Below are 72,089 nucleotides of genomic sequence, written 5' to 3' on the forward strand. Positions count from 1 at the left end.
AGGAATTCTGCCCAGAGATAACAATGTCTTACCTTTTGAATATTTTGATGTAGGTTTCGTCGGAGGAGTTTGGTGTTGGTGAGTAAAATGGTTTGTTTTAATGTGTGTATGATATCCCTTTTTATGTCTAATGTGCTATATATCTTTATACACTAACGTAGATTGATTTACAAAATTCGTTTTTCTTTTGATAACGGTTTCGTTCAATTTTATTTGTTAATTTTGATATGTGACTGATGACAATTGAAGACATAGACATTTCAATTATATTCTACAAAAACATACATTGAACTTTCTTATCATATACCTGAAATTTTCTTTTCACATGCAAAATAATGTTCTTCTCCACATTTTTTTCTCTCCCATTTAAGTGTGTCTTTCTTAACAAGATAACACAACTCATTTGCACTATAACTTTCCTCTTTTCTATTGCCGAAAGTAGATGACAATATCGTACAGTCCTCCCAGATATAGTGAGATTGCATTGGTTCTGACAGTCCTGACCAGTAATCAAAATCTCTGAAAAAATGTAGGGAATAAATAAAGGCAACATTAGTATACCGCTGTTCAATAGTCATAATTCGATTAAGCAAAAACAAATCCGGGTAACAAACTTAAGACTTAATTTTTTTTGGATACACAATAACACACCAAACAGACAATGCTATAAAGGAAGTAGAACTATGACAGACTTAAAAAAAATGTTTTCGTATGACCCTCTTTTTCCTTTGGCTGTGCATGCTTTTTATGCAAGACCCCCCGTTATACGTTGTCAGTAACTGCATGAATTTTCATGAACGGTATAATTTTAATAAATTAAATTCTTGTCCAAGATCGCAAAAAATATAATACAATGAAGCCATATAAACAACAGATATGGGAAAAAACCAAGACATTGTTAGCTATTCAAATGAATCAGGTATGTTTTTTTTTATAAAAATAAGATTAATAAGGTATAATTGCCAATAAGGCAGTTCTTTACGGGAGACAAAATGACATAGAAGTTAACAACTATAGGTCACAGAACGGCATTCAACAATGAGCAAACTCATGCCGCATAGTCAGCTTTTAAAAGGCCCCGAATTGACAAATGTAAAAAAATTCAAATTGATCATTTGCAGGTTCTACGATTCCCTCAGAATTTGCTTTTTACCTTGATTTGTATCTTCTTAATTATACGTCGGTAAACTTCTGTTGCCCACATTTACATTTATTTTATCCATTCATTCCTTGTGCATGCCCTCGAATGATTTGTCCTTTCACAATTCCAATTGCTTAACTGTTTCACCAAATTGCACTTTGAATTCATCTTTGCAAACTAGTCAACTGGTTAAGCTTATATTTAAAAATCAACATCTGCCATTGAAATGGTATAGATATATTTGTACATATCTTAATTTGTAAAGTATATGAAGGTAAGGTAGTCATTTTTTAACTGCGATTAAAATTTCAAATATAGATATCGACTTATAGTAGGAATGTGAATGGACATATGTGTGAAAGAAGTTTATGTGTATTTTAAGATAAGCTCCTTAGTTTCAGAGGTAATAACTGTGCGTTGAGGATTGTAACATCATGGAATAACGTTATCTGCTTCTTCTGAAAAATGACAAGAGAATCAAACTGGTCGTCAACAAAAATTAACAAACTAGTTGAGGGATTTCTCTGAACCTCCTATTTCTAACAAGTAAATTTTCCAGTACCGTGACTACGGAAAGAAAGCCAGCACTCTGTAAATTATGTACTGAGACAACTTTAAGTGGAGTTCTCATACATGACTTATTTATATAAAAATTGTACAAATAATTCTTAGACTAATCAATGATTTTTATATTATATCTTCCAAACACTAAAACGTGATATATTGGTAACGATATTTATGATGAGTAGGAAAGTAAAAGCTAGGTAGTTTTGTAATGTAATGCCACGGTTTTTATTGCATGTAATATTTTTTTGATTTTGAGAATCTCTTTAAAAAGTAGATAGAATTTATTTCTATTTTGCGTTCAGGTCTGGAACAGACAGCAAACGTTTTGAATATACAAAATAGTACATATATATATTATATACGAGCTGTCTCTTTCTTCTTCTATGCAATATAGTAAGAGTCAAATAACCTCACCGTGCATATGACCAAAAAGAAAGGGAAAATATAATCAATGAATCTTTATTATATATTCCCGAGCGTATAATCTGAAACTACTATACTGTGTTATAGTAGTCTCAGGTGTAATGTACAAAAATAGGGTTGTTGTGTACTCTTAAACTTATCTAGGTGGTATTTTTCCTTTCACCTACCTGTTAAAACAGATGTGACCCGTGCACTACAGCTTCAGTTGTTATACTACGCACAAAAATTAATCGGGCTAATTTGGTCTCTGTCATTGGCAATAATATCCAAATAATCTTTTTATTCAATATGAGTCGTAAATCTTGAATAGTTAGTAATCAATTTGTGAAGCTTGATCGAGACTTAGATCCACTCAGATACCAATTGTTCTCTTTTCTTCTATTTCACAAATGAACCGCCAAAGTCAGGTATTCGGAATATGGCAGTTATTATATATGCTCAGTTTGTATATAATTCGAAGCATGGACTTTCCTCCTTAGAATTTCCTTTGTATTAAATATCTATACTATATACTTATAACTTTTATATAAAAGAAAGAAAAAAACATAGAGATAACTTGGAGTGTATAAATGTACATGTGAAAAGAAACCGACAACAATATTTGACGAAGATGATAATGATGGAATGGAATTTTAACGTCCAGTAACATCTATACATGCAACAGAAACTTGAAGTTGACAATAGGTAAGAATAAAACCCTACTTATTATAAGGTAGTCACGCTTAGTCGGAATTTTACGTGCTATTTCACAAGGTTCACATTATTATACAATATATGTAACAATTGTGATAACGAATTTCTTAATCTGTTCTAGAACAATCGAATTGAAACATACAACCTTGTTTTTACTATGCTTATGTTCATAACTTCGAGGAAGCAAAGCAAGTTAGAGATTGATATGAATTTAAATCAGATTGGTTCTGGAGGTTTCTTTCTTATTTTCAATATACATATTTTTTAAAGTGTGACTATCTATAGTTCCGTAACTTTCTAAACCAATGATTGACAATTGTGTACATTTTTGTGAAATACTAGAATTATTTATATGTTTCAAAATGTCTATAATAATGGACAACGAAAACATACTTAAATTTTCCATATTTTACTATTGGAAAATATCTAAATAGATTTTTACTTCATCGTAGTTGGAATTATTTAGATTTTCATAAATATCATTCATTACACCAGAAATGTTATTCGTAAACAAATATTACACCTGATAGTCCAAATTACCTGCCGTGTACACTGATCTATACCAGGCATGGGGTAATGCAAATTTGTAAATGTAATGCATGGTAATGCATTACATTTTTCCAAGTAATTGCATGTAATGTGTAAAGCAGCAATTTTTGCATTACATGTAATTGTAATTTAATGCACTACTTCAGCAAAAAATTGTGTAATTTCATGCATTACATTGCATTACATGGCATTACTTTTTTCACATACTATATATCTTAAACAGATTGTTGGAGATTTAGCTAGAGCAGAATTTTGGATTTCTTGATTAACTAAGAACATAATCATTTGAATATTGATTTTCTATTTATTTTTCACACTTTGCATAAATCACTGGAAGGAATTTGGAGATTAAGCCTTGCCCAAGGTAGAACTTGAAAAAAATTGGTATAAATACTAGAATTACCAAATTACAATTCTTAATGAATAGCACAACACTGTATATCAGATTGAGTTCTTTTTTTGTTTTGTATTTTATTTCATTTCATTCATTTTCCTGCATAAACAGATTGATATTTGAAAAACATTACTGTAAAAGCGTGCCATTGTTGTCAAAAGATCAATGTATACATTGTCATAATTAAATAACCATAAAACACTAATTAATTATTTACAATCAATATTTTCACCATTTTGACACTTGGTCATAGATTAAGCTCTATGTTTATTATATAATTAGGAGAGAAATTCTTAGTAAATATTTTGATTGAAATTAAAAAAAAAAACCAAATGTATATTTATAAAAGTAAAGTTAACATCAAGTTCAAATAAGTATTAAACTTCATCTCTGTAATTTTTTTTTAGAGAAAACACAGAGATGTATACCGTGAAACATAAAATGTACATGAAGGATGAAATCTTCGAAAACCTTATAATGTTAAAATGTAATAGGTGTATTGAATAGAATTTTTATATGTATACTTAAATTCAATACATGTAACAGTTACTGCATAAGCTAGAATCTTTTGTTACTTCATGTTGTTTTTTAAAATGTGTGGTTTTTCTTTATACTTGGTAATAAAATTTACAAATGTAATGTGTAACGTCACAGTACCCAAATTGCACCTATTTAGTAAAAATAGCAGTGGAAAGTGCAAAGTGCAAAGTTTTCTTACAGACGAAACATTTTGTATTTTTATGAATTGGCTTTATGCACGTCTTTTAACATAGTCAAATATATTTATATGTACATAAAACGTTCACAGTATATCAACAGATGAAGTATTCACCTGAAAAAGTAAAATCTACGGAAACGTCGCTATGCGACGTCCACAAAAGGTCATCTTTTAAAAATGAACAAATAAAATATGTTAGTACAAGCATCCATTTCTTAAAAAATGAAAAGTATGCATGGAATAATGTCAAATTGTTTTAAATATTTGAAAAAATAAAACAAAACATCTGTTAATCGATTTTTAATGATGTGAATTTAAGCACGGATGCAATTTGAGTACTCCTCATTACAGAATTATGGGTCGTTATGAGATCGACTCAAACCAATTTTTCTATGATTTAATATGGATTCAAAATTAAATTGGTGGAATTATATAGTAAATAAGGATATATCTACAAAATAAACACAGAATGAAAACTTTTGTCTGGATCATAAATAAACGTAGGTGAAAAAACTGTCAAAATAGGAGCAATTTGGGTACCCATATGTTAATTCAATGCATTACTTTGTAAAAGTATTAGTAATTTAATGCATTACTTTGATAAATGCATGTAATTGTAATTGTAATTTAATGCATGGTTTTGTCAAAGTAATTGTAATATAATGCACTACATTGAAATGTAATTCGCTCCATGCCTGATCTATACGGTCAGCAGTGAAGCGATGCATGAACCTGCATTACGTAACTGTGTAATAAGAGTTTTTAAGCCCGACAGGAAATCGCTTGAATACCTATTCATGTCATGTCAAAATACCTCTGGCAATAATTCCGTTAGCCATGCTGATGATCAAATTATTGAAGGATGTATTACATAAAAGCGTTATGAACAAAGCAGATTTTAAAAACATTTTTACACTGAACACAGCTAGTTAATTATGGCTTTAAACTATGAGAGAATCTATAAAATTAATTTTCCTTACATATTTTTTTTTAAATATATACTGTCATACACTTGTCGCACCAACATACTGGTGTTGTCTCTTGATAGGAGGAATTAAGTAGTATATCTATGACTTATGTTAAATTCACGTTACACTCCCCTCCACCATGGGTCCCCAGTTCGTTTACATTTCACCGGTAAGATGGTAGCAAGATTAAAAATCTGTGAGGTTCATGATTGGATGGTATTGATTAATTTTATGAAAGGTGCAAAAACAACTATAATTTAGTGTGATACATTTCAAAGTTTTTGTGACATTTTATTTTCTATTGGAATAGGCTGACTGACAATTATACTGTGTCATTTAGTGCGGAATTTGAGAGCGTCCATAACAACTGCTTGTCAAGGATATTTCCAATGCATAAGCATACTGATTTTTTTTTCATTGAAATTTTTTTTTATATACTTTCAGCAGATGATGAGTTTAATTTCAGAATCTATGCAGAATTTTATACTTTTTTAATTTTATCAGGTTTCAAACAGACAATGTACCCTATTGAACATGCATTGTGAATAATTGTGCAATTGTACCCTATAGGACCAATTATGACCTTGACCTCAATTTCAAGGTCATGGATCAAGGACCTCAAATCAAAAGGTGCTACGCCTTTACGACTAACGGTTTATGAGATTTAACAACACACCACTTACGTCAAATATCTAAGGGGAGATAACTCCTATCAAAAGTCAACAAAAACTTCGACTTAAATGTTACAACGTTGCGCCATGTCCCAAGGAACAGTTAAAAAAACTCGTAATCTGTAACGAGTTTTGAGATAAAGCCATAACAAGGTTTTCTGTGTTAGGGGAGATAACCGCTATAAAGGAAATGTTATGGTATATTGTCTTACCACTAGATGGGTTTCGGTCAACCGATACTTGGTACCTTATATTATTTCAACATGTCGCATACTTTTTTGGGAAATGACGTTAAAGTTTGGCGGGAAAAGAATAATGATAAATATCTATCTTATTGATAGCCTTCTTAGTTCAAAAATATATGGTTGCTAAGGACTTATATGCTCATAACAAGTGGTTGCTAAGGACAAAGATTATTGCTTAGGACCAAATTATTACTTCCAGTATTAAAAATGTCACATCTACAATCATAGCCTTTATAAAAAAAAAAATAAGTGGTTGCTAAGGACTTATATGTCGTTGCTGGGGACAAACATGTCATTTCTAGTATTTAAAATGTCATATTTATATTATTCATAGCCTTATAGGTTGCAATTCTGTAAATATAGACAATGCAATTTCCCATAGGAACTCCCTTTACGGCTAAAACTTACTTTTACAAGGAAGTTTCGTGAAAAATTATATCCCTGAACGGAAAGTTGATATGCACTACTATTTTATTCAAAGGTCATAATATAGGGCTATGCGGCATATTTTCAACATTTATATGCCATGAACTTCTAAGAGTTTATACTTATATTAAAATTCTATACTACCCATACCTCCACTTTTGGGCCTCCTAAGAATTAAATTTTAGGCGCTACCAATTTTGTCTATACTGGTAACATTCTCAAGTTATGTCTCTTTGAGATGAAACACAGAACATATCTGGGAACCAGTACGTAAACAAATTAACATATCTATGAATATTATATATCTCCTCAAAAGAGGTGTGGCTTGTGAAACAGCTGTATTTAAAAAGTGCAACCTATACAAACATTTATTCAAATAGATAACTCTTGAAAAACACTTTTTCTCACAACAATACTTATTTATCAGAATTATAGCCTTAAAGAAATCACTGCATAGACTCTAACTTTTCTTTTACAGTACATTTTATACCCCACCCCTGTTTCAATTTTTAAAAGAATTTGAAAACAAGACTCTAATTGTTGTCAGCTTATCATATGTGCATGTTTTTTTTACATGAAATGCCTAGAACCTATTTGAAATTATTCTTATAACAAATTAAAAACATTTCAGAATACTATAAATGTAAAGTTTAGTAGTAAATCATTCCAACATTCAAGATTATATAAAGTATCGAATCCTGCCTTTGTCTCAGGTCCACATCTTACTGTATGCCTATTTGTCATTTAAAGTTAACAGTTTCTACCTCAAATGGTCAGTGTAGAAATGTTATCACAACAATATCATCCCTTACCATATATCTAACATAATTTAGCTAATATATGAACAAGAAGTGTTAAAACAAAGCCTAAACATAAACTTTTAGCTACCTTTTTACAAGCAGTACCAAATACAATGAAAGTTCCAACTATGTACTGGCTTCCAAAGCTGCACAAAACTCCGTACAATTATTGATTTATTTCGTTTTCAAGCCATTGTTCCACTACTAAACTATCTATTCTCTGTTCTAGTACACTTTGTACAATCCAAAACCTGATAATAAATTGTTCAAATAAGGCCTTTGAAAATAGTGGAATTAATTACTTTTGGAGTGTCAAAAATTCGTTGGAAGTACTTGATAAATTGCATGCTTATATTGGTGATTTTGAATCTGTTCAAAGTTTTGATTTTTCTACCCTATATACCACGTTGCCTCATAATCTAAAATCAGCAAAGACCCATCGAAACAATATCTGATTCAAAAATTTAATAACACTTTTAGATATTTAGATGATATATTGGCTCTCAATAATGACGACTTCAGTGTGTACACAAAAGAGATTTATCCTGCCAAACTGCCAAACTGACTTTAAATAAAGCTAATGCTAACACTGAACACTGCCCTTTCCTTGATCTTGATATCTTTATCTTTAACGGGAAGCTTAATACCAAAATTTATGATAAGAGAGATGACTTTTCATTTTCTATTGTTAATTGTCCATTTTTAGATGGTGACGTTCCCTTGTCGCCATCTTATGGTGTTCATATATCTCAGCTTGTTCGATTCGCTCGTGTATGTAACAACGTAATGGATTTCAACGAAAGAAATCTCTGTATTACTGAAAAATTATTACACCAGGGTTTTCGATATCACAAACTAGTCAAAACATTTACTAAATTTTATCATCGGTACAAGGACATCATTCGTAAATATAAATCAACATGCAGACATTTTATACGTTCAGGTATTTCACATCCAATATTTTATGGTAATATTCTTTACAAAGCACAAAAATGTCGGCATTCACCTCAAAAGCTAACCAAACCTTTTAACAGACTTATTCGGAAAGGATATAGTTACGATACAGTTGTCAAGTCATTAAGGATTGCATATTTTGGTATTAATATTGATTCACTCATAGGGTCTTTGCATCGGAAATAAACACATTTATTCTAAAACCAGTTGTTGGCATGATACGGGTTATGTTCTTCTCATATATTTTATGTTTCGTTTCGTCCCCGAGGTTATCACCAGCCCAGTAGTCAGCACTTCGGTGTTGACATGAATATCAATTATATGGTCATTTTTTTTAAATTTCCTGTTTATAAAACTTTGAATTTTTCGAAAAACTAAGGTTTTTCTTATTCCAGGAATAGATTACCTTAGCCGTATTTGGTACAACGTTTTGGAATTTTGGGTCCTCAATGATCTTCAACTTTGTACTTGTTTGGCTTTATAACTATTTTGATCTGAGCGTCACTGATGAGTCTTATGTAGACGAAACGCGCGTCTGGCGTATTAAATTATAATCCTGGTACCTTTGATAACTATTATGATGGTATGATACTAAACCCCTAACGGGAGGGATTGTACTTGATTTTCATATGATGAAGATTACAATAAAAAAGTCTTCGGCTTAAAAAAATGAGTTTTAAAAGGGTATTAACTGTTCGATATAATATCTAAAATATCTAAGCGATATCTTGCGAAACATTTTATACCGCAAGAAAAGGGTTTGGCGGAAGAAGAAAATAAAAAATTATTAAAAACCAATTTTTCAGAGAACAATTGAAGGTCAATCCACATCAATTTTCTAAATAATTGACAAGAAGCTACTTCCGGTTTACTGAAAGTTATCATTGGCGTCAAATCAGAGATTTCATCATACTGATTCAATAAATAAAATTGAGAATGGAAATGGGGAATGTGTCAAAGAGAAAACAACCCGACCATAGAACAGACAACAGCAGAAGGTCACCAACATGTCTTCAATGCAGCGAGGAATTCCCGCACCCAGAGGCGTCCTTCAGCTGGCCCCTAAACAAATATATATACTAGTTCAGTGATAATGAACGCCATACTAAACTCCAAATTGTACACAAGAAACTAAAATTAAAAATAATACAAGACTAACAAAGGCTAGAGGCTCCTGACTTGGGACAGGCGCAAAAATGCGGCGGGGTTAAACATGTTTATGAGATCTCAACCCTCCCCCTATACCTCTAGCCAATGTAGAAAAGTAAACGCATAACAATACGCACATTAAAATTCAGTTCAAGAGAAGTCCGAGTCTGATGTCAGAAGATGTAACCAAAGAAAATAAACAAAATGACAATAATACATAAATAACAACAGACTACTAGCAGTTAACTGACATGCCAGCTCCAGACTTCAATTAAACTGATTGAAAGATTATGTCTTCATCATATGAATATCAGGCACAATCCTTCCCGTTAGGGGTTTAGTATCATACCATCATAACATATATGAGAAGAACATAACCCGTGTCATGCCAACAACTGGTTTTTAAATAAATGTGTTTAGTGCCGATGCAAAGACCCTATAAGTGAATCAATATTAACGCCAAAATATGCAATCTTTAATGACCTGACAACAGTATCGTAACTATATCCTTTCTTAATAAGTCTATTTATAGGTTTTGTTAGCTTCAGAGGTGAATACTGACATTTTTGTGCTTTATAAAGAATATTTCCATAAAAAAATGGATGTGAAGTCTGCATGTTGAGCTATATTTACGAATGATATCCTTATACCGATGATAAAATTTAGTAAATGTTTTGACTAGTTTGTGATATCGAAAACCCTGGTGTAATAATTTTTCAGTAATACGTAAATTTCTCTCGTTAAAATCTAAAACATTGTTACATACACGAGCGAATCGTACAAGTTGAGATATATAAACACCGTAAGATGGTGACAAGGGAACGTCACCATCTAAAAATGGATAATTAACGATAGGAAATGAAAAATCATCTCTTTTATCATATATTCTAGTATTAAGCTTTCCGTTAATGATATAGATATCAAGATCGAGGAAAGGGCAGTGGTCATTGTTAGTATTAGCTTTATTTAAAGTAAGTTCAACAGAATAAATTTCTTTAGTATACATACTGAAGTCGTCATTATTGAGAGCCAAAATATCATCCAAATATCTAAAAGTATTATTAAATTTGTGTATCAGATGTTGTTTCGATGGGTCTTTGCTGATTTTTGTCATAAATTGTAACTCATAGCAGTACAAAAAAAGGTCCGCAACAAGTGGTGCACAGTTAGTCCCCATTGGAATTCCGATAACCTGACGATATACGGAATCTCCAAAGCGAACAAAAATGTTATCTAGTAAAAATTCAAGGGCATATATAGTATCAAAGCATGTCCAATTGACATAGTTTTTTTGTTTATTGCTACTAAAAAATGACCTAAAAGAGTTTGAACATATATATTCACATTCTGACTTTTTAAATGCCCATTTAATTAGGTGTGTGAATTTTTTCTTAATGAGAATGTGAGGCAATGTGGTATATAGGGTAGAAATATCAAAACTTTGAACAGATTCAAAATCACCAATATATGCATGCAATTTATCAAGTACTTCCAACGAGTTCTTGACACTCCAAAAGTAATTAATTCCACTATTTTCGAAGGCCTTATTTGAACAATTTATTATCAGGTTTTTGATTGTACCAAGTGTACTGGTAAGAAGAATAGACAATTTAGTAGTGGAACAATGGCTTGAAGACGAAATGAATCTATATTTGTAAGGTGTTTTGTGTAGCTTCGGAAGCCAATACATAGTTGGGACTTTCATTGTATTTGGTTCTGCTTGTAAAGCGGTAGCTTAAAGTTAATGTTTGTTACAGATGTCGTTTTCTGAAAATGGAGTCAGTTGGAATGTTGGTGAATTGGTGATTTCTTTTTTCAGAACCTCAATGTAAAATTTACGTCAAACAATAATAATATTATTAGCAGCTTTATCGGCCGGGACAAAAACAAATTCCTTGGCTAGTTCTTTTAGTTTATGTTTGATACGAGAAATAGGTTTATTGTGGTTATTGTTAAGAGTAAAATGTTCTTTAAAATGTTGAATACGTATATCAACTATGTTCATTACTGATTTAAAAAAAGAGTTTAAAGATTTTTTGTCAGCTTTTTCCCGTTTTATCCATTTCAAACTGTAAGTATGGAGTGAGTCGTGGATGATATTACGACACTCATTCCAATTAATAATTGACGGGGAACGATATTTAGGTCCTTTACTGAGGAATGATTTTAACTCTCGGTCTTGAACGATGTTAAGATCTCCTGTTATAACATGGGAAATGGGTCCATAAATGTATTCGGAATTACTGCAATTACATGAAATAGGTGTATTTTCACTGATATTAACATCTTTACACAATTGGCTATAATTAAACACAAATTTCCGGATAGATTTCTTGTAAATATAACAAATAAGAGGGAGCTCAGTATTATCAAAATATCCCGGAATTTGTTCTTTAACAGAATGGTCGTTAAAAATACCGGCAATATTTACAAAATCAAAACCTTTATTGACATACTTTATTTTAATAAACTGTTTTTTATGATCTTCAGGGCGATCAATTTTGGGAAACAGTTTAGAATAACAATACGCCATTATAATTTGAACGATTTCATACTTAGGACTGCTATATGAAATTGTGTTGCAATCCTCTAAAATTTTATTTAACTTATTAACCGGTAATGAACAGAGCTTTGTTAACAGATAATGTCTGCCGTTGTTTTTTGAAATAGAAATTAGGTCAGAAATATTGGTATGATTGGTCCGAAATTTTCTTTGATTGCGATTTTTTCTACAACCATGAGAACGGTTTTTACGAACAGTTTTAGAAACTATATCCAAAATGTTAACAGAATCGGTTCTTGATATATTACCAATTCCCATGACATTATCATTAAGACCGAGAGGGTAGACTGTCTGTAATTTTTTAATCCAATTTAATTCAATTATTTTCCGCGATCGTACAAACTTTGAATGAGATTCACCAGGCTGCTTATTTACTACTTCTAAAGATTGAACTGCTAAATATTTAATAGGATGATTGTGCTTCTTAAGGTGTTGATAAATGATACTTTTGAATTTATTGGGTCTTTTAAAACGATACAGATGTTCTTGAGTGCGCTTAGATAAATATCGTCCAGTTTCACCTACGTACTGAATACCGCATCCCGGTTTGTTTCATGTGAGTAAATAAATTATACTGTTTGTTTTTCAAGTTATATCAGTTTCAAAATTTAAAGAAAATGTGCGACCATTAAACGTGGACCTTACCGTATTGTTGGTGGAAAGACGGGGACATGTAAGTCATTTTTTGGCATGACACTTATCGATAGAAGGGTAACCACGATTTTTATTGTTAAAATATTAGCGATGGTAGTATTTTTAGATAAGCGATTTTGAAGATTGAGACGTGTAGATACCCTTTGAACGAGTTTAGTATTTAATATTTTTCCATTTCTAAGCTTCATATTTGTTTTTTGTTTGTGAATTATATTAGAAAGGAGCAAAGACTGGCGTCCAGAATATGAACCAGCATACAATGAATAAAATTATGTAAAAATGATAAATCTGTTCGGCTAAAGATGTCAAACGCTATCCGTATTAATTACCCGAAAAAGAAAGGGTATATCAGGGTAGCGACTGACGTCTGACTAAATAGTAGAATGGGGCTGAATATTGAAATACTACTTTTTGATAAATATTCCTAAAGTAATGAACTAGAGAAGTTCTCGCTCGGACAAACACTCCATAATCTAGTATATTATAAGAGCATAAACCTGAAGCACGGGGAGGCACTCTACTGTCTCCACACGGCACTAAAGACAAACTCTGTAAAAAATAAAATTGAGAATGGAAATGGGGAATGTGTCAAAGAGACAACAACCCGACCATAGAACAGACAACAGCAGAAGGTCACCAACAGGTCTTCAATGCAGCGAGAAATTCCCGCACCCGGAGGCGTCCTTCAGCTGGCCCCTAAACAAATATATATACTAGTTCAGTGATAATGAACGCCATACTAAACTCCAAATTGTACACAAGAAACTAAAATTAAAAATAATACAAGACTAACAAAGGCTAGAGGCTCCTGACTTGGGACAGGCGCAAAAATGCGGCGGGGTTAAACATGTTTATGAGATCTCAACCCTCCCCCTATACCTCTAGCCAATGTAGAAAAGTAAACGCATAACAATACGCACATTAAAATTCAGTTCAAGAGAAGTCCGAGTCTGATGTCAGAAGATGTAACCAAAGAAAATAAACAAAATGACAATAATACATAAATAACAACAGACTACTAGCAGTTAACTGACATGCCAGCTCCAGACTTCAATTAAACTGATTGAAAGATTATGTCTTCATCATATGAATATCAGGCACAATCCTTCCCGTTAGGGGTTTAGTATCATACCATCATAACATATATGAGAAGAACATAACCCGTGTCATGCCAACAACTGGTTTTTAAATAAATGTGTTTAGTGCCGATGCAAAGACCCTATAAGTGAATCAATATTAACGCCAAAATATGCAATCTTTAATGACCTGACAACAGTATCGTAACTATATCCTTTCTTAATAAGTCTATTTATAGGTTTTGTTAGCTTCAGAGGTGAATACTGACATTTTTGTGCTTTATAAAGAATATTTCCATAAAAAAATGGATGTGAAATACCTGAACGTATAAGAAGTCTGCATGTTGAGCTATATTTACGAATGATATCCTTATACCGATGATAAAATTTAGTAAATGTTTTGACTAGTTTGTGATATCGAAAACCCTGGTGTAATAATTTTTCAGTAATACATAAATTTCTCTCGTTAAAATCTTAAACATTGTTACATACACGAGCGAATCGTACAAGTTGAGATATATAAACACCGTAAGATGGTGACAAGGGAACGTCACCATCTAAAAATGGATAATTTACGATAGGAAATGAAAAATCATCTCTTTTATCATATATTTTAGTATTAAGCTTTCCGTTAATGATATAGATATCAAGATCGAGGAAAGGGCAGTGGTCATTGTTAGTATTAGCTTTATTTAAAGTAAGTTCAACAGGATAAATTTCTTTAGTATACATACTGAAGTCGTCATTATTGAGAGCCAAAATATCATCCAAATATCTAAAAGTATTATTAAATTTGTGTATCAGATGTTGTTTCGATGGGTCTTTGCTGATTTTTTTTGGTCATAAATTGTAACTCATAGCAATACAAAAAAAGGTCCGCCATTAGTGGTGCACAGTTAGTCTCCATTGGAATTCCGATAACCTGACGATATACGGAATCTCCAAAGCGAACAAAAATGTTATCTAGTAAAAATTCAAGGGCATATATAGTATCAAAGCATGTCCAATTGACATAGTTTTTTTGTTTATTGCTACTAAAAAATGACCTAAAAGAGTTTGAACATATATATTCACATTCTGACTTTTTAAATGCCCATTTAATTAGGTGTGTGAATTTTTTCTTAATGAGAATGTGAGGCAATGTGGTATATAGGGTAGAAAAATCAAAATTTTGAACAGATTCAAAATCACCAATATATGCATGCAATTTATCAAGTACTTCCAACGAGTTCTTGACACTCCAAAAGTAATTAATTCCACTATTTTCGAAGGCCTTATTTGAGAATTTATTATCAGGTTTTTGATTGTACCAAGTGTACTGGTAAGAAGAATAGACAATTTAGTAGTGGAACAATGGCTTGAAGACGAAATGAATCTATATTTGTAAGGTGTTTTGTGTAGCTTCGGAAGCCAATACATAGTTGGGACTTTCATTGTATTTGGTTCTGCTTGTAAAGCGGTAGCGAAAAGTTTATGTTTGTTACAGATGTCGTTTTCTGAAAATGGAGTCAGTTGGAATGTTGGTGAATTGGTGATTTCTTTTTTCAGAACCTCAATGTAAAATTTACGTCAAGCAATAATAATATTATTAGCAGCTTTATCGGCCGGGACAAAAACAAATTCCTTGGCTAGTTCTTTTAGTTTATGTTTGATACGAGAAATAGGTTTATTGTGGTTATTGTTAAGAGTAAAATGTTCTTTAAAACGTTGAATACGTATATCAACTATGTTCATTACTGATTTAAAAAAAGAGTTTAAAGATTTTTTGTCAGCTTTTTCCCGTTTTATCCATTTCAAACAGTAAGTATGGAGTGAGTCGTGGATGATATTACGACACTCATTCCAATTAATAATTGACGGGGAACGATATTTAGGTCCTTTACTGAGGAATGATTTTAACTCTCGGTCTTGAACGATGTTAAGATCTCCTGTTATAACATGGGAAATGGGTCCATAAATGTATTCGGAATTACTGCAATTACATGAAGTAGGTGTATTTTCACTGATATTAACATCTTTACACAATTGGCTATAATTAAACACAAATTTCCGGGTAGATTTCTTGTAAATATAACAAATAATAGGGAGCTCAGTATTATCAAAATATCCCGGAATTTGTTCTTTAACAGAATGGTCGTTAAAAATACCGGCAATATTTACAAAATCAAAACCTTTATTGACATACTTTATTTTAATAAACTGTTTTTTATGATCATCAGGGCGATCAATTTTGGGAAACAGTTTAGAATAACAATACGCCATTATAATTTGAACGATTTCATACTTAGGACTGCTATATAAAATTGTGTTGCAATCCTCTAAAATTTTATTTAACTTATTAACCGGTAATGAACAGAGCTTTGTTAACAGATAATGTCTGCCGTTGTTTTTTGAAATAGAAATTAGGTCAGAAATATTGGTATGATTGGTCCGAAATTTTCTTTGATTGCGATTTTTTCTACGACCATGAGAACGGTTTTTACGAACAGTTTTAGAAACTATATCCAAAATGTTAACAGAATCGGTTCTTGATATATTACCAATTCCCATGATATTATCATTAAGACCGAGAGGGTAGACTGTCTGTAATTTTTTAATCCAATTTAATTCAATTGTTTTCCGCGATCGTACAAACTTTAATTTTTTAATCCAATTTAATTCTATAATATATGGTTTTTTAATCCAATTTAATTCTATAATATATGGTTTCTCTATAAATTTGCATGAATTAAGGAAGATAAGTGCCAACTTCCGGTTAAGAAAATGTCACGTCCGGTCTCAAATGATAGCTGTATTTACACTGATTCCAAAAATATATGGTTTATATATACTTTTTCATGTTAAAAGGGAGATGATTGGCTACTTCCGGTTTAGAAAATGTCACTTCCGGTCTCATATGATAGCTTTATTCACACTGATTACAAAAATATATAGTTTGTTTATACTTATGCCTGTACTAAGGGAGAAAATTTGCTACTTCCGGTTATAGAATGTCGATTCCGGTCTCAAATGATAGGTTTATGTATGCCCATTTAAAAAGTATTTTGAATCCAGGTACTTTTCCATAAAATAAGTGCATAATTACTACTTCCGGTTCACTCAAGGTCACTTCCGGTTCACATTTTTCAAGGTCACATGTCACCCAACATTTTGTTAAAGACCTTATGGCTTTATCATGTTCCAATCTAAAGTAATAATCAATTTACCTTAAGATAAAACATTGCAGGAACAATAACTCCTATCAGATGCCATTTGATTGTTTCAGACATTTTGAATTACTTCTTTCATATATTACTTTAAAGGTGTCAGAAAAAATGCAAAAACAAGCAAAAGTCAAAATTGAGAACATGACCTTGACCTTTGACTTTGACCTTATTTTCTAAGTTAGAACCCAAGGACCTCAAATAAAAAGACTTATACGGCTTACGGTTTATGGGTAACAAAATCATAACGACAATTTTATTTGGTAAAGGTAAATAACTCCTATAAGATTTTACCGATTCGCTTCGATCCAAATCAGCCAAAAATTCCTGAGGATGTAACGAACAAATAAGAAAAAGAATTTTATTGTTTTTTTTTGGTTCTAACAAGAAAAATAGTGTTTGGGGAGATAACTCTTACAATAAAAAAGTCTTCGGCTTAATAAGATGAGTTTTAAAAACGCAATAACTGTTCGATATAATATCCAAAATATCTAAGCGACATCTTGCGAAACAGCTTTATACCGCAAGAAAAGGGTTTGGCGGAAGAAGAAAAAAATGATAATAATTAGAACAAATACAATAGGTCTTTCCACAGAAAAGTGGAAAGACCTAATAATCACAACACAACCAATAGTCTTTCCACAGAAAAGTGGAAAGACCTAACAAATCTAGTATGTAGAATAAAGTGAGAAATTCACCCAAAAAAATCAGTCAGATCAGCAACAGAGGTCTTAATGCAAAAACAAATACCCATACAAAATATCTATGATGAGTTTGTTTCTGTACACCATAACTTAATTTGATATAAGCCTGAAAAGTGTACGATAACGCGAAAATTATAGAAAGAAAAAAAAAAGGAAAACACAAATATCAATAAATATTTCTGATAACAGATAACCTTACATTATAATGATGTAAAATAGAATCTTATATATATATATCCACAAAAAATACCTACGTTAGTGATGCCCATAACCCTTGTTTAAATTCTTGTATTAAATCAGCTTTTTCTTGCGAATTTATTGACAAGAGATGCGCCTCGTCTTTAGCACAGATCGTAGCAGCATCATTCCAAGAAACTTTCTTCTCATACAGAGTGTACTCGATCAAATCACTGTATAAATCTGTAATAAAGATGAATAATCAAATCACTGATCATTGGAGAAATAAAAAGGTGTACTTGATCAAATTATTGCAAACATGACATGAAACAACTGATCAGATGATAACACAAGGTCAGTACAAAATACAAAGTGTATTTGATAAAAGAAAAAATTAATATCCTGGAATAAAATAAATGATAGTAATCCGTTATATTTATTTTTATTATATGTTGTGTTATAACTTTATTTGATTATTATCCAGTCTGACGTTTGGCTAGATGTGACCAAAAGAGAAAAATATTCCCTCTAAATCGTAATATTTTGTACATGTACATGTATGAAGTACCCGTATTAACAGTATTAACTAGTACCTTAATTTCACACTATACTATTGAACCGTGGGAAACTATTATTACATTTGTAAAAAAAAGCATGATATTAACTACATTATGGTAAAGAATCAAAATCATCTATCGTATTTAATTTAGACCTTCGTCTACCTAAAATATCTTAAAGGATCTGAATATTTATAGAATATGAAATAACAAATAAAAAGAACATGCCATTTATCAAATACCGGTCATTAGATATAAGAAGATGTGGTATGAATGCCAATGAGACAACTCTCCATCCAAGTCACAATTAGTAAAAGTAAACCATTATAAGCCAAAATACGGCCTTCAACACGGAGCCTTGGCTCACACAGAACAACAAGCTATAAAGGGCCCTAAAAATGACTAGTGTAAAACCATTCAAACAGGAAAACCAACGGTCTAATCTATATAAAAAACGAGAAACGACAAACACTTATGAACCACATTAACAAACGACAACCACTGAACATCAGGTTCCTTATCATGTTTTAATTAAAATTAAATATACCGGAATAACTGCAGGCTAAAAACTTTTTTTTTCAAAGCCTATACCTTAATCTTACTTTTTTGCCCGGTCGTAGCTATTTCCTACGGTGCAGTTTTTCATAAAATGGAAAGAAAAAGGCATGTAGATGTTTTCATTCAAAATGCAACTGGGCAAACTATCTACTTTTATTTCTTTTTCATCGTCTTCAAACTTTTGATTTGGCATTTTAGGAAAGTTTAAGTGCTAGTTCATATGATAAAACTATCCTTCTATTTAGCCTTATTTTTTTTCGTTTTCACTCAGTTTTAAGAATATGCACCCTGTTTTTTTCCACTAGTGATTACAACATTTGTAAATTTACATTACATCGATATCTTCCAATTTTTTTGTGTTAAAAAGTAATAAAACTTCATTTAGTAAAGTTTCGAGACCACTCCAGCTAATAAATTCACGTTTTTCGACTTATTTTTGATAGACATTATAATGCAGTGAATTTCCGGACTGATTTCTTTTACTGATACGAAGTATATTTATTTTTTGATTGACGAACCGCTTTAGGACTGCATCATACCATTGTTTGTGTTTGTGTAAATTAAATATGTTAGGATTGATATTTTTGTATCATAGGTTTATTGAACAATGTTTTTTTTTAAAAGTTTTTGACTGATATATTTTGGTCTAAAAGGTATTTTATCGTGTTTTTTCTAAAGTTAAAAATAGAATTTTTTTTTTAACAGTAAATGTCAAATTGGAGCACATAAGTGTTATTCCCGGAATATGTAGTAGTCCACTAATGCTGACATCTTCGCAAGCTAACAGAAGCCGTGCTTCAAAAAACAGGGATTTTTCAAAAACTGTGTGTCTAACTGCAAAAGGAACCCTTTATAATGCTGTAAATGCAAGAAAAGAGGATGTATTTCACCAACTCCATGAAGCTAGTATAGTTCTCCTGATGATGTTCATATACATATAGGTATGATTGTCACAAATCTTGTAACAAATCATACACTAGCATGGTGATTTTACACAAAAGTTTACACAGCGTGACATTTTAGATGATCATACAGATAGATACTTTCCATGCTGATGATCAACCATGTTGTTCCTAGTCTGTTCTGACCAGATCAATGTCCTCGCCTTTTGACTTGACCGCTATAATTTTCTACAAGCACAGGTCGTAGAAACACGACACACATCTACGATATACTGAAACAGAAGAAGGACTCCAAAACATAATATAGATATCGGACAAAAAAGACATTTAAAAGTAGTATCACTCCTTTTTCACAAGAATTTAAAACAAAGGCCCTTTACTACAAGACTTGCATGGTGTTACGGACAGAAATCACCTTTAAATTGTAGCCAACAAAAGACACAAATCAATAATAAAATTTAACAAGATTTATTATACACAAGTTTACAAGAAGTATTACACAAATAGAAATGTCAACTTAACTATCAAATTATATGTCCGATCTTTTGTCTTTTCTTTATCCTGAATTCTTCTCTTCACTGTTGCGGGAATCCAAACAGAATATTATGTCCAATAAGTCACAAGTCACAATTTAGTATGATGTAGTTAACGTAAATAAAAGTGTCAATCCAACTGAGAGAACTTCTGAGAATACCAGTTTATTAATGTCTCTTCGGTAATTTCGGTATCTGTATATATAGTTGTCACGGAAACTTCTAGAACACTGTAGATATAAAACTTCTAGAACAATGTAGACGTTTAGATTACGCATCTTTTATTATGATCATTCTTAAATCGTTATGTAAGTAAAATAGAAAGTTCTTATCATTCCGTCAGTATCTATGATTGTTCCAGTGATTTCTAAACTTCACAGCTATAAATTATATACATGTAATTAGGCCACACAAAACAAATTAGGCCAACTAAATAAACATGATAGTTACAATATCATAACACCTCCCCCTTAAAAAAAGTTTGAGTGTAACAAGAACTTTTCATGAACAATATATACAAAAATACATAGTATGTATACAGTGTTTTAATAATATCCTAATAAATCATCTGCTATTACATTATCTTTATCTTTAATATGTTTTACAATAGCATCATATTCCTGTAACAATAAACTCCACCTAGTCAACCTCTGGTTCTTGTTTCTCATTTTATGTATGAAGGTGAGAGGATTATGATCAATATAAACAAGAATAGGATGCAAAGTGGGATTTAAATAAACATCAAATTGTCGAAGTGCAGACAGCAGTGCAAAACACTCTTTTTCAATAGTTGAATAATATTTCTAATTTCTTGGAAAAATATGAATTACGTTTCTCAACATTATCATCTTTTTCTTGATATAAAACACCTCCAACTCCTACATCACTTGCGTCAACAGCATGTTTGAATTGTTTTTCAAAGTCTGGAGTGATCAGAACTGGACTATTAATTAAAAGTGATTTGCTTTTTTCAAAAGCATTTTGACAATTATCACTCCAGATGAATTTAGAATCTTTCCGTAAAAGATGAGTCAATGGTTAAACAACAGTAGCAAAATTTGAACATAATTTCCTGTAAAATCCAATCATGCCTAGATATCTCATAAGTAGTTTTTTTATTTGTAGGAGGAGGAAATTTGGTAATTGCATCCACTTTAGCCATAATAGGTTTCACTTGACCTTGGCCAACTGTATGCTCTAAAAAATCAACAGTGGCCTGATAAAATTCACCTTCACCAAGATTAACAGTCAAATTTGGTTGTGACAATCTATCAAAAGTATCATATAAATGTGTTAAATGCTCTTCCCAGCTATCACTACATACAATAAGATCACCAATATAAGCATGACAACAGTCTAAATCTTTTATAACATTAATGATCATTCTTTGAAATGTAGCTGGAGCATTATAATGAAATAAACCGTCTGGTGTGACAAAAGCTGATATTTCACGAGCTCTCTGTGTCAAAGGTACCTACAAGTAACCCTTCAATAAATCAATTTGCTCACAAATTTTGCTTGTCCAATGTTATCAATACATTCGTCCATCCTTGGAATCAGAGAGGAATCAGATTTTGAAACTGAATTCACTTTTCTGAAATCAGTCACGAAACGAATGGTTTTATCTGGTTTGGGCACAAGGAGAGCTCCATCCACTGTTACTCGGCTCAATAATATCATTGTCAAGCATATATCTTTTGTCTAATCAATTCAAGTTTTAGTGGATTGAGCCGGTTATGATGCTGCTTAATTGGAGAAGCATCACCTACATCAACATCATGATAAACAGCAGTGGTTTTGTTTGGCACATGTGGAAAAACGTTTTTTTTAAAGAAAATACCAAAGTTTTCAATTTTTCTCTGCGATCGAAATTCAGATGTGCAAGTTTTGAGTCTAAATTTAGCAAAATTTCTGAATTTTTCAATCTTACTGTTTGTTCCATAGTTTTAGAATTAAAAGGTGTTCCATTATATATGGTTTGTTATGATTGTTCTTTTATTCAACCATGGCAAAACTGGCAACTGTTTTATTCTCACCTTCATTAGTACGCTCAAAATATGGTTTTAACATATTAATATGACACTCTCTATTTTGTTTGCGCCGACCTGGTGTTTTTACAATATAATTCAAATCATTGATTTTACTCTCTATTGTATAAGGACCACAATATTTAGCCTGTAAAGGATGTCCAGGGACTGGCAAAAATACAAGCACCTTATACAGATACATAGATAAATAAAATCGTATAATAAAAAAGCAAAATGAGGATGTTAAATTAGATGTATGCCTTTTTGTGCTTCTTTGTTACATTTGTTTGTTTTTATGGTGATTAAGATGATAACACAATGTTGACTGATGTACCCCTGTTTTTGACATTTTTTCCTATTGTGTTTGTTTGATTTGTTCACGCATCGTTGTCAATATATTGGAGTTTGATGCAACTGTCATACAAGTGAGAGGTTTAGCTAGATATAAAACCAGGTTCAATCCACCATTTTCTACATAAGAAAATGCCTGTACTAAGTCTGGAATATGACAGTTGTGATCCATTCGTTTGATGTGTTTGTGCTTTTGATTTTGTCATTTGATAAAGGGACTTCCCTTTTTGAAAATTACTCGGAGTTCAGTATTTTTGTGATTTTACTTATCACCAGGTTCAAAAACTCTATCCCTGACATCTTTATCATACCATATTTTCATCTTATTCTGACTAGGTTTTAAGTTTTTCTGAGCAGTTTTACAAGCAGTATACATATTCTTAAAATCTAGATACATAGCCTAGAAGATTCAAGTCAGTGTGTTCAGTAAGCCAATTTTCCTTAACAAATTTCAAAGGTCCCCTTTCAGTTTGACCAAAGACAAACTCAAAGGGACTAAAACCAAGGGATTCTTGAACAGCCTCTCGGATATCAAAAAGTAGAAAGTGAACACCATCAACCCAGTCCCTGTCAAATTGAAGACAAAAAGTTTTAATCATGTTCTTCAATGTTTGATGAAAACGTTCTAAGGCATCTTGAGATTCTGAATGATAAGCACTTGACCTATACTGAGCAATCCCTAACTGGCAAACGACTTACTGAAATAGACTACGGAAGTCCTACTATCGTGAAGAATTTGATAAGAGCTTTGACAATAGTTAGTTTCTTGATATTCCTTAAAGGAATAGCTTCAGGAAAGCGAGTTGATGTACACATGATCGTCAATAAATACGCATTTCCAGTCTTGGTCTTTGGTAAAGGTCCAATAAACTCATCATAGATACCAGGATTGAAATTTTGTATTTGCGCCAGAGGCGCGTTTCGTCTACAAAAGACTCATCAGTGACGCTCGAATAAAAAAAAGTAGAAAAAGGCCTAATAAAGTTCGAAGTTGAAGAGCATTGAGGACCAAAAATTCCTAAAAGTTTTGCTAAATACAGCTAAGGTAATCTATTCCTGAGGTAGTAAAGCCTTGGTATTTCAAAAATTTTAAGTTTTGTAAACAGTTAATTTATAATCATGACCATATCAATGATAATTTATGTCAACACAGAAGTGCTGACTACTGGGCTGGTGATACCCTCGGGGAGTAAAAACTCCACCAGCAGTAGCATCGACCCAATGGTTGTAAACGCAGTCAATAAGTACTCTGCTTAAAGGTTCCTCAAAGGCTGGAATTCGCAGAAGTTATGCTGGTGGTATTTTCTTGTTCGGCTTACCAACAACCTGGCATATATGGCATGATTTGCTGTATTCTGTGACATCATTTCTAAGTCTGGGCCAGTAGAAATGCAACAAGGTCTCAAGGCAAGTCTTCCTTATACCTTAGTGTCCGCCCAAGGTGGTGTCATGTGCAAGACCAATAATTTCTTGCCTGTAGACTTTAGGCACCACCACTTGGTAATACTAGTACCACTCTCCATTCCTCCTCTGGGATAGCATCAGGGGGCCTCCACTTCCTCATTAAAATGCCGTCTTGATGGTAATTGCGTTCGACCACTTTGTCTGTTTCTCCTGTGGTTGAGCCCTCTTGCGGAGCTAAAGAACATCTGGGTCTTTGTTTCTTCTATTTCTTCTGTCTAATGAATGACTGTTCACCTATGACCATGGCATAATTATTTTTTTGTTAGTACTAGGTGGTTTTACTATGGCCTTCTCTGAGCTACCAAGACCTTCAATTCCGGCAAGAAAAGTGTCAGAAAGGTCAATGTAATTAAACTGGTCATCTTGCAAATCCTCATTTTATTGTTTTCTAGCCATCGCCTTAGTAACAACACAAGCTGGATACAGGTCAGCATCATCTTCCGGTGATTTAACATCCACAACCGGTTCACTGGTAACAATTGGTTCAGCAACCATTTCCTAGCAATAATGAAACACCCTCAACAGGGAGATTAGGACGAATAAAAATGAAAACACTACTTGAACTCTTTTAATAACATTAATTGTCTTATTTTATCATAATTGTGATCTATTTTCTATGACGTTAGCCATTTATCAAATAGATCTTCTTTTTCCCTAGCAAATTCAACGTAGGTTTGTGAATCAAACTTTTTATAAGACCTAAATTTCTGTCTATACACTTCTGGCACTAGCTCATAAGCTTTCAAAACTTCCTGCTTTACCGTGTCATGATCAAGACTTTTTTCTGATGAAAGTGCTGAGTAAATCTCAGCGGCCTTGCCCTCAAAAACACTTTGTAGCATTGTAGTCCTATAAGACATTGGACATTTAAAATTTTGAGCAATTTTCTCAAACTGTGGAAAGAATTTATCAACTGTTTTTTTTTCACAAAACCTGGAAACCACACGTATACTTTTTTCATCTGAGCGTCACTGGTTAGTCTTGTGTGGACGAGCTCGAGACGCACGTCTGGCGTATTAAATTCTATACCTAGTACCTTTTGTTAGCTATTATTCGTGTGTTTCTTTGTCCTATTCATTTGTATTGTAGTCATGTCATGTCATGTACTGTTGTCATTTTAATGTTATATTTAACATTGCCATAAAAGCGGGAGGTTTGGCATGCCACAAAACCAGGTTCAACCCACCATTTTTTTTCTTAAAATGTCCTGTACCAAGTCAGGAAAATGGCCATTGTTATATTATAGTTCGTTTCTGTGTGTGTTACATTTTAATGTTGTGTTTTTGTTGTGTCGTTGTTCTCCTCTTATATTTGATGCGTTTCCCTCAGTTTTAGTTTGTAACCCGGATTTATTTTTATCTCTATCGATTTATGAGTTTCGAACAGCGGTATACTACTGTTGCCTTTATTTTGCTGCATCAAAATATTCTGATGTTGACACTACATTAATGTAGCTTTCTACTTTGTTAACTATTTCAATTTTCATTTTCTCCATCTCTCACCTTTCTCTCATTTTAAGTTCTGCCTGTTTTAATTTGAATTCATCTTCTTTTTCTTTCATCTTCTCCATCTATAACCTTTCCTTCATTTCAAGTTCTGCCTGTCTTTCTTTTTTTTCTTTTTCCAATTGTTTTATTTTTATTTCATATCTAATTGTTTTTCCAATTGTTTTTTTAAACTCCTGTTCTAATTAAAACTGTTTTAATTTGATAGCATCAACTTTTTCGACCTTGAGTTCAAGAGCCTCTTCACCAAAAATTTCTGCGTCAACTAAATTGTCTAATACCAAATTTTTTATAATTCGCTTTCTCATAGATACTCAAAAATCTATTTTCAAATATTTAGCAAGCAACACTAGTTCCTCTTTCTTTAAGCTATCAAACCCTTCCAGGTCTGACGTTTTCAAAAATTTCAAATGCCATATTGTTGGCTAATTCTAATTCAATAAAAATACTGAATTTTTTTTCTCTGATATGAACGTTATCCCGGACGAGCCCCCAATTTCTGTTACGGGCCAGAAATCACCTTTAAATTGTAGCCAACAAAAGAGACAAATCGATAATAATATTTAACAAGATTTGTTGTACACAAGTTTACAAGAAGTATTACACAAATAGGAATGTCAACTTAACTATCAAAATATATGTCCGATCTTTTGTCTTTTCTTTATCCGGAATTCTTCTCCTCACTGTTGCGGGAATCCAAACATAATATTATGTCCGATAAGTCACAAGTCACAATTTAGTATGATGTAGTTAACGTAAATAAAAGTGTCAATCCAATTGAGAGAACTTCTGAGAATACCAGTTTATTGATGTCTCTTCTGTAATTTCGGAAACTTCTAGAACAATGTTAACGTTTAAATTACGCATCTTTTATCATGATCATTCTTGAATCGTTATGTTAGTAAAATAGAAAGTTCTAATCATTCCGTCAGTATCTATGATTGTTCCAGTGATTTCTAAACTTCACATTTATAAATTATTTTGTAAAGAACTATGAATATTATGTAAACATATTATACATGTTATACATAAGGCCACACAAAACAAATTAGGCCAACTAAATAAACATGATAGTTACAATATCATAACAATGGTTTTTTTCTTATCATTCTGGTAAAAAAGAAATTAAACTACGAGTTGAATGTTTAACAAGAAGGATTCTTATAACCTACACTACAAACCATTGAAAGTCTGAAATGGCCTATATTTGTACTCGACTGTACTGATTTTTACTCGACCAGTCTGAATTGGTCTGAAATTTACTTGATTATACTCGACTGTAGTCTGAACCATACTTAACAGTCTGAACTTGTACTCGACCACACTCGACCAGTACTTAACCATTTTATTTGCGTCTGAGCCATGCTCGACCTAGTCTGAACCATACTCGACCTAGTCTGAACCATACTCGACCTAGTCTGAACCATACTTGACCAAGTCTTAACCAACCTAGACATATTTTTTGTATCTATCTATTGTATTTCATCAATTTAGGACCTGTTTTAACAGCTATTTCCCCTGGCTAGAAATTTGAACAACAATTTGAAATTTAAAATGTATTCAATATGGCATTGAAACCAAAACTTTATAATAAACATAAGATAAATTCAACACCATATTCATCAACACTTACATATATATATATATCACCTTTAAAATAAAAATAAAACAAGCTGATCCAATAATCTCAAAACTAAATTTTGACTAATATTTTCAATGTTATTCAAAATTTTTTGAATGTTTCAGATATATTTTATGGTTAATGGACAATTTTCACCATTTACTTAAGCCTTGTATAGATTTATGGTGTCAGTTGAGTTTAATTAATAATGCAGTGAACATTTTTTTTTATTAAAATATATTTAGAATATTATATAAAGCAACTTAATAAATTTAAAAGACCTATGTTTTGTAAAACCAAGAATTTAATATAATCATGATAATAGAACTTCCGTAGCAATCCTTGATAACCATTTAAAAAAGGAAATGTGTTCCAAAGTTGCAGAAAAAATTTATTTCAATTAAATTTAAATAACTTTTGTCAAAATTAAAGACATGGCATACAAGAAGAACTTTAATAAAAATTTTAATTACCTCAGTACATGTGTGTTTTACAGGTAAAAAGAAAGCCCTATTTTTCTTAAACTCGTGTATTCAAAAGGCCTTGCGATTTCAGTTTTACAGGATGTTTCAATTTTTACTGAATGTTAATTAGAAATTAATTCTCTCTAACCAGGTGTGATCTTTTTAATGAGTTTGCCCCAAGCAGGAGGTATTACTTTATACTTTACCACTATTCAGAATTTTTTTTGTTATTTATTTCTTTAACTTTTTTTATCCCTTTTTGATATATATTATATATAATATATCCCAAATTATAATAAGAATAGATATATTTCTAATATAAGGTTAAACAATTTCAGTGATTTTTTGGCTGATGTTAACTCATTATATAACTATTGTATGTAACCATAAAACCTATGTAGTTTTTCTTTAGGAATTTAGGAAAATTAAGTTTAAAAAAAAAAAAAAAAACACATGCCAACCAAGAAGCACCTTAATAAGGTTTTATTACTCCCAGTAAAGGTGTGGTTTTTAGGAAAAAGAATCTTTTTTTTTAACAAAACTCTAAAACTTAAAATTGATATAATTAAATTATTATATAAGATAATTTGATTTAACTATCTCTATTTGAAAAATCTGAGAATCATGTAACTTAAAGGATGTAAAAATATGTTTTTATATATATCTTTATTTTATTGTGGCTGTTATCATGTCAGAAAAAAAGAAATTAATTTTAACAGCTAAAATTAAAAAAAAGTAGAGGTTATTTGGTCAAGTATGGTTCAGACTGGTCGAGTATTGTTCAGACCTTTGGTCGAGTATGGTTTAGACTGAAAAAATAGGTCAAGTACAGGTCGAGAATGGGTAAAGACTGTTTCAGACTGGTCGAGTAATAGTTCAGACTATTTTCAATGGCAAAGATAAGGGTCAAGTACAAATCAGTACGGTCGGGTATAGTTAAGACTGGGGTCGAGTAATGTCGAGTAAAATTCAGACCAATTCAGACTGGTCGAGTAAAAATCAGTACAGTCGAGTACAGATATAGGCCATTTCAGACTTTTACTGGTTTGTAGTGCTATTAGGTGACATCTATGAAGACTTGCCTCTTCACAAAAGCCTATTTCATGTCTTTTCTTTTAGAAAAAGACAGCTGCTTTCTACTTCACGAACTGAAAACAACGTTCGTTTCAGCCAAACATACACTGTAGGTTAGAAAAACATTATGAACAATCAATCATCATACGGAAAAAGAAACGGCATGATGAATCAAATATAGTAGTTCAATCTAAATGAATGAAGCCATTCAAGCAGCTAACCATTTAAAATCTGGATAAATATTGTCAGAAATTGAAACTGATATTGCGACAATAAATTGAATGAAGACCAAACATTACATGCAGCCACTTCAACAGTTCCTAGTTAAACACAGTCCTTATATTTATCAATTGGGACTTACCCAACACCATCTGAAATATCTATTCAATATTCCTCACAAAACACTCCTAGCTTAAGTTTTTGTTGTGGATAATTGATTCTTAAGCTTACAATGTTGAGGGTAATGCCTCTGAAGCTTCTGCCGACAAGATGTAAAAAGCTTGTCAATAGCAGCTGTATAGTTTTTTTAAGCAGCTAACTTTTTTTATCCCATTTCATCTTGAGTTGGCATTACAACTACACCATTAGTTTGAATAAAAATATGATTGACAATCAAACTTTCCATGGCTTTTGTGAATCATACTCGGAAGTATGAAGATATAGCACTAACGTAGAATATTTGGAAATAGGCAGAATCCAAAGATGTCATATAAAGAAACAAAAGAGAGGTGAAGGATACCAAAGGGACATTCAAATTCATAAGTCGAAAGTTAACTGACAACGCCAAGGTTTGTTCAGCAAATTGCAGAGCGAACGTTTAATCAGCAATTGTATACTGTTATCCAACAGCAAACGTTTTATACTCCAAATTTAATAGGATATGAGGATTTCATGGGCTTTCATCTTTTATATAGCAGCAGTTGGTAAGTTATAAACTTCAGCTAGGCTATATGACTTATGTTTTGGCTCTGGAATTTATGCTCGAAATACAGTAAATTGCTTTTTTGTTGCGTTTTTTTGTTTGTGTTTAATCGTGACGTTCCACAATTAACACTGCCTTATGAGTCTCTCATGTATCCTTTATTTAAAGCATTTTTCATTTGATTCAGAGACATAAACTGTTTAAAAAGTATTGCACCAAACGTATGGAAGACGTTCATTGACTGCCATAGCTCAATGTTTGTCTCATTCAAAAGCACTGTAGGCATTGAAGATCTCTTTACTGCTTTAAAAGACAACAAACACATTGGTTTGAAGAATCGAGAACACAAACCGATTATCTTCAAGAGACCTTTGTCATCAGATATCCTTCAAGACATTATTTCAAAATGCAAGGGTAAAGAGCTTGAAATAAAAGTAGAGTATGCTACACACAGAATTTAGCTTGTACAAGTATTTCATCATGTGGAGTGTCTGTGGGATGTAGGTATCATCTTACTCAACAAGCAATTTCTGACGAAAACGACGATGAAAACGATGTCTGATCAAAATATTTAAAGTCAGAAATATTGGAAAAATCATTTCTTATAGATATATTACAGTAGAACTAATGGAGGGTGGATACAGATTTTACTATGCGGAATGTTTATACCTATAGATTAACAATGAGAAGCCCGGAGTTCTGAAAATGTTGTGCACTTTGCATGTAAAAGGACCCTTGCAGCAACTTTTTCTGAGGGGTCCATAGTAGGCTGTTGATGTAATTATTCCTACCCATACACTCGCATTAGTCATAACAAAAATATACGCTAACCTATCGGTTCTTCATTTAAACTATTTTATTCAGTTACCTAGTGAAATATTTGCCGCTGGCTACATGTATGTAAATAAACAGAATCAAAATTGTATTCGATTCTTTTATAGGGAACTGCTTAAAAATCAGAAATAAACCGTTAAATGTACATGTTATGTAAAGAATATCAATTGACAGACATTTCCTGCTTCGTCGTTTGCTTTTATTTGTTGCCCACCTAAATTTCCCTAAAAAGTTGAGATTTGGTGATTACAAAGTTTTCAAGTTGACTCGAAAATGAATAACTATTGTTTATTCTTTCGTTAAAGAAGTAATGTCTTGCATATTTCACAATGCAGATATTATTTTCTTACTTTTTCTAACCTCATGTGAAAATTTTTAACACTAATGAAAATCCCTACTATCGAACTTTTGCCTCAAATTAAAAAAAGAAAAAATAAAAAAAAAAAATGCACCATTTTTTGAGATTCTACAACCAGACAATAATTAAAGTTTAAACATTTCTCCACTCGAAAAATTATAATTTAGCCTCCAGGTAGGGTGTTCCATTAAAATTGAAAATGTGTTGACCTAATCACTCCTCTTTTTGGAGTTAATGAGATTCCGTCAGTGTTTGTTTTTGGCTTGATTTTTCTTCTTTATCAATTTATTTAATTTGAACATAGGCATAGTATTGCTTTATTTTGATATTCATAGTATGGTCGTCTCATCTGTGATTTAGATGATTGGATCCTATTCCCGATAAATGCATTTTGACTAAGTTTGAATTCGCATGGCGGGGGATGAATACATAGAGAAGCTTAACCTTTCGCGCTCGTTTTGGGTTTCATGCCTCAATTTTTGTTTGTAAGCTTTGTTTTGTCTCTTAGTAGACGATATTTAACATCGTTAAACTACTGTCGACTTTATTTACTTGTGAAACTCTGTTTTTACTGTTACGATGGCTTATCCTTGAAAAGCCTTCACTGGCTTTATAGAAATATCTAAAATTGTATTACATCATTATATGACCCGTATGAATGAAACTTTCAACAACTAAATATCAATGAATATGAAATATGGAATCAGATGCGAATAATAAAGAACACAATCAATTCTTGACATGCTATTTATAAAAAAATGTTTAGATAATGCTATAAAATCAGTAAAGGCTATTCAAGAATAAACCATCGTAACAACCAGACAATTTGCATTTTGTTTACATCATATGTTAGAATTACGCTTGACAACTGAAAGAAAGATATGTCTGAATAACACTTTCAGACAACACACTTCCTATAAGCATTGTGCAATTTTTAATCATAATACTTTTTCATTAGATTATTTCTCGTGTATGTGATTCAGAAGCAAGAAGCTTGCTGTTTTAATGTAAATAAAACTATTACGTTAGCCTTAATTTTAAACTTTTTTCAATGCTTTCTTTGAACCGCTAGGTTCCTGTGGTGTATTTTGATTGATGAAGAAAGAAAAATCAATGACATCATGGCTGCTTTACAGTTCCATTGATATTGTTTAGTTTTATTACAAGAATCGCATATTGACATCAGTGTTGCTTGACAGTTCCATTGTTAAAAATTATAACAGGTATCGTAGATTGAGGACTGTGGATTGGTTTTGGAAATACAAAATTTTAAAATTGAGGTTATCGAAAGAAACTTTTTGTAAATGTGAGTTAGAGGTTAAAAGTAACAAGGAAAGTAACACTGTCTAACTCAAAAAAAATAAACCACAGAAATTGACAAATATATAGTACAACAATACTTTCGACAACAGTATTATCCGTTCTTCGCCCGTCACGCATAAGCTGTTACTGAGATAGTCTTAAAAATATATAAGTTTTAACTCAAGATTCCACATCAATTGAAATCAGTTTTCAACTAAAATACCGGGAAATCACATTTCTTTTTAAAAGACGATTGGAATTTACGAACGTAAATCTGATTGGTTGCCATTGAGGGTTAATCCGTTCAATTTACTGAATTGGTTGTCAAAGCTGATTTCTGGCATGATACATCATTTAATGACATTTAAAGGAGTTAGTTACGCTAGTTATGCAGTTGCATTTTTTTATTTACAAATTGAACAAAATCGATATGCACGATGAAATGTTTATTCAAATATTCGTGTTGAAGAATTTAATTTTCAGATGAATCTACTACATTACACAATAATGAATAAAGGTAAAATGATGTTTGGTTGTTATCAGTTTGCGTTAAGGGGGGATATCCACGGATTTTTGTCAAGAGTGAATATTCTTCATTTTCAGGTTAAATTTTATTACCTGCACCCAAATGATTTTGATCGAAACTACAGGTCTTGACAATTTCTTATAAAATTAAAAGAAATTAGTTTGCCCTTTTGCAACATATATTCATGGCAATGGACATTATGTACAGTAACTATCTAAAATATATGTATCTAAGACTCAAATCAATGATCAGTATCTTTCCGACGTCCTTCCTCAAACAGAAAACCGATATGACACACGTTAACGTCTGAGATCGAGGAACAAAATGTGTATCCTCTAATAGACGTCCAATATATGTTTAATCCTTTCTTTTCATTTCCGATGTGGACTTTCCGTCTTAGTTTTATTCTGTTGATATTCACATATATATATAGTAACTAATTTGATTTCTGAAAAAAAAAAAGACATAACAGACAGCGTCCGAACCCGAACAAGCCACTACAATTCAGGTCCAGTTTCCTTTAAAAGAGGGACGAAAGATATCAAAGGGACATTCATAAAAAGTTTATAATAAAGGATTAACGAAAATACCGAAATCCAAGGTAAATTAAAAAGGGGGAAGTCCATAAAACCTGACACAATCAAACGTTAGTCAAAAACTATATCAACCAATGGAACGAATTGAAAACAACCGTCATATTTCTGACTTAGTACAGGCTTTTCCGAAAAAAAGGGTTTTTACGATTCAAAAATTAAGACATCAAAATCGAAGAATCCAGTAGTTAAAGTCAAAATGTTGATATCATTGCATGGTTTAGCTATCTATTAAAAGTATGAGACAACATTGGTTAAAATTTAACGTTCAAACTTCTACTTCATTTTGCACAATTTTGTTTTAAAGGTCGCGAAGACTTAATTTGTATCGACTGAGTTAAATGTTTAGTTGGTCTTCGTATTTTTAAAAACGTTCAATAATGTTGTTTGCAACTACTGCTTCATTGCAAAAGGCGTTAAAAGTTGTGATTAGATAAACCAGGAATTGGATGTCGAGAAAATAACTTCGATTAGAGAGGATAAAAATTGAACAGACAAATGCAATTTGATGTTTATCATACTGTTTTGAATAATTGTGAGAATAAAATATTTAGAAGAATAGATTAACGTATCTTAATTGAAAATAAACTTGTTTAATTTATTACTGTTTCAAACAATTTTTCTCAAATCTTCGATTCAATATAAATAAAAACGGAGTTCATTATCAATACAAAAATATCTTTTATTCTGTATACAGTCATACTACATGGCAGATATTGGTTGTCGAAAAAAAAGAGTTCTTCTTCTTGTTCTACAACGATTTGTTGCTAGGTAATTATTGTCGCCTCAGTGGTAAACGTATTTGATGCTGCGAAGAAGCATGGAAAGGATTAATAAGATTGTAACACTGTAGAGTAGTGTCATTATCTTTATTATTGACAAATAATCTTGAAGTATACTTTTACAACAATGCTCCACTGTTATCCATAAATCATATAAGCCGATTTCGATTATCATGACATATCGATGAAAGATAAAAACAACCAAGAACACTTAAAATCTATAAATCGAACAAAGACAGATTACACCATGAGAAACGTAAACTATTTTTAGCTACATTACAGGTAAATCGAGCAATTACTAAACGTCGAAGGGCTTCAAAATGTCGTATATGAATTTTTTGCTAAATCTACTTTTTAACACAAACGACTTGGCGGGAGGAAATCTCTCATATTCCAAAAGATCATACATTTAGACCAATCAAAACCTTTCAAATAAGACATTTGACAAAATTGCCTATCTCAATTGTTTGTAAAGTTTGCTTCCAGAATGTTGTATGTAAACTGGAAAATTGTTGTATAATGGCTTTGGGAATCAAAAACTTTTACATTTCTTTATTTTTGTGAAAATAAGGTTAGTTTTTTGGTTATCAAGAAATATCTAAGTTTTTTTCACAGACAATTACAAAAATGTCCAAGTTTTAGAGATCTTACTGTTTGTTCATACTAAGTTACTATGCATGGATGCAAGATAAGGGTAAGACTATGTTTTAGAAACGCTGTTAAAAAAAAGTCTGGCGTTCAACTTAAAGAAATATTGAACTAAAAACAGCAGATATGACAGAGCTCGAGGAATGCACAAATCAATAAATACCATAGATTTAGTCGCTATCTGATGTAATTCAAATACTATACTGAAAAAGAGGGGATAACAATACCAAAGGGATATTCAAACTCATAAATCAAAACCAAACTGACAATGCCATGGCAAAAAACTGCACATACATTCAGAAAATAAGAAAAAGATATGTATAAAGACACAGATAAAAGAAGAGAAAACTTTTTGAAAATCCATTTCAGCCTTATGTCAAATATTTTCATGAATAATATTTGAATCAATCATCAATATACACAATGCTATACTATGCTTTTGATATAATATGAATAACTACATATTAAAGAATGTTCCATTGTTATTCATTTTTTCCATCATGTACACCGTTATAGTTAGCTCAGATTTACATACATTAGTTTGGTAAAAAGAATGCTAACAAGTTTCCAGTCACATAAGAGGCTTACTGATATCTGTTAATCAGTATGATTTTTTAATTGTAAAGTGCTAATCAAAGCTATTAATTTAAAAGCCAGTAAACATGACTCGGCTAAGACATTTTAAACAATTGCATTTGTTTTATAATTTGAAAAACGGTATTTTTTATACAAGTAAGCAAACCAAAACTGTTCTTTGACACTGTATTTCTGTTGTGAAACGGATATTCAATAACGGTCAACCATCTCGTGATGGCGTTCGTAAAATTTACGAAGGGATGATTTTAACTTCACCATTTTGAACTCTTGGTTTAAAAGCTTCCTTATGAGCAGCAACCCTCTATCAAGGAAATCATGATAGAAAATACAAGCCCGAGAATATCGTATCAATTGGGAGATATTTACTCCGTATGCAGACGCTGCTGGAATGTTGCTACATAAAAAATGGAAAGTTCACAATTGGGAAGCTGAAATCATCTCTTTTGTCGTAAAGTTTTGTTTTCAACCGACCCTCATGGTCAATATCTAGATGTAAGTCAAGATATGAGACAGACTTAACTGTATCTGTTGTATCCTTCATCTCTAGGTCGATGGGATAGATGCGTTCCTCATAGTCGCAAAATTTTGAATTATTTAGTGAGAAAACATCATCTATATAGCGGAAAGTTAAGTTAAAGGATACTGCTAACTTCTTTTCTTTCTTCCTAAGAAGTTCCTGTATGAAGTCAGCCTCATAGGAATAAAAGAACAAGTCGGCAAGAAGACGATCACAGTTGGTTCCCATGGGAATGCTGATAGTTTGTTGAAAAACATGTCCTCCAAACGTAACAAATATGTTGTCATTTAAGAAATCAAGAATCTTGATAATGTCAGTTTCAAAGAATTTTTTGTTTGAATCAGAGTGATTTTTTACAAAGTAGGATTTATCCCTCCCTAAGACAAGATACTTGTATCTACGTTGGTCATTCTTTTTTATGAAACAAAGCAACACCAACTCTTTCAATTTGTCTTTTAGTTTGGAATGGGGAATACTTGTGTAAAGTGTAGAAAAGTCAAATGCTTTAAAACCATTGCAAGATGAAAGAGTCTTAGATTGTATGTACTCTAAAAGATCTTTGGAATTTTTTAGTATCCACATCTGATTCACGCCACCTCTAGAATAGGCAGTTTCACAATGACTTTAAAGCCAGGCTTTGATTACTGATAAAGTTGATGTTAATAATTTAGAAAGAGGTTTCGTGGAGCACTTGGAAGACCCAGCAGTATACCGTTTTTTGTAAGGACACTTATGTAGTTTAGGTATCCAATACAGTATTGGAAGATCCAGTTTTTCATCTTTGGTTGAAATTCCAAAGGAACTTAGAACAGACCTATGATTATCCAGGATTTCCTCCTTAGTAAGTGTCGTAGGGCTATATATTGAGTTTCCAAGTGAATTGTAAATACCTAATTCATTTATCAAGCAGTTTATGTAATGTGATTTACACACAAAAACGATGTTGTTTGGGGCTTTATCTGCGGGAACAACAACATATTTGTTATTGAGATAGGACAAGTGCTTTGCAACATTCCAACTGCTGCGCATTTTTATCTTATGGACATGTTATTACTGTAGTTTTCAATTATATATAAAAAAATAATCTTTTAAAACCGAAAATACATCTAAAATTTAGGTTTTCACTTCAGAGATGGAACTTGCTTCGGTCATTGTAATCAAATAATTAATTTGATAGTATAGTTCATTTATTATGTATCCCAATTCTGTTTTTTTTCCTTTTTTATTTAAAAAATTGGTATTTTGGTTTATAGAATTACAATTATTAGTATATTGCATCTAATAACATGTAAAGCAAAACATATCGAGGTGATAAAAACATAGAAACATATGAAATACCAAGGTGACATCGTAGAAAGAACAAATTTAATATAAGAAAATTAGAAAAGTAAAAAAAGTGCACATAATAAACGCTTATTTAAAGTGGTAAAAGTTATTTCGTTCAATAATCGATCCAATTCGGTGTGATAATGATACACTTTAGAAAAATATGCTTCTATCATTCCGTAAGAAGCCGTATGAAGTAACAGTATATGGAGACAATATATTTTATATTTTCTTATTCATTGTGCATGCCTTTAAGCACTGAAACTTAAATTAAACATGAATTTGGTGTACCATTTTATTTCCAAATATCATTGATCAGTGTTTACTCTAAATGATTGATCAATGTGGATTTATCACGAATGAAAAAAGTAGAGCGGAACATATTGATGGATGTGTCATAATTTGTACATAGGACCAAAGTTTATTCTATCTTAAAATCACACTTGGTCCCAGAATCGTTGTTTATGACTGCCGAAAAAATTAAATGGTTACAGGTCCGCCACTGACGAAAACTGGGGATTAATTTTACCTTTTTGAACCAGATTCGCACAGAAGATTACTTTTACCTTGACCTAGCCAGAGTCAAAAGTTTAATTTTGGCCTAGTAAGCGAATGGTCCCAGCAGTACTGAATTAACCACAGTGGATAAGTTTGAAAATTGAACGAAAGACTGAAAATGGCTTAAAAAATTTATTGTTCAAAACTTTCAGATGATGTTCAGATCAAAATGACAATTTCAGACTAAAATTCATTTGCCAGTGTAAAAATTATCTTTGAAAGTAGTAAAATTTTTAGTCCAAAGTTATCTTTTGCACAGCTTAAGACAGCACACATCTGCAATTCATTATTCTCATTGAAGGATGCATAAATAAAATTAAAGAATACAGTATGTATGACTGGTGAGATGTGTGATATACTTAACTACAACAGCAACCTAACCACAAAATAACCAAAATACATCACAAGATCAACAATAGATAATCGCTCGTACAATATGACAAGCTCTAAATCGTCCGATAGTTGTATACAAATTGTCAGGAAATATCATCGATATAAATTCGACACCATATTAAAAAAAGAAAAACCTATGATGGTCTGATACAAGGCAACCAAGGCTGAAGTTTCAGACTTGAAGAAGACTCATGAATATGTGATGAGTCAAGCTAGTTTTTGTTTTATAAAACAAGCTTCTGTTAAATACAACATCTACATAAGAGAACAAACCATAAAAAAAGTACAGAAAAAGTACTTTACCTTAGAAAAATGGTGTTGATTAAGCAAAAGATTTCTGATGTAATCATGCATAAACATAACATTTTCATTCACAGTATATATCAAATAATCAAATTAAACTGAATAGATGCATATTTGTAGCTGTCTCTTTAATTGGCAAAGCAGATTTATTACAGCTTAGTAGAAGATTCTATACGCACAACTGGTAGTGCCGCAACTAAATGTACTAGGATATCGTACTCAGTATGTTTGGGGATTTTTTTTCGATCAACCGTTTGTATAGCGATAGAAAGGCACATGGTCCACTGTGACATATGTATTGTCACCATGTTCGTTAAATTGCTTAATCTTTTACGTATTTAAAATTAAGAACTCTCTAGATACTTCTGACACAGCGGCTTATAACCAAAAAATATTAAGCTTGAAGGACGGTTTTAAACGATCTGACCATGTCCGACAGACAGACTACAATTACACATTTGATTTCTCTAAGAGATTTATTTAATGGTAAGGGGAATTGCTGTTTATATAAGTATACACCAAATAATCGTGTTCATGCAATAACCCTTTTAATTTTTTCAGGTGAAAATCAAAAGCAATATATGAATCGAAATTATATATCAACTAAAAAACTTGTTGGGAAGCTTTTCAAAAATGAAGTATTGTTGTCCTTTGAATAACCATATACATATTGCATGTACATATGTGAAATTTTCAAATATTTTAGATTTTAAACACAACAACGTTTCTTATTTATAAATTGGCAGAATATGTTATTTCCTCGAATTATTCTAGGTGAATGTATTTCATCTTGTTCTGCATTGTATAAAAAGACACAAAAACGTCTGTCTGCATGAAATGAAATTAGTAGTAACTTCCTTGACTGGAATAGGTTAATTTAGCAGTAATTTATTTCTCTACCAGTTCACTATAATAGACCCCAGGTTTCAACTGGTCTTTTATGTTATTCAATCTTTAGATTGTTATGGTTAAACAACTGTTGATCGTCTTTTCAGGTCATATGTTCTCAGTCATTTCAACCTATTCTACTTGCTTTGTTTATTGTTTGGCTTACCCATTTGTGGTGCTGTCATCCATTCTGGGTCGTGGTACATATATCCAAATTCCACGAGAATTACGAGGTTAAACAGTAGGATCCCCATAGGCAATTGATTTTTTTTATTGACCTGCAAAAAAATATAAGACACAAAATAGAAATGCTGGAACAAAGATCATTTTAGTTTAACATTTTTAAGAAAATCAGGAAGATATATAATATATATAGAGTGTTTCATTGGAAATCATAACCCTTTTTTATCTAAAGTTCTACGTTTGATTGCTCAATTTAACAGATTTATACAATAATTTTAAATTAAATTTTTAGCATTTTCTACTTTACAAATATATATTGAAAAAAGTGTGGTCGAACTTTGATACAAATGAAATTGTGCAATGTGTAAAAACAAAAACTCACGTGTACTTAAAAATACATTCAATATTTGCCAAAACTTATCGCATGATGCATATAAATCATTATGTTAAAACTGTATTTGTTGATTTTAATAGAGTACCAAACCTTTTGTTATTGAAATGATTAATCCAGTGCAACATGTTCTGTTGCTGCTTTCGGTGATATAGAGGAAACAACAGACAATTTCTCATAGCTTTTCATCTTCTTATCGACAGCAACAAAGATTTTATTGGCGGGTCTAAATCAAAGTTTAGTTTTAGTGTTAACAATATTTGTTCTTGAAAAAGTACACCAATATAATAGTACAATTTTTCAAAGTAGTCAAATATTGTAGAGATGTTACAAACAGCGAGTGTCAATATGAAATAGTATTTCCATTGCAAAGTCATAGATATTTCAGTTTCTGACTTCAACTTAACATATTCTTTTGATTTGTTTCCACAGATTATTAGTCAATGAAAAGGAAAATATTGCATTATAGATGTTAGTGTTTTCGAAGCGTTAATGACATAGATAAAGAATTATTTATTCCTAGTAGACTGAATATAAGAGAAGTTGTTAAAAACCATATGTCTTATACTTTTTAGTTTAAATTTCATCAAAAGAAATATTTGAACTAAATAAACGAAAAGTACAAATATTCAAAATTTGAAAAAGCAGATGTAAATGAATGTTTTCCTTTATCATGGTATACGGAATTAAAAAAAATTATCAGAAATGGACCATTTAGTGTAAAATTACATAATGTCTGTCATGTTTTCCCCAATTATAGAAACAGATGCAAACTTATTGACCCTAATCAAAATAGATTTCGAAAACGTTATCCAAAATCAGTAATATTTCGAACATTTTCCAAAAAGGAGATGTGGTATAATTGCCATTGAGACAACTATGATAAAACAACTAAAAGGTCTGATTTATGATGATTTAAAAAAACCAAACACATAAGACACACAGCAACCAACGACAACATGTTTGCGAGCACTTAACCCTTCTCTAACCTAAGGCATTGGTGAATTATTTAAAAGAAAAAAAATAGTTTCATAAGTTTGACCATAACCTCTTATCAATTCATTACAATACAAGAACAAGTCTGCAAAACAGGCGTAGGTGGTATTCATTAAATACATACACCCTGTCGATTAAATTAAAAGCCAAAACAGTGGGAGCTGAATTATCCAAATCTAGAAACAAGATCATTTTTGCTGCTTATATTAGATTGATCTTAGGTGTAAGTTTTCTCGGGTAAATTCATCTGTGTAAATAGAAAATTTACACACGAATCTTATAAAAATGGATTTGCATTCTTCAGGAACGTTTAATACCATAGATTTGAAAACCAGGGATGAATAAGTGCCCAAACATGTAAAGAGGTATACTGACAAAATTGACCAAAAATATACCAAATACGCCTAAGGTCAACTTTGCTTCAAGGAGTTGGAAACTTAGTTTCATAATAATTTATAAATTCATAAACGGAGAATTGAAGAAAAGTACATGTATGTTATGAATCATGTCAGTACCGAAACACTGCCTACACACACACACACACACCCACATATATATTTTATATATAAAACATTGATTGTTATTTCACTTTCCTGAGTATTTAAACCAAAACAAATCAATACAGTAATAATTAGTAGTTATAAATTGCTTATGTGCTTTGTCTATATGCTTTGATGACATATTTGTTTGTTTTTATAATATGTAATAGTTGATTAAGATAATAACACAATTTTGACTGCTGTACCCCTATTTGTGACATGTTTTCCTATTATGTCTGTTTGTTTTGTTCACAAATTGTTGTCCATATATATAATGGAATCTTATGCGACTGTCATACATGTGAGAGGTTTAGCTAGCTATAAAACCAGGTTTAATCCATCATTTCTAAATAAGGAAATACCTCTGCCAATTCAGGAATATGACAGTTGTTTTCCATTCGTTTGATGTGTTTGAGCTTTTGGTTTTGCCTTGTAGTTCGGTAGTTTTGTTATTTTACCTTTTGTCAATTAAATGGAATTTAGACCGTTGATTTATGAGTTTAGCCATAGACTCTAATTCATGTCAGTACATGGACATGTCTGTTATCAAAGGGGCACAATTGGTGACCATTGGAATACATACAGCTTCTTGATTAACTTAAATTCATAAACGTGCATATATTTGGAAAGGAGATACAGCTTTAATCACCATCTCATCTTACTTCAAGTAGGTATCTCACTCTGTTACCCCTTTCATGAAAGATGAATGCTTTATATGATTTACAACAAACGAAATTGCGTTTTATTACGATTGCTACGTACGGGCGCATTATTGGCACATGGCAAATGAATTTTATTGAAGTGTAGTGTTTTGTAGACTGTTGTCAGTCTTTTCATTGTCTTTTTGCCATTGTAATGTCTTTGATTTCGATTTATGGGTTTTTACTGTCCCCTTAGTACTTCCTGCAATTTTATGTAAACCTTCTTTCAAAAAGCTGCAAAATCCTGTGGTCTATTTGTACAACATAATCAGGTGTTTTTGTTTCTCTTTCGTGACGTGAATCAGAAGAAGAAATGTCATTGTTCAAATTTGATCAATGGGATACTGAGAACAAGCAAACCGGACATTCAAAATACAATCTTTTTCCTTGATTTTGACATTACCGAATAAAAAATTTTCAACTCTTTCTTTTTTTTACATGAGCAACAAGAGCAGTGAGACATGTGGAGCAAGAATTCACCTCTGTTTTTCTTGGGGTTCGTGTTCCTCAATCTTTAATTTTCTGTGTTATGTTTTGTTATTGTTTGTCGTTATTGTTTTACCAGGGTGCTTTTTTAACATTTGGGTTCTTGATTTGACTTGGTGTCTCCTTCTTCATATTGTTTCTTTTTAAAATAATTATGTAATGGCAGGATAAATCGTCTTGTAATCATAGAAAAATTATATAATAAACGTTACTCTTTCTAAAGCAAAATGTGTTTTGTTGTTTATAACGAGTCATCCGAAAAACGTATGTCAATTATATTTTAGGGGTATTACTTATCAAAAGACATGTCTATTATTAAAGACTAAAAAGAGTTCAACTTTTTTAATGACGGTAACCATCTGCTAAAAAGTGTTCACTCATAATTACCAAATGTGCATGTAAATCAACAACACCCCTCTTGTATTCAAATACTTGAACCATCCCTGCATTGTTCTTAATTATATTCAATATGGTTGTATGCTATATCCTCGTAATACTTTGAATTTTCGCTATGACTTAGACGGAAAAAGAATCACGAATGGCAGTTGTGGGTATAATTATGAAATTAACATTTTGTTTACATTCAAAGTAATGATACTAAAACTAGTGAAAATAAATTGGTAAAATAAACATTTCCGCGTTATTCATTTTATAACATTTGAATACCACAATGAGTGTTTTGGTTTTCATTTAATTTATAAAAGAATAAGGAGAATAACTTATCGGGTTTACAGTAACGTCTGAGTGGACTTATTTTCAGATTACAAGTAATTATTTTCATAACGATATACGTTCACTGTGTATATGTAAATGCTCTTTTGTTCCGACGTTGGAAAGTTCCGGGCGGAAAGAACTAACTAGCCGAAAAGTTCCGGAGGAACTTATTAACTAGTTACTTTGTTCTTCCTCTGGTTTAAAAGTTCCACCGGAACAAAGTGACTAGTTGAAAAGTTCCAACGGAACATATCAACCAATTAGAAAGTTCCTTTTTGCCAAATTAGTCAAAACCGGAACTAACAAACTAGCCCAAAAGTTCCAACGGAACTTATCAACCAGTCACAAAGTTCCATTTGGAGAAGTGATGCAAAGTATTTGAACATTTCAAAGGGAAACCAAGATACTGATTACAAAAGTCAAAAGGAACTTATCAACTAGCCACAAAGTTCCTCTTTGGCAAATAAGTCAAAAACGGAACTAACAAACTAGCCCAACGGAACTTATCAACCAGTCACAAAGTTCCATTTGGAGAATTGATGCAAAGTAAAAGCGCAACATATTATCTTTGAACCTTTTTAAAGAGGAACAAAAGTGTCTTATATACTGATCCTCATTCTTCCCCCTCTTCATTATTATGGTACTTAATTCGGTCAGAATGTTGCCTTCATAACGGAATAAGTTCTAATTTATTGTTATACATTAATCTGAAATTGATATTTTTAAAAGTATCCACATGAGGAGGGGAGTATTCTTCCCTCTCTTAAGGGTACTATGAATACTAAATTTGCATGATAATGCAACTTATTCCGTTTGCTACATTGTTCCGGGACTTTTCAACTAGCTACTTTTTTCCGGAACTTTTCGACTGCACTCGGAATAAAACAACTAGTTGGAAAGTTCCATCGGAACGAAATAACTAGTTGAAAAGTTCTGCCGGAATAAAGGAACTGACGGAACATAGTGGCTGTTACATATATGTCAAACATATATAACCATATCATTTTAGTATGAATATCTATCATTTTGTAGATTATTACATGAAGCGGCAGTAATCGTTGTATTTCATAGTCTTATATAAGATTATTGTATGGTATAGCTGACCGTTCTTGTTTTGAACAATAATTTGTTACGACAACAACCCCAACATTATGTAAAAAATCGATTCGTTCTATATTTGCATATGATTTCATTTTCATTAAAACCTATTCTTTCGGTTATATTTTTATTATGAGTGAGTAATGCACCAATGAACGTTGAATCACAAGCTTTTACAGAATGAGAGATATATTTTTGCAGATATGAAAAAGTATGAATACAGCGGATTAAACGAAAACGAAGTTTATAGTTATATTGACCATCCGTCTTGACGCTGCGTAAATCATTGTATGCAACAGTGTTTTATCCCATAATAAACTGTTTTATTATTATCTAAAAGTAACGAAATATAAACCATGCTTAACATTTTTCTGTTCAAAATAAGTGTGTTCTCCATAAAAATTCATCAAAGATACAAGTCTTATAATTTTGTATGCATACTCGAGTTTCGTCTACATAAACTTATCAGTGTCACTCGAATCATAACAGTTGGAGTTCTTTAAAATTTAAAGAGCATTCAAAACCGAAAATTCCGAGGAGTTGTCAAACACGACTAAGGCAATATATGCCTAAGGGTTAGCAAACCTTAAGGTTTTGAATAGCTCAACAATTTATCAACTGTAAATTTACATGATCATAAGACTCATAAGTGGTCAACACATAGTGGTAGCTGAAGAGCACTGAAAAGCAAGATCTATTAAAAGTTGTGCCAATACACTAGGAGATACTGTGTGACTGCCAATGAGACCAGTATCCACCCGACCAAATAACGAGGATGTAATAAACTATAGGTAACCGTACGTCCTTCCTCACTGAACGAACAACTACTGTATAGTTAACTATGAATGCCAAACAGTCTGACTTAGGCCTAAATGGATAAAAATTATTTATCCTTAATGTTTCGAATGATTCTAACATTTTATTGACGGTGAATATACCTCATCAGTTATTTTAAATCAAATAAATTGTCATCTGCTGTGAAGTACCCATCGTTAAGTAAAAACGGCCTACCGATTGTATTTCTGTATAAGTTACTCTAATGATTTGTTATACTGATACTATTGTATTATTTTATATGAGTTTACCACCTGTTTATAATATAATTCCATATCATAATATATCAACAGAAACTCACACTAGGAATGTTTGCTGAATAAGCACTTGAAGTTACACTATCAAGATGATTCGGCAAATGGGTCATTTGTAGTCACTCACAACTCCTATCATCTGAGTGAATATTTACGAGAAGGTACTACCTACCAAAATAAGGTTAATTATGTTAGCTAACAGCAAAGTCAGGTTAGACAGATGGGTAAAATAGCTGCGCAATATAGCCGATATTGCCGTCAGTCGAAAACATTTTCTTTGTGACAGCTAGTACGGAAATAATATTCCAGATCAGATCTAATTTAAACAGGGTAAAGCGTATTTTCTTAAAAAAAGTTTGCGTATAAACTCAATCGTAGGTCAGCTTTACTCGTATTTGAGAAGATTGTCTGTATGTATTGTACAGGGATCCACTTATGTCACCTTTTGGAAGGCAGTTTTGTATTCTCTATATTTGTCTGCCAAATCTGTATTTCTGCTTTCTTGTAAACGTTCATGGTTTCTTGGAGAATTCATAAAAGGTGATGATTTAAAAGAGCAAAATCAAAAATGAAATTAGGCACATTTATTCATGCAATCATCTACTAGATATATTCAGAATCACACGAAATTTCATTGAAGCTGAAAGATTGATAAATACACTTTAGATATACTACAAATTTAAAAAGGTTAACATACTTTTTTACTCGATACCATACCAATTTAAAAGATGGTAGATTTATTACGGGACTCCATTTGTGGGTACTGGCCTAATACTTTGTAATTTGTGATCCTATTCCTATTAGTTGTAAATTGTCAACAGTTTGTTGGATTATTAAATACATCAAACTTGTTACAGTCTTGGCTAATATTTTTTCTCTAAATATTACATGTTTGGATAAGTAGAAATGTTCTATAATACACTTTGTCCAATTGTTTTAAGCTTTATCATTTATCATGTGAATCTTATGTTACTCATTTTGCCGATCGAACGTTTTAAATCAAATAAATTCTAAAAAAAATGGTGTTGTCTGTTTTTTCTGATGGTTTTTAATTGCCTACTATTCCACCTCTTTGGTATGTTCCACTTGTCGTAACCACGATCCCGTCATCAACTTCTTGATTATGACATTACCGAAAAAAAAATTATTACCGGATTTTTAATTGTTTGAACATCGCGACGGGTGACACATTTAGAGCCGGAAATGCTTACCCTTTCGGAGAATCTGGGTTCATTCCAGGTTTTATGTTGGGTTCGTGGTGCTGAGTCCTTTTTCATATGTGATGTTTAACAAAGTTGTAGCATTTATAAAAACGAATAAGTAAGGCTATCTTTATCAAATTCAAAATTCCGTCAAAGCTCAATGTTTTTGTCATCTTGTTACCGTCATTACTTTTGCAAGTGTTGGTTCATTTTTGGTCTTATACAAACAATTGATACAAATATTATATCATTTTATCAAAATTGTCTTGAACGTCATTTTTAAGCGCCGAACAGTTTGATTGAACAATGGTTATTGTGATTAGTTCACCGTTCGAACCAGAGTACATATTTAAGTTTATGGTGAAAGTCTGATGTTATACACAGAAAAAAGTAAAATAACAAAAATACCGAACTGCAAGGAAAATTCAAATCAGAAAGTCCCTTATTAAATGGCAAATTGAAAATTTAATATTGTAAATTAAGAACAAATATTTTAAACTACTCATTTTTGTATTCATTGACAGATGTTACAGATAAAAGTGCACACTCTAAAGTGCATATTAGTAGTTATAACTTCTGAGAAGGATAACATCTAACAATGTTTTATCGTTTAAATTATACATGCATCATCAAAGATACATGTAACTAGCATACTTGATTCAATTAAATGTAGCTCTATAGCACCGTTTTATTCTTTTAAAATGTATTAACTATTGTAAATCTACTATCACGGTGACTATGTTGATTTATAACATAAACTGTACAACTGTTACTGCATCACATTCGAATTTCGACAATTAATGTTTCTTTAATCTTATTCAACTTTAGATTACAGATTCAATAGATACAGTTTAATCTGATTCATATCTTTGCTATTATCAAGAATGTCGGATGAGGAACTAATTTTGCAAAATATTAGATAATTTCAATATCGGAAGATAATTTTTGTTTAATTTTAATGTAGCATAATGGCGGCAGCATCTGCACATATATCTGTCTATATTTATATCCCAGTTGATTCGATATTAAAGGCCTTTTTTCTATCACGATTGTCTTGAATTAAAGTTTTTTTGCTTACAAGGCTGGTTTTACATAAAGGCTTTTTTAATGGTAAAGTTAAACCCATATCATCGAAAGACCTTATAGTTTGGTTGACCGTGCCAGATATGAAAAACTTGTCGTCTCCCAATCCTGTGCAGTTTTCATTGTGTATGGCTAATTGCGACTTATCACAGGCAAATACTTTCCATTAGCAACACGACGGGTATAACTGGTAGAGACAAAACTGCAGAAATTCTGTAGCAATCGGATAAAACATACCACAATATTACAAAGGACTAACTGAAACAGCTTCAACTTCTGACAAACGTAAGACTATGGGACGCTGGATATGAATAAACCGAAACATAGTGCATATATGAGCCAACAACAAATCAAATACCGAATGAACAAATATTATAGTTTCTTTCCAATACAAACATCCATATGGGTTTGTATTAAAAGCTTAGCTAAACAATGAAAAATATATAATATATATGTTGGACTCAAATCTATGGTGGGTTCCAGATCTATGACAGATTCCTAATCTATAGTAAACATGACGTCATGCCATCCCCAATCTATGGCTGATTTTTTAGAATCCTAGTCTATGGCGAATTTCTAGTTTTCAGATCTATGGCAGATTTTCTGCAAATGAAGGACCAGTCAGTACATATATGACCAATGGTTTCAAAGTTGCCATAAACAGACCAAAGGTAGCGAAAAAGCTGCTTTTAAGTAAAAGCCAGTACAAGAAAAACGGAGTATGAGTACGACTAGGAAGCATATCAATAACCATTTGTGAAATGAACACGGACTTAAGGGTTGAAATGATGTGCCCTGGAAGAATAAGCATTTCGTAGTCTGTGCGAGGTACCTGTTTGACCCTTCGTTCAACCAAGTCCCCTAAGAACCCAAAATGCAGTTTGACTTTTTACTTTATATTTATTTGAGCGTTAACAAATCTTTTTTAACTGATGACGATTTAAGTCAAAGTCTTGTAATGAACAATGACTTGCCTCAAAAAACGCGGCTTTCTTAAAAAAAATCCTTAGTTCTCCCACAGTACAGTTATTCGACATAAATATAGCTGAAAATAGTGTAAATAGTTATTAGATATCCTTATTTGTTTGTTTCCAAATCTCAAGAAAGATTATTTGCTACAATAGTATAGGTAGTCGCTGTTATATAGCTGACAAAATACTACTGGTTATGTTACACGTAAAAGAAAATTTAAGAGTAACATAGGGATATAAAAAAAATTACAGCATATCACAGCGAAAAATTATGAAAGAAATACAAAAAGCAAACAATTAAGGGAAGGGGCAACACCAGAAACACGAGAACAAGAAAACAAAACACGAAACATAAACAAATTGCCTCCACCAGCGATTTTGCTGCTACGAATGGCTATGGGTTTGTTCTCTAGTATTCTTATTTCATCCGAATCAGATGATTAAATCTTCTCATTTGCAGGGATTTCCGTTAACGTAAACTCTAATTTTGAAATATAATTTAATTAATGGATTAGGGTCCTTGAAAACTTGCCTTTTTTTCTTTTCCTTCGATAAAACAAAACCGTCATCTTTAGCGGCGGCTTGGACTTTACATGACGTTATTTAATTGTGAAGGAAAATTACGTAATATCAAAATCTGCCATAGATTCGAAGAAAACAAAAAATTGTCATAGATTTATGATTTGTTTGGCGTTTGTGACGTTATATTCACCATAGATTAGGAATTTGCCATAGATCTGGAACCCACCATAAATTTGAGTCCTGCATATATAATACGTGATATAACATAAAAACAAGAAAGACCAGAAAATTATATTTCAAGAATTTCATAGGAGTAATATATAGAAGAACAATATTATAGATGTCTTTTGAGCAAAAGATTTATTGTGGGTAAACATTAAAAAACGTACCTTTACAGAAGTTCTCTAAGTATCGCACATTCTCCTTTTAATAAACAAATGCATTTGGATTGCTGCCTATCTTATCATGTTGAAACCTTCCAATATCGCCAATTAATTACAACCTTGTTATGCATCAGGTGCATAGTGACACAAAATCATTACAATTTTCACTTGAACACTGTCATTTCACATGTAAAATGCTATCCATTACTCCTTGGAATAAAAGTGTCTTATTAATTACTACAAATCTATTTAGCATTTTTATCTGTTTTAATTTAAAACAAACACAAGAACAACAGAGCCAAATAAAAACCTATTTAAGTCAGTCAATACAAACTGTGAAAACATTATTTTAAATAGATAGCTTTATGCATGTAAATTACATCACTTTTCTATACATGATCCTTGGTTAAAAGCAAATACCTGGAGACCCTGTATAATGGATATGGGGTTAGTGGGCGTGTCCCATTTTAATATACGGTTAGTTGCAGTGTTACACCCCTTGACAAAAACAACATGACGTTGAAGAAACAACATATGAAGAAATTGATGAAGAACGACTGAAAATAATTGCTGAAAACACATTAAAGCAATCAAGTTGTTTTTGTTGGTATTTATTTTTGTCCAATAGAAGTAGGTTCTAAAGATTGAAGACTTGGTCATTTTGATAGGTCAGTAGATACAGTCTAAATGCCACATGTTAAGATAATCGGTAAGATAAATTCGTTACACAGTGTGCTAGTAACTTAATAAAATATATATGGGGTCATATAAGGTCCCTTACACACCGTGTAACTAATAATACGAGTACCAGACAGTAATGTTGAAAAATTGCCTTCGTTGATTATTCTTACTTCATTGACCAAGCTTTTGGGGTGTTTTGTTGGCAGTGAACTAAATGAGATTATTTGACGGCTATTTGAACTGCCTTAAGAACAATATTGTTAAAAGAAAGTGTCACTTTGAACTGTTCTAACTAAGGTTTACAATAGAAAAGCATATGCTTACAGTAAATGAAAAACAATTTATAAGAAACCAATCCTCTAACTCAACCTCACCCAAGATAAGTAAGGGTTATACATATTTATTCATAATTGACCTTTACTTTTATTTTGGGGTCAGATTTATTAAGACAGATCTTTAACCAAAGAGCATTTTAACATTCTTTGTTCTTAATTCCGACATACATGTATATGTTTCCTGAAATAAGCCGTAAGGGAAAATAAATAGTATATATGCTGTTCATAAGCTATTTTGTAACACAAATTTAATTCATTAAGGTTCACATTGGTTTACTTAAAAAATGATATAAAAAAATGTGCCTTTACATCGATTATGGTTTAATACATAAAAGAGAATAAAAATGGAAAAATTCCAATCTATGTGTTTCATTTTAGCTGATAGTCTTTCAGGAAACGAACAAATTAAAGAAAAAAATTGTTTTATAGTTCACTATTCTCTACCACTTATATTTAACAATTATTTTCATATTTTAAAGATCTTGTGGTAATAATAAAACAACTATTTTCAAAATTTGAAAATTATTCAAAATGATTATATCATCAATTCATTTTTTGTTTGTTTTAGGTAATATTCAATAAACTATCATTGGTATAAAATGTATTCATATTTATCGAATATCACAATTAAATAAATTGATTTTGACCTTATTTCATACTGTTTTCAATCATGGCAAAATGTATACCAAAATATTTATCAAGTCTAAATACTACTCACCAATTTACCTTTCCGATGTTTTTATGTTTGCTTTTTATTAACAAGTATGCTCCAAATTATTTAATTCATGTTTTTTTTTTATTTGTAAAGATAAATTGTTTTAAATTTTTAGAAAAAAAGTTTGATCATTTTGAATTACATTTATTATATATTTTGGTGTTTTCATACGAATAAAAGTAAAACAGGTTAATGGAACAGCAATTCATCGACACAAATACATTGTAAGTCTATAATAAAATATTGAATAATGTTAAATTATACTGTTTCATAGCACTCCGGAAGTAATTGAAAAAAACTCATTAAAAACCACAAACTAAAAAAAGTCGTGCAAAATATATAAAAATATGGATTGTTGTATGATTGCCAATGAAACAACTATCCACCAAATATCAAATGAAGTGGATGTTAGCAATTATAGGCATCTGTACGGCCTTCAACAATGAGAAAAACCCATACTGTAGAGTCGGCTATAAAAGGCCCCGACATGAAAAATATGAAACAATTCAGCTGAGAAAACTAGCGGTCTAATTTAAGGCATCATATACCTTAAGGTAGAATTAAACCTTAGTGATCCAAATAGTTCAACATTTTATAAAGAGTAAATTAACAGAAAATAACATTATATCAGTGATATTTCATGAGTATGTACCCAATTTTCAAACTATCATCTTTGATGAGTTTAAAAAAAAATGAGCTGATGCTTTTTGTAGTATTCAGACCCCACTCCCCCCGAGATTTTCATAGGTAAATATTTTATTAGCGGTATTTGATTTTTTTTAACGCTCTTCAACATTGTATTTGATATGGTTTTCAAATTTGGTTCGAGCGTCACTGATCTGTCTTTGGAAGACGAAATGCGCGTCTGGTGTACCAAATTATATGCCTGGGATCTCTGATGAGTTTTTATACAAAAAACAAGAGAATGTGGTATGCTTGCTAATGAGACAACTCTCCACAAGAGAAATAAACAACTATAGGTCACCATACGGCCTTCAACAATGAGCAAAACCTATACCGCATAGTCAACTTTAAAAGACCCCAAAATGACGATTGTGAAACAATTCAAACGAGAAAACTAACGGCCTAATTCATATACAAAATAATAAATGAAAAACAAATATAATAAACATCAAACGACAATTATGTTTGTTTGAAAACAAGCTGGAGACACTTAATCTGTTGATATGAAATTATACTGTCTTGCATTCAAATTAATATGGATGATCTTATGAGTAGGCTTATAGATCTTGTGCAGTGTCCATATTTGTAGTAAACTTATACAAATTTAAATGCAAAATGAAAAAAAGAAGCATGTTGATCTTATTAAGTCTTTATTTGTTTGATAACATCATATCCAACTTTTATTAACTGATGGCATCTATAACTCTGTAGTTATATTGCTATTTTTATACAAATATATCAATGAGTGACATGTAACCGGAAACCCGTTCATACCAATCGTTTAGAAAATCAACATAAAATGGTGTCTTTAGTTTTAACAGTTGATGAAATTTTCATCCATATATTCATTTCCGTCATTATAAATTTCTAACAGCTATAACACTACTAAATTTTTAAACTGAAATACATACCAAAACCTCGTTTGGAATAAAATGAAACTGAAATTGGCCATAAATATTAAGAATTTGCTCATAATCAAAACTATTGTATTTCAAAATCTTTTTCAATTCAGTAGGGCATATATTTTCCAATTAAAGTAATAACACATCATGCTAATATGTAATTTACACAGTTGACGATATTTCATTTTACTACGCAAGATTCTTTGATCTTACAAAAGTTGCCGAACCGTTGATATTTATTGCTTTGAAATGTACAGCAATACTGAAACAAATTGCGCGATAATAACAAATTAAACCTAAGATAAATGTTTGATCTATAGACTGTTTTTTTTTTTTTTAAATTTTTCTGTTACATACCACGACAAGTTGAACAGATATAGATTAAAACAAACAAAAAAAAAAGGAAACATCATGTAACATACACATGATACAAACATGTATTTGAATGTTTAAGAGTTATTATAAAACTAAAATACTGGAATAAATATTTTCAAAAACATAAAAGACATTTATGCATCGTTTTATTTTTGGAAGCAGAATGAAGATGATTAATATCTTCTATTGAAGAGAGACAAAACGAAAACGAAACACCAACGGTGAATTATTCTGTGGACAGTTTTAAAAGTCAAATTATTGAGACAATTATAATAATAATGTGACCCTTAAATAATTTTATCGATAATAAGTACGTCCACTTTATTTACTTCAATAACAATGTGAAAATCAACGATTTTTATCAATTTTGTAGCATTGCACCTCATTTTTTTAAAGTCATACTCTGAAGTGAATATTGTTTTATGAAATTCAGTTAGACAGACTTAAGGTCAGATTAAATGGTTGATTGATTGACTGGTGTTTACCGCAACTTCAGCACTGCTTTTTCGTGTCGGTCGGTTTTAATAGATGAAGGAAGCCGGAATGCCCGGAGAGAATCACCGACCTTCGGTAGGAAAACAGACAATCCTAGTCAATTAAGATTAACGTTGAATGCACCTGCGACGTGTGGTACTCAAACTCACAACCTCAGTGTTGATAGGGTAGTGATACAGTAGTTCTACTACTTACAACTCTCGACCACCGAGGCTCCTGAGATTAAATCAAAATCAATCTAAAGTTTTGTTCAGTTCCATGACATCCGACTAGGTAAAATGTATAAAAAAAAAATGAAAAACCCTCAGGACTATTAAAAGAATCCATGAAAATTTTGTTTGTAGTGCTCAGTAAGAGGTATATAGAAAAAAATGTTTCATACATTCTCCGTACAGGGTCAAAAGAGAGTGTTTAAACTGTTAATCTAATAAAAAAGGATGAAGATGTACATGAAAATAAACCAAAAGAGCTTATTGACAAAAACAGAGTATGGTCGCTATAAAGAGTGCGATATCGTCTTTTATGCGTTGATATAAAAGCAGGTTTATTCCACCAATTTCTACATAAGGAAATTCCTGTACCAAGTCAGGAATATGACAATTGTTTTCCGTTCGTTTAATGTGTTTGAGCTTTTCGTTTTGCATTTTGATAAGGGAGTTTCCGTTTTGAATTACCTTGGAGTTTTGTAATTTTGTTAATTAACGTTTTACACCAATAATAAAGATTCTAGCCTATTTGCTTGATCCGTCTTTTTCTACATTTATTGACAATGATTTTAAAGGACATTGTGAAATACTTTATAGCCGTAATGATGCAGTAGTACTGTGAAGTTTTTTTTTCCATTACTTTTAATAAACGACTTTAGATAAGGTTATAAAGTGTTGTTCATTCATAACTTATATTAAAATGCATATTACTCAGACAACTTATTTGCAACCAATACATACAAATCCTCTACGCGATGCACCGCTATATCTTGTGGGAATATATTGGAACCAATCTACAGGGAAACACAATTTGCACTATACCTGTGATTAGAAAACACTGTATAAATTATCATTTTAGGTACACTACAACTCAAAGCAATTGGTCAACGTTTGTGGCATAAAATCCTCAGAAACGCATCATCAAATATTTCATCTTTTGAAGACTGTTTATTGTCATGATTTGCCGGTCTCTATTCGACTTATTAGTCTTGATTCTCCCGTTCATAACTTTGGCTTGTACTTTTTTCATATTCCCCATCACATCGTATTCATATTATAAACAACATTGATATAAATTGCAATTGAAAGTTTTTTTTTTACATCTTTTCTCACTAGCGTTTTGTTGATTTCTCTTCTCGTTTTAATCGTCCTTGTTGCTGCTTTGTCATTGCTGCCACAGATGAATACCATATTACTATCTTTCCGCTGACGATTCAATTCAAAGTATTTCTATTCGAAGTAGATTTGTGTTCGTTTCACTTTCGACATTCTTCGTTGTTTCTTATCTTTCTTTTAATCTGTCCATTTCATTCATCTCCTGTGTGCCAAGTACTTTGATTATCTTTGATTTCCTCTGTTGTATCAACCAACAAAACTCTAGACACCCCTAATTATCAACCTCACTACTACTTTATTTTTGTTTCTATTCGATACGATTTAAAAACGACCTTTGACTGTCAGAAAATTTCAGAATTAATCATATCTCTTCATAAATGTATCATACTAGCATATGTTTTTTTTTTATAAATGCACTTTTTCTGGAATTGAACCAATACATTGTGCTAAGGGGTTTTCCTCATACATTGCGTAAATGTCATACCATAATATTTATAACACATTACTTCTGTTCAAGTTTTCATATAAAAAATCTTCCCAAACTGTCAAAAAACCTATAAGAGCTGACATCTTATGATTATAACAATAAGCTAGAAGACATAACACATGTATTAGATATTTTTTTTCATTCATTGTTGATTATATATGACAGTTGTAATAAGAAAGTCCGTTTCTATGTATGTTGGCGTTTGCTTTTGTTGTAGTTCAGTATTTCTGTTGTTCCGTTGTTTTCCTCTTAGAGCTGATGTGTTTCCTTCGGTTTTAGGTTGTTACCCGGATTTGGTTTTGCTTAATCGAATTATGATTATTGAACAGCGGTATACTACTGTTGCCTTTAATTATATACATATACTGGTTTATTTTACTACTGACCATTACATATTTGTTTCCAATTATATAGACCAAGGACACATTTGATAAAGAGCTCTTGGAAAATATATCGACAGTATAGCCACTATCTTATATTAAGTTAATAATATCAACTGAAACCTTCCAACAGCTCAAGTGTCATCCTTTGTCTAGGCAAAATACAAGTGAAGATATTCCTAATTGCATTGTCAAAACCAATCAGCGAAGATTTTCCATGTATAACTGACTAGGGATTATTTTAGCATCATACAGCCCTTGAAGTATATAAACTTCTTAACTACATAGACTGTGAATTAGTTGCCTACGTCAGTTTTCAAAAACAAAGGTTATAAGTGTAATTATTACATATAGGCGAACAAACAACAGTACACAAAAGAAAACAAAGAAAACTAAAGACGGAGCAACACGATCCCCACATAAAACTGGGGGTGATCTCAGGTGCTCCGGAAGGGTAAGCAGATCATGCTCCACATGTGGCACCTGTCGTGTTACTCATGATAGTACAAACCCTATGGTGTAGTTAATAAATAGGCTGTAGCTGTAGTTTATACATATGGTGTAGGTGTAGTTAATATATAGACTATAGGTGTAGCTAATACAAAGAATGAAGGTGTAGTTAATACATAACCTTTAGGTGTAGTTAATACAAGTTAATACATAGGTTGTAAATGTAGTTTATACATAGACTGTATGTGTAGTTAATACATAGGTTGAAGGTGTAGTTTATACATAGACTGTAGGTGTAGTTAATACATGGGATGTAGGTGTATTTAATACTGAAGCAGTATATGTAGTTGATACATAGACAGTAAGTAAAGAAATGTATAGGCTGTAGTTGTAGTTAAAACATAGGGTGTATGCGTAGTTAATACATAGGTTGTAGCTGTAGTTAATACATAGTCTGTGTGTGCAGTTTATACATAGACTGTAAGTAAAGTAAATACATTGGCTGTTTGTGTAGTTAAAACAAAATCTGTATGTATAGTAAACACATAGACTGTACGTTAAGTAAATACATAAAGGCTGTAGTTGTAGTTTATACATAGACTGCAAGTTAAGTAAATACATAGGCTGTGGGCGTAGTTAATACATAGGGTGTAGGTGTGAATAATATTTAGGTTGTAGGTGTAGGTAATACATCGGCTTTTGATGAAGTTTAAACATAGGCTGTAGGTTTATTCAATACATTAACTGTAGGTTTATTTGATACATAGACTGTAGGCTAATCAAGTTAATTTATGTACCTATATGAACAATTTTGACAATTTTCTTGAAGAATCAAACCGAATGATACCAAGTTTCAACGAAATTTGCTTCAAGACATGACATAATGACTTATTTTAGATAATTAGTTTTCATGATTAAAATGCACACAATGATTTACTTAAACATTTAATTCGTTTGATAGTTATCGTGTTTTGTTGCAGATTGGGGTTTTACTTTCCAATTATCCATCTTTGATAGGTTTAAGGCAGAAAAAACTCTTTCCTCTTTTTGTTAGACTGAAATATTAAAAATCGTCGTTGACCCACATTTTAACTTTCGAAACAAATAATGTCAAGTTTTGTTAATTTATCGGGCCGCTAACTTTACTTACATAATTTATCGCTAAAATAAATGGACATTATGTGAGATGAATTTAATAATGCAAAACTTTTCATAATACTTTTAAATCAAGCCAGATTTAACACATTCGTGTGTAGGATTTGAAAATCTTATTGATTCACACTGTATTTGAAATCATACGTTGCACTATGAATATTTGTTTTTGTGTAACATGTACATGTATCACGATTTCATGCTCTTGTGCCAGTTCTTAACATTTTACATCTATATATACCTTTCACTCTATCAAATGACTAAATAATGTTATTTTCTTTAGAATAACAGCAAGGTATTTTGTAATGGGTTGGGCAGGGGGAGTATAATATTTTATCCAGATTATCAGTTTAAAAAAGAAGTGTATTGCCAGATAAAAGAGAAAAAATAATTATTCTGAATAGTTCGTTAAAAATTTGGAAAATAATCAGCTTTTCCGCGAAAAAAATGTCATGAAATAAAAGTATAAACATAGCATCCGTAACCATTTTTTTTGTAATTATTTTATTTTTCATGATGAAACATGTGAAATTACATACTACAGTATTTGATACACATTATAAAAAATTAAGTAATACTTCAAAGATCAATCAAGTCATAAAGATATAATAAGATATAAATATAAATATTACAATTGATTTTGTTAATTAATTAAATAAAAGCTGCTTCTAACAAATGCCATTTCTTATCCATTTTTACTTCTTGTACAGGGGTTAAGAAACATACAGAGTATTTTTCTATATTAATCCAATATTTTAAATATTCTATCCCACCATATTTTGTGGGGGATATGTTCTTACATCTACATTTGTATATATAATATTTGAAATACAACAAAATATTATTAACTGTTTTACTGTTGACAAAATCCACAGACACACCTAAAATGACTTCTTTTGCACTGAAGGATAGGATAATGCCATAATTCAATAAAAATGAATTACATGGTAGAATCCTATGAACAATCTTAAATTGAAAGTTTTGTAAAAAAGTATTTCTGGTTATAATGAAGGGCATGGAATAAAAAGCATTCCAATCTCCAATCTGCATATTTAAATCTATTTCCCATTTATTACGGGAAGATAAAGATACCATTTTATTATCCTCCAAAAATAATTTATAGAAAAATTTACAAGATTTTGGTTCCTTTTTAACTTTAACTATTGATTTATTTTCAATAATGTCCAGTTTTGAACTACCTTCTATTATACTTTTCGATCTATTTGGAATCGCACTTAAAATACCATAAAACTCAACAAAATTAGCATTGATATCGTACTTTTTTTAAAATTCATCATATGAGAATAATGTATTATTATCTGACATCAGATCATTAATAAAGAATATACAATTTTCAATATATTTGAACCTCAAAATCATCTTGCCATCCATTTTGATGTTTGGGTTCAGCCATATGGACTGGGCCAGAATTTCAGTATTGTTTTCAGCTTTAAGCTTATTTTTTAACTTGGAAAAACTTACCAGGATATCATGCCAAAAAGGATTGACTTTTTCAGCTAAATACAGCAATCCCTCTTGACTTAAGTGTAAAATTTTGTCCCCCCCCAAATTTTTGTATATAACTAAGTAGCAAGACTTTCCAAGAAGAGTAATTTTGAGGATCTAATAATTTATACAGCCAAGACATTTTTACACTATAGCAAAAATAATAAATATTAGGCATCTTAAGACCACCATCACAGTGTTCGGACATTATCACTGTCCTTTTCACTTTATCAGCTTTACCTTTCCATAAAAAATTGAAAAATATATTCTGAATCTCCTTCAAAACCCCTTCTGGGGGGTTAGGAAGGACAGTCAGAACTTGAACCAAAATGGGAAGTGCTAAAGTTTTAATAACTACAACCCTTCCAATATATGTTAGTTCTCTATAAGCCCAAGTATTAAGCAATGACTTGATACTGTTTATCTTGGCTGTAAAATAACATAGAGTCTTATCCACTTTAGCAAGCTCAAACCATATACCTAATAGTTTAAACCTCCAAGAATGGTTCCAAACAAGATATTTTTCTGGTAAAAGATTTTCCATACTACCCTTTTTTGACCCAATCCATACGGCTTCGGTTTTGTCAACATTACACCGAAGTCCAGCACATTCTGAAAATTTATCAAACAAATATAAACACTGATTTAGGGACTTTTGGTCGCCATCCAGGACTACGGAAGAATCGTCAGCGTATTGACTCAACAAAATTTCAGAGTCATTAATTGTTACACCAGCAACATCAGGGTCATTTTAATAGCTGCACTTAGTAATTCAAGCACTAACATAAATAGATAAGGAGACAGAGGATCACATTGACGGACCCCCTTTTCAATGAAAAAAATTCTGAAATATAACCGTTATTTAACACTGCACTAGAGGCATCACAGTAGCATGCTTTAATCCAGCTTTTAAATGTATGGTCAAAGCCATAAAACTGCAAAGCTTCTAATATAAAAGACCACTCGACTGTGTCGAAAGCTTTTTCAAAATCGACTAAAAGTAAAAGTCCAGGAATGTCGTCTTCTTCCATCTTTTCCATCAGATCATTAATAAATCTAGTACATTCGCCTATATACCTACCTTTAAGAAAACCTTTTTGTGTTAGACTCATTATGTTTACCAAGACCTTTTTAAATCTATTTGCTAGACTTGCTGTAGCTATCTTATAGTCTACACACAGCAGTGTGATAGGTCGCCAGTTCTTTAGATAAAATTTTGACTTACCCTCCTTTGGTATTCATGTAATGAGTCCCTGTTTTTGAGTCGTAGAGAACATTCCATATTCTAAAGCCTCATTTAATCATCTTACCAGTGGTATTTTAATATCATTCCAAAAGAATTTATAAAACTCAGCAGTAAATCCATCTATACCAGGTGATTTAGAGTTCTTCATATATTTAAGAGAAGACAGACATTCCTGCACTGATAAAGGTCTCTCACAGGAACCCACCTCTTCTTCATTAGGTTTTGTGATAAAAGTATTGTCATGCTGAAAAAATGTGTTCCTGTGAGTTTCAAGTAACAATGGGTTAGAACTAGTATACATTTTTTTATAAAACATCCGTAACAATTTATTTGTGTCTTGATTCATGCAGTAACAGTAATATTTTTATTGTAACTGGATAATGATTTCTAAAGTTTATATTTAGATTAATTAGTGAGGTTTATTTCACATTACAAATGAGCCGTTGGGCTATTAAAACCTGAAAAGAATATCCCACTTCAGTTTGGACGGTAAAATAGGATGCAAATCCTGCATATCTTTGAAGAAAATGATATTATCTGACGGTATATAAGTCAGATAATGCATATTTGAAGATTTGTTTTTGTCGTATAACAAACATCGGGGTGTCAGGACTGCTCAAAGAAAGACCTCTCTACGATCGGTCTTTCCGATTTGATCAATCATGACACCCCTCGTTATGTAATACGACAAGATAACCTTCAAATATGCATTATCTATAACAGAATGTACGAAGCTGCATTTGTTTATTTTTTTTTATCAATTCTATATCCATTAACCGAGGTAACGCTTAACAAAAGTTGTTTTCCTATTTTGCTTATGGAAACGAGGAAGTCTATCTAAATATTTCTTTGGATGAGGTGAATAGCCGTTTGATTTACGCTACTTTGTAAATGAAGTATTGATTAAATTAACGGATTACTAGATCTCTTTTAAGTCACTTTTGTTAAGATATTCTAATATTTCACTGTTCAATTCAAAATGAACGCATACAATCTGGATGATATGTTTACAAATACGGAATAATTACTGTCTAGACAAGAAAGAAGTTGATGAAACAAACACAAAATCAAGAAGCCGTTAAGTTAAAGTGAACTTTTAAAAAAGTCTCAAACCGAATAGGTAAAACATTAAAACAGTTTTGACATGTGTCATTAAGAGGTTATTTACACTTTTAAAGGAAGATATGTGGATACCGGCGTTAGACATGACGTGTGTGCTAAACAGTGACATCAAAAGTTAAAAAAAAAGTTATAATAAGAGCCAATATATGCCCCATGAATTTCAAAAAAAGTTAAATTAGTCAAGCCTTCAAACTTATGTAAATTTATAAATGGCGTCCAAAATGTTAAGTCTGGTATCTGTGATCAGTTTATACCACAACCACTAGGTCGATGCCACTGCTGGTGCCCCGAGGGTATGACCAGCCCAATAGTCATGGTAGTCAGCAATACTGTGCTGACATGAATAATCAATTGATTAATAACCACTAAGTTTCTCCAAGAAGGTTTACCACAAATTACATTGTGACATATTTAAGGAACACATTGGTCAAAGTCTGAATGTTGCAACTGGTATGCACTTGTAATTGACCTTAATGACCTGTACCAAGTTAATATTAACCGTCAGTAAATCAGTAGGTTTAAGTGCTATAATTGAGTCAAAATGTCTGACTGAAAACGAATGATTTCAACAGAGAAAACTGACAAATAAAAAAGAAATATAAAATATATTACCAAAAAATTGAAATAATATAAACGCCCTTGGGAAATCATCTCAGCTAATTTTGAAAATATTGCCCTTTGGAAATGATCTCAGCTAACTTTAAAAATATTGCCCTTGGGAAATCATCCCAGCTAATTTTGAAAATGTTTTGACTAATTTGGAAAACAGTTTCCGTCGAATTCCCTAAATACTGATCCGTCACATGCAGAATTGAAGGCTGGTTGAAATTGGATGGCAGAGGGAATACTTTTGGTTACACAAGACTGCCAACAACGAAAAAAAGAAGACTGAGCGTTATCTATCAAAACAATGTCTATTATAATTACTATTACGGCTATGATCTGACCGCCATGCTTTATTTTCATGAAAAATTCCTGACGAGACACAAAAACGAAAACAAACACCGAAAGTCGTTTTAGATCATTAAGAGAATACCTCATCAATTGAGCAATAAAATGCATGCAGCCTTCAAAACAATTTTAAACCAAGATTATATACTATACGTATGATAAACTACTGCTTGCAAAACTTTTTTTGGAAATACTAATCGTAACTGATGAGTCTTTTGTAGCCGAAACGCGCTTCTAACGTACAGTTTTAAGCCTAGTATCTATGACGAGTTTATCTATTTATAAATGAACAAATTATTATAATTTGGATACTTTAGTTCTGACAAGTCACTTGTGATATCACTGAAATGTTTTAAACATGTTGAAATTGAGACATTTATCCAAAATATATTTGAGAAACAGTATTACCGAACAATATATTTGACACACATTAACATCTGTGATAAATACATCTAGATGAAAAATGTCTTTGTGAGTGAAACTTATGCTCATATCTAAAAATTTGTTACAAGATCTCACAATTAGATTATTTTGGCAGTTAAAACAAAAATAAAAAGATGTGGTATGATTGCATGTTAGATAACTCGTCACGTTCAGCAATTAAATACACTGTTTCGAATGCAAGGGGCCAAATTCAATCATACATTCTCCTTTATTAATTTAACAAAGTGTGGCTATTCAACCTTTTTAAATAATTATCAATTTTCTTAATTTGTTCTCAAAGAAATTTATAGCAACTCATATTTCAAGAGATTGTTCGATATTACTGTAAAAATGTAACTGCAAAATATGTTGACAATTTCTAGATTTTATACATATTACACGTGCTGTCTTAAAGATAAGCAGGATACACAAAAGAAAAAATATAATGTACATTGATAAAGTAGTTTTAAAATTATTGCAAAACAATAAATAATTGACACACACTAATATGTTTTATTTGTTTGCAAAAACTAATGATCTTGAATACTCATCACCAGAGTTTCGTGAATTAGTCTTTATTAATGCTTTAGAGTATGAGTAGTATTAGTAGTATGAGTATGAATAGTAGTTATTTCATGATGCCCGATATATATTTAATGTCCATCAAATTGGAAGAATAATTATTTTCTTTTATGAATGAAATCATTTTGATGGAAAATATCAATGAAATAGCAAGTCAGTATGTGCATATATGTATTTAGGGGTTGCAAGACAATTTCGTGTCAAGCAATGTTCATGATAGTATCATAAAAAACAACTACCGTTGACAATATATGTACTCCTTCATTTTTATATCTCTCTTTCATTCGGTTTCATTAATTACCAATCAGTCAATCCGAAGTAATTAGCCTTATTCACAAGATATTCCCTGCTTAGATTTTAAAATATCATCTTGATGTGGCCAGCGTTATATAAACTATAGTTTTGTTGTTCTGTATTATACAATTTGATTGTCGAAAAAATTACGACTTTCAGGATTTGTTTGAAATATTAGCTCGTTACAGTCTTTTATGTATTGATATTACCCCGCATCTGTGTTCATCAATGTACATACGTTGCGTAAACATCTAGTTGATAATTCAGCTAAAACCGGTGATATAAGCCGTTTTTATCTTTCATTGATATGGAAACCCTCAGTTAGGTTATGACGAAGAACAACAATAAATTAGCGTTCCTTTGTTTTAAACATAGTGCGTATAGTTATTTGGCGTAATGAATTATTCCATCAAGTTCATCTTTTCAATGATATTTGATTACATCGTTTGGTCTATCTTTAACACATGCAGTATATCATTCTTTTCTTTTTATGACAACATATAAACTATGTCAATACTTGCCTTGCGAGGACCATTATAAAGTATGACAATACTTGCCTTGTGAGTCGAGGGTAACATATAAAGTACATCAATATTTACCTCGCGAGAACCATGCATCAAGTATATTAATACTTGCCCTCGAGGACCAAATATAAGTATATCAATACTTGCCTCGTGAGCACCGTATATAAAGTTTATCAATACTTTTCTCGAGTGAAACATACATAAAGCATATCAATACTTGCCTCACTAGGACCATTATAAAGTAAACCATTTCTTTCCTTGCGAGAACCATATATAATGTATATCAATACTTGACTAGCGAAGACCATATACAAAGTATATCAATACTTGCCTCGCGAGGACCACATATAAAGCCTATCAATACTTGTCACGCAAGGACCATATTAAGTGTTTATAAATACTTGTCTTGCGGGGACCATATATAAGGTATATCAATATTTGATTCGCGAGGACCATAAATAAAGTAAATCAATACTTGTCTCGCAAGAACCATGTATAAAGTAAATGAATACTTGCCTCGCGAGGACCATTATAAAGTACAACAATATTTGATTTGCTTTACAATATATAGTATATTAAAACTTGGTATTATCGTTTCAATGTCAATGCTTAATATACTTTGTTCACAGGAAATCGTGTTTGATAAAATAAATTCTAGTCAGCCTTTCGACATGTTTTTGTGTATAATGCAATTTAAGTCGTGTTTTGCTGAATTGTTATGAATAATGTATGCAAGGAGATGTGTAAATTTGAACAAAAACACAGATTCCAAATTTACAAATCGATAATGTTCTTTGCATATTCTATCAAAAACTTACGATTGCTTTTTGACGAACTATTAGTGTTGGAAGGGTTTACATAATCGGTGTATCAGATTGATCAATGAACTTCAAATAAAACCGAAAAGCACATCGGATGAAACGTCCATATTTGTTTTTTAATGAAACGATGTTTGTCATTTGTCGTTTTAAGGGAGTCGTGGTGTTGTCTGTGTTTCGTCAAAACATGTATATGTTTGTTTTTAATCCTTTAAGATAATATTTATTAACATATCATTAATAGATTTTACCTCTTAGTTAGATAATCGAAAAAAATAAGTGAAGCAATTAAACATTGAAATACAGTGATCTGTCAAATTTGAAAAATAATAATACAAAGAGAAAGATACAAGTAAATATCACAAATCAATAGCGAGCGATTAGCTCGCTCTATAGTACACCGATTACCTTAAAGGTAAGGCCAAAATCAAAATCAGGTTGATTGGCAATATATAACATGTTTGAGCAGAAAAATTTCCCACGAGAAGTGACGTTTTGAAGGAAGATTAGATTTTTTCTGCGGAAGGTTATGTCAAATAGCCTCCGAATTTCGTGTTAATTTTGCATTTTTTATTCTAAGTATATTTTCTTTTTACTTTTTACACCGATGGGTCGATGCCACTGCTGGTGGACGTTTCGTCCCCGAGGGTATCACCTGCCAAGTAGTCAGCACTTCGGTGTTGACATGAAAATCAATTATATGGTCACTTTTATAAATTTACTGTTTGCAAAAGTATGAATTATTCGAAATACTAAGGATTTTCTTATCCCAGGCATAGATTACCTTAGCCGTATTTGGCACAACTTTTTTGCAATTTTGGGTCCTCAATGCCTTTCAACTTTTTACTTGCATGGCTTTGAAACTATTTTGAACTGATCGTCACTTCTTATGTAGACGAAACGCGCGTCTGGCGTATCAAATTATAAGGCTGGTATCTTTGAAAACGATTTACACCACTGGGTCGATTCAACTGCTGGTGGACGTTTCGTCCCCGAGGGTATCACCAGCCAAGTAGTCAGCACTTCGATGTTGACATGAATATCAATTATATGGTCACTTTTATAAATTTACTGTTTGCAAAAGTATGAATTATTCGTAATACTAAGGATTTTCTTATCCCAGGCATAGATTACTTTAGCCGTATTTGGCACAACTTTTTGGAATTTTGAGTCCTCAATGCTCTTCAACTTTTTACTTGCATGGCTTTGAAACTATTTTGATCTGAGCGTCACTGATGAGTCTTATGTAGACGAAACGCGCGTCTGGCGTATCAAATTATAAGCCTGGTACATTTGAAAACTTTCCTTACGGATTCTTCGAAATATATTTTTGAAAAAGATCAATGCTACGACAGCGTTTAACTTCTAAAAATTCTTAAATAAATGTCAATGAAAGCTAGAACTTGATTTTTTATCCAATCAAAATCGACGTAATATCTAAATGTCGATAGATATCTAGGATGTCGGAATTAAAAATGCTGGGGTTCACCTTCTTATCCTTCCCAACATATATTTCACATATTAACATATTAGATTAAAGATACATTAGGTACAGTGTCCCTTTACTTCCCGTGATGAACAAATGCAGTCTCAGTCAAAATATCACGGTAGGGAATTGTACAAATCGGATATTTTTTGTCTCAGATTGAACGACCATTATGATCTACTAAGATTTTATATCTCACAAGAAAGCGATTGGTGACACAAAGATATACAATACCGGTCAACCAATTCTTGATGGTGACTCTAAAACTGTTCGGTTTATTGAGGTATTATTCTTTCTTAAAACCCTGCTAGATAAGTTTAATTGTTAGGTAGCTTACCTATATACAGTGCTTTTACCTTGGTCACTTGATGAAAAAAAAAATCGATCATTAGTTACATGTGGCTATGATTTTATCATTTAATCGAAAAAGAGTCTTAGGTTTAACTGTTGATGTAGTACAAGGCGAGATAATTCAAATACGATGCTCGTCATTTTTTTTTGTATGTAAATTTATCAGTTTAAAATTTTCTTTTCAATAGATCTTGCAAATAGATTTGTAAGGATTCCTTTAAAACAACGTTTTAAAAACTTAAGTAAAGCATCAGTATTGGAATGTGATTCAATGAGGTTTTTGAAATGCTATCCAGATTTATTATTCACAATCGTTGGATATTATAGTTTCGAATTTGAACAATATGAATCTACATTAGCAGGTTAATACTTTGATCTCAGTAACTACAAATATTCTTTGTTATGATGGAAAAAAAAATATCGTTCCATAAATTGATGACACAATATCCTACTAAGAACTTACCCCTCCCCCCTCTCCCCCACAAAAAAAATACAAAAATACAAAAAACTAAAAACAAAAAACAAAACACAAAACACAAACATTATTTTCATTAATGCTATTCATTAAAAAAAGTAAAATAACAATAATACCGAGCACAACTGTCATATTCCTGACTTGGTTCAGGCATTTCCTCATGTAGAAAATGGTGGATTAAGCCTGGTTTTATTATAGAGAAACCTCTCACTTCTATGACAGTTGCATAGAATTCCAATTACATTGACTACAATGTGTAAACAAAACAAACAGATATATAAGGGAAAAAAATCAAAACATGGGGAACAGCAGTCAACATTGAGTTATAATCTTAATCACTAAAAACAAACAAATATGTCAACAAAGAAAAACAAAATGGCATATAGACAATCTATAGACAAAGCACATAAGCAAAAATGAAGGACAAGAGTAGAAAAAAATTAGCTTAGCACAATAACCAAATGGCGTGATGTATAAATACCAAGCCACGCCAAAAGGATATTACCAAATATGGAATAAACAGTAAAAGTTTAAAATAAACAAAGACAAATAAAAAGAACACTATAACACGTAATTAAGATGATAAACAACGTCAGTACCTATAATCGATACCCCAAGACCATCATGTATTATTTGTGAAGTTGATACGGAATATTAATCAACAAGGTATTGGTATCTTCCGATGAACTTTTTAAGAAAAAGGATGAGACGTTCTTTGACATAACTATGGTTCATTGACTTTTGGCTCAGACACTGATATCGTTTTATAAAGTCTGAGTAACATCTAAAAGCTCTTGAATACCGAATGAGTTAGGAAATGTATATCCCATATTCAGGTGAAGTTGGTATATTGCTGTTAAGATGGTGGAAATTTGTAATTTCAAAATTCAAATCGTTTCGTTTGCCATAGATTCTGGTACTGAGATTACCACTTGTGTCATATTCAAGGTATAAGTTTAAAAATGAGGTAGAGGAAGCCGTGTCTGTTGTTCTTTTAATTTCTTGTTCTTGAATCCAATCAGAAAAGTTTGGATTGTTAATGGAAAGAATATCATCAATATACATCTGATATATCTGAATGTGAAATTAAATGATCTGACTTTTTTTATCTTCTTGTTTTTGTCAAGTGTTTGAAAGGAACTTCGACTCATATTGAAAATATGAAGAGGTCGGCAAGGAGAGGCGCACAGTTCGTTCCAATAGGAACGCCGCAAATTTGTTGAAAAAGTCGACCTCCAAATTCAACAAATATGCTGTCAATAAGAAACTCCAGCATATTGATCAATTGTTCCGCGTTGTAGGATGTGTTATCTTTTTGTTCACTATTTAAAAAATATGCCGTAAGGTATCCCAACACAATAAATTAATAGCGTATGCTACCATTGTTATATTGAAAATTGTTGTGGATTATTTCTTTTAGGCCATATTTTTACATTTCACATAGGGAATGGTTGTATAAAGGGTTGAAAAATCAAAGGTTTTGATAAAATAAATTTCAGAAAAAGGTCGAGATTTCAAATTATCCATAAGTTCTTTAGAGTTTTGTAGAATCCACATACGGTTAATATCACTACGCGAGAAAACAGTTTCACAGTATTTCTTAAGACCTTCTTTCACTGCGGACAGAATATTTGTCAATCTAATGAACAATTCCTTTGTAGAACATGCAGATGAGTCGGCAATTGTTTGTACGGAATTTTTTGAAGCTTAGGTATCCAATACAAACAAGGTAAGTACTCAGATTTGCTGTTCCATGTAATGTTCATTGAAGCCATGAAGGTCTTAAAATATGATTCGCCAAAATCTCATCCTGGTCAAATGATATGTTTTTGTATGTGGGATTATCTGATTGCTCATAAATCATTTGAAGCTTTGTTCGCAGGAACAACAACATATTTATCGTAAAAAGATGATAGACATTTCACAGTTTCCTTGTCTCTGAATTCGGACTTTGGTCGACCATTCACAAAGTTTTTCAACTTTTGGATTTGACGTTTTATCAGGGACCAGATTGCTTTAACCCGTACCTTTAGGATACAATAGGAACAGACTGATTTTAAAAATAAAGTGGAATTTTAGATGTTAGCTCATTTTGATGAAGAAAGTTGCTGCTGTTGATAGCATTGATTTCTTTATAAGAAAACTGAACTGGAAGTAATTTCCTTTTTTTCATAATGCAATGGTTCCGATCTTACATGTATAAAAAGACGGAAAAGAGCTACATCACAAATTATACTGACCAGTCTGTATATTGGAAAAAAATGCATTTATGCATTCCTTACCAAGTGCACAATCTCTCAAACATTTTAGAAAATTAACAATAAACAACAGTTCTAATGTAATGTAACCCGAGCGGAGGATGAAGATGTGAAGGAAGGTCATCAAAGCTCCCAGAGAGCGATCTAGAAGATTTGGAAGACTTTTATACTTCTGGCCGATGGAAATGTTTTAAAGTCACCGAGAAAAAAGGAGCATGAGCTCATTCTAACTGCATGAACACGCTTGTCCTTTGAAATGTATTGTTGTTATTGCTGTCTTTTTACTTGAGCCTATGTGTTATCTTTAATCGTCATTACATTAAAGATACAAATTATTCTGTACCAAATGTGCATTTCGACAATTATTATCTCTTCAGTGATGCTCGAGCCAAAATATTTGAAAGTCTAAAATCTAATACAAACGTGAAAGACCTTATAAAACCGAAAAAGGTACCAAAAGTAAACCAAAATCCAGACGAGGAATCATATTCATATATTAGATAGTTTAACAGCAGGGATGGCAATATTAAAAATCGTCAGTATTTTTGTTTGTGTCATAAGTAAGTGTTTTTGCTGTTTGTAGAATATGATTCTGTTGAATTTATTCACAACTCGTATCTATAATGTCTATTAGGGTTTGACTTATTATGCAGATAATTTCTTTTAATGAATAATGTATGTTGCGCTCAAGAATTCTTATGGAATATTTTGCCATTGGTTTGCGTTTTCATTGACAAAGTCCCAACATATTTATTTTTACTTGTCTATCTTAAAAGACCGTACGTTGGTCTATCAGTTTTCTTTTTCGCTGTGTAGCTGTCTTATTCCCATCTTTTTTTTTATTTATGCTACAAAAAAGACAGGTAATTTTTTTATGAAAAAGATTGGAATTAGACGTTTCTGCATAATATGTGGAAAGTTTCAGCATTCAATTTCCACATACTATATAGCTAGCACTAACTGTTTTGTTGTGATCACCATATATAGGCGTTGAGAGTATAAAATACTTAATAATAGGCCAGATACATTTGGTAATTTTCACAACCACTGATTCGATACCGCTGCTGGGAGAAGTTTTGTCCTCGAGGATATAACTAGCTCAGTAGTCAGCTCTCACTTGCTGGCATTACATGTCATTGATACAGAAGTTTTTATCAATTAATTGTTTTAGAAAAACTTCTTGTCAAGTTCTCTAATTTCAGATAAAGACATAATAATGATGTCCTGTCAAGCAATAACCTAGATTTTAGAAAATGATTGCATTTCATGTATCTCAGTCAACTTGACATTAAGGATTGAGAAAGGAATGGCTTATATCCTGATCTTTTTTCTTGAGATAGACACATATGAACTAAATCAATTATTTTCTTCGATATTGACACAGATGGACAACTTTAAACTAGAATCTATGACAATTATGATGATTTTAACTTTCCAACTATCAACGTCCAAGTATGCGTATAGTCATATGGTCCGATCATACGCGTATGGTCGGACCATATGAGTATTTAGACCATATAGATATTTTTCGAATAATTCTATCTTTCTAAGCAGGAACACACAGCTCATTCTCTGAACAAAAAACTGTACAAGTTACTATCTGAATTCTTTTAGCTTTTATATATTGTCTAAATCTTGGTGTATCTGTTATTTTGCATTCGCTAAGGGTAATTTCACTATTTAATTAGACTATTTACCGGCTTTGTAATAACTAGATCAAAACGACGGCTGGCACATGTGGAAAAGGATCTGCCTACCCTTCCGGAGCACCTGAAATCACCCATAGTTTTTAATGGGGTTCATGTTGTTGTTGTTCCCCTATTTGTGACATTTTGTTCACGCATCGTTGTCAATATAATGGAATTTGATGCAACTGTCGTACAAGTGAGAGGTTTAGCGCTATGAAACCAGGTTCAATCTACCATTTTCTACATAAGTAAGAACCTGTACCAAGTCAGGAATATGACAGTTGTTGTCCATTCGTTGATGTGTTTGTGCTTTTGATTTTGCCATTTGATAAGGTTCTTTCCGTTTTGAATT

At 31.7% G+C, this 72,089-nt stretch overlaps 1 long non-coding RNA gene across 1 annotated transcript; it reads right to left on the reverse strand.

Moving 5' to 3' along the window:
* Window positions 1-320: 320 nt before the first annotated feature.
* On the reverse strand, window positions 321-50,115 carry LOC127735869 (uncharacterized). Its single transcript, XR_007998629.1, has 4 exons — window positions 50,042-50,115; window positions 39,845-39,956; window positions 18,153-18,318; window positions 321-519 (listed from the first exon to the last, which is right to left on the reverse strand). It is a non-coding gene; the product is annotated as an uncharacterized LOC127735869 (long non-coding RNA).
* Window positions 50,116-72,089: the final 21,974 nt, after the last annotated feature.

This window comes from Mytilus californianus, unplaced genomic scaffold (assembly GCF_021869535.1).
Source record: "Mytilus californianus isolate M0D057914Y unplaced genomic scaffold, xbMytCali1.0.p SCAF_3, whole genome shotgun sequence".
NCBI classification, from domain to species: domain Eukaryota; kingdom Metazoa; phylum Mollusca; class Bivalvia; order Mytilida; family Mytilidae; genus Mytilus; species Mytilus californianus.